This window comes from Onychostoma macrolepis, chromosome 08, assembly GCF_012432095.1.
Source record: "Onychostoma macrolepis isolate SWU-2019 chromosome 08, ASM1243209v1, whole genome shotgun sequence".
Lineage (NCBI taxonomy): Eukaryota > Metazoa > Chordata > Actinopteri > Cypriniformes > Cyprinidae > Onychostoma > Onychostoma macrolepis.
Genome location: NC_081162.1, coordinates 27,483,639 through 27,554,738, shown reverse-complemented (window position 1 = coordinate 27,554,738; position 71,100 = coordinate 27,483,639). Strand labels below are relative to the sequence as shown.

The 71,100-nt window shown below is 39.4% G+C and overlaps 1 protein-coding gene and 2 long non-coding RNA genes across 9 annotated transcripts in view; 1 reads left to right on the top strand and 2 right to left on the bottom strand.

The window, feature by feature from the left end:
• Nucleotides 1-30,491: 30,491 nt before the first annotated feature.
• Nucleotides 30,492-37,864, bottom strand: LOC131546382 (uncharacterized). Of its 6 annotated transcripts, none has more exons than XR_009272673.1 (7): nucleotides 37,820-37,864; nucleotides 36,940-37,036; nucleotides 33,490-36,836; nucleotides 33,041-33,303; nucleotides 32,301-32,384; nucleotides 31,807-32,204; nucleotides 30,492-30,937 (listed from the first exon to the last, which is right to left on the bottom strand). It is a non-coding gene; the product is annotated as an uncharacterized LOC131546382 (long non-coding RNA). The 6 variants fall into 6 exon arrangements; XR_009272672.1 differs by lacking the exon at nucleotides 30,492-30,937 and having other exon boundaries at nucleotides 31,549-32,204; nucleotides 33,490-33,714; nucleotides 33,843-36,836; XR_009272676.1 differs by lacking the exon at nucleotides 30,492-30,937 and having other exon boundaries at nucleotides 31,549-32,204; nucleotides 33,490-33,714; nucleotides 34,040-36,836.
• A 21,243-nt stretch (nucleotides 37,865-59,107) lies between these two features.
• Nucleotides 59,108-60,547, top strand: LOC131545305 (craniofacial development protein 2-like). The gene has a single exon (XM_058783985.1). It carries the CDS (start codon nucleotides 59,108-59,110, stop codon nucleotides 60,545-60,547), a length of 1,440 nt encoding a protein of 479 aa, XP_058639968.1.
• A 5,600-nt stretch (nucleotides 60,548-66,147) lies between these two features.
• The window catches only part of LOC131546372 (uncharacterized), a 12,027-nt gene continuing 7,074 nt past the window's right edge, over nucleotides 66,148-71,100 (bottom strand). Inside the window, exons 3-4 of one of the 2 annotated variants that reach the window (XR_009272668.1) lie at nucleotides 67,285-71,100; nucleotides 66,148-66,657 (exon numbers count right to left, since the gene is read on the bottom strand). The exon at nucleotides 67,285-71,100 is cut by the window's right edge and continues 3,333 nt beyond it. This is a non-coding gene — a long non-coding RNA (uncharacterized LOC131546372). Of the gene's footprint in view, nucleotides 66,658-67,284 lie in introns of those variants that run through there. The other variant, XR_009272669.1, reaches the window with a different exon arrangement.

Genomic DNA, 71,100 nt, shown 5'->3' with positions numbered 1-71,100 from the left:
TTTAAACACTTTTGACCTGATTCAGCATGTGCATGGACCCACACACAATCGTGGACACACTCTAGATTTACTCATCAGTAGAGGTCTAAACATTTCATCCATTGTTAAATAAGGATGTAGCACTATCTGATCACTTCTGTATTTTCTTTGATATATTGATCTCTGTTACCACTTAATCTAGATCTGTCTCTGTCAGAAAGAGATGCATTGATGAGAACACTAGTGCGCTATTTATGAAGGCTATATCTTTAACACCAAGCATTTCTGCAGACTCTGTTGATCTTCTCCTGGATTCATTTAACTCAAAAGTTGAGAATGTTATTGATGATATTGCTCCTGAAAAAGTCATTAAGAAGAATGGCAGACAAAAATCATCATGGAGAAAATCAACAGCAGTGCAGAGTATGAAAAGACAATGCTGAAAAGCTGAGCGGATGTGGCGGAAGACGAAACTTGAAATTCACTATAGCATCTATAAAGACAGCCTTCATGCTTTCAATGTGGAACTAGCCACAGCTAGACAGACCTTCTTCTCAAAACTTATAAACAGTAATGTAAACAACGCTCGCACTCTTTTTGCTACTGTGGAGAGACTGACAAACCCCCCAAGTCAGATTCCTAGTGAAATGCCCTCCGACAGCAAGTGCAATGAGTCTGCTTCCTTCTTTTCTGAGAAGATCAATAATATTAGAAAGGAGACCGGCACATCTTCTAGTTATGCAGAGGTCACACAGATTCGACTGCAATTTAAAAAAAAAAAAGACTATGTCTGTTTTTGAAGCAACTGATAGCAAAATTTTGGAAGAAATAGTACAGCACCTTAAATCGTTAACCTGCTATCTTGACACACTTCCCACATCTTTTTTCAAAAGTGTGCTTAACTGTTTAGAAGCAGATCTCTTAGAAGTGGTGAACGCCTCACTTATTTCTGGGACTATTCCAAACTCCCTGAAAACTGCAGTTGTTAAGCCCCTTCTGAAAAAGCGCAGTCTTGATAACACCATGTTGAGCAACTACAGACCAATATCAAATCTTCCTTTCATAGGTAAGATTATTGAAAAGGTAGTTTTTAATCAGCTGCACAACTACTTAAACTCAAATGGATACCTGGACAATTTTCAATCTGATTTCCGAGCGCATCATAGCACAGAGACCACACTTATTAAGATAATAAATGATATTCGCTTCAATTCTGATTCTGGCAAAATATCAGTGCTGGTACTACTATATCTTAGTGCTGCGTTTGACACTGTTGATCATAACATACTTCTAAAGAGACTGGAAAACGGGGTCGGGCTTTCTGGGATGGTACTCAAATGGTTCAGGTCATACTTAGGAGGGAGATGTTATTGAGTATAGGAGAGCATAAGTCTAAGTGGACGTCCATGACATGCGGAGTCCCACAAGGCTCAATTCTTGCACCCCTCTTGTTTAGCCTGTATATGCTCCCACTAAGTCAAATAATGAGAAAGAACCAAATTGCCTATCACAGCTATGCTGATGATACCCAGATTTACCTAGCCTTATCTCCAAATGACTACAGCCCCATCGACTCCCTCTGCCAATGCATTGATGAAATTAATAGTTGGATGTGCCAGAACTTTCTTCAGTTAAACAAGGAGAAAACTGAAGTCATTGCATTTGGAAACAAAGATGAAGTTCTCAAGGTGAATGCATACCTTGACTCTAGGGGTCAATCAACTAAAAATCAAGTCAAAAAAATTGGGGTGATTCTGGAGACAGCAGAACAAAGCAGTAACTAAATCAGCATACTATCATCTCAAAAACATTGCAAGAATTAGATGTTTTGTTTTGCCTTTATCACCAGCAGGGTGGATTATTGTAATGGTCTCCTCACCGGCCTTCCAAAGAAGACTATTAGACAGCTGCAGCTCATCCAAAACGCTGCTGCCAGGATTCTGACTAGAACCAGAAAATCAGAGCATATCACACCAGTCCTCAGGTCCTTACACTGGCTTCCAGTTACATTTAGGATTGATTTTTTAAAGTACTTTTACTCGTTTATAAATCACTCAATGGCATAGGACCTAAATACATTGCAAATATGCTCACTGAATATAAACCTAACAGACCACTCAGATCATTAGGATCGAGTCAGTTAGAAATACCAAGGGTTCACACAAAACAAGGGGAGTCCGCTTTTAGCTATTATGCAGCCCGCAGTTGGAACCAGCTTCCAGAAGAGATCAGATGTGCTAAAACATTAGCCACATTTAAATCCAGACTCAAAACTCATCTGTTTAGCTGTGCATTTGTTAAATGAACACTGTGCTACGTCCGAACTGATTGCACTATGTATAATCATGTTCTATTCTTAACTGTTATAATTTTTTTTAATTCCATGTTTTTATTGTTGTGATTATTATTATTTTTAATGACTATTTCACGTTCTTTTATGTAAAGCACTTTGAATTACCACTGTGTATGAAATGTGCTATATAAATAAACTTGCCTTGCCTTGCCTTGCCTAAACACAAGCGCTTGAGCCCCGAAGACTGCACTGCAGAATGTGATCTGGCTGTGGAAAAGATCAAAGGGGCATTTACAGACACAGTCACTCTAGCTCATCCCAACTTTGGGAGACCATTCCTCTTGTCCACTGATGCATCTATGGACGGTTTAGGTGCGGTTCTGAGTCAGATATCGGAGGGAGAGAAAAGGCCAAGTCCTGTAACCTTCGCGAGTAAGACCCTGTCAAAGGCTCAGTCTCATTACCCAGCTCATAGATTAGAGTTTTATGCTCTAAAGTGGGCAGTTTGCGATAAGGTCACTCACTGGTTAAAAAGGACTTCATTCACAGTGCTAACGTATGACAACCCGTTGACATATATTATGTCTAAGCGTAAATTAGACGCCTGTGAACAAAGGTGGGTGTCTAAGCTTTCCCTCTTTGACTTTAACTTGAAATGCATACCTGGCACCCAGAACATTCCTGCTGATCTATTAAGTCGACGTCCCTTTGCCAGAGCTTTAGAAGTCTGTGAAACCTTAGAAAGTAAGGCTCAACATGTGACCTCAGAATCAGTACAAGAAGCTTTCCGATTATCAGTGAATGTACTCCGTCAGAACTCTGAGGGTAGTGTTCAGAGTGTCCAAGTTGGGAATTTGTGCCAGATAAGAACTGAGGGCGTGAAAGCTAGTCATGTCTTGATTGGGAATCCAGCAGACCTGTACAAGGTGCTCAGCTGACCCACTGTCCTAACAGTTTGAGAGAGAGGGATAATGAATCTGCCCCAGTACTGAGATTGTTGAAACACTGGGAAAGGTTGGAAATGAAGGACAGTGCTCTGTATCGCAAGTCCAAGGATAGGGTGGGAAAATGCTTGTACTTCCTCATTCTCTGAGAGCCGCTGCCCTAAGAAGGACTCATGATGATGCCGGTCATCAAGGACAAAGTAGAACCCTTTTGGTCTGGAATGGACACGGACGTCAAGAAATATGTCTCTCATTGTAAGCGTTGTGTGGTCGGGAAGACTCAGGAACCTAGGTGTGCCGTTGAAACTTGCATGTATAGATTTCTGGTCTGCAGAAAGGAGACACAGGGAAAATGTTGATGTTCTTGTGATAACGGACCATTTTACGAAGCTTGCTCATGTGTTCCCTTGCCCAAACCAGACAGCTAAAGTTGTGGCCCAGAACCTGTGGAACCAGTTTTTCTGTATATATGGGTTTCCACAGAGGATACACTCAGACAAAGGAGCTAGTTTTGAAAGTAAGCTGATTGCTGAGTTGCTGTTGGTGTCTGGTGTTCGCAAGTCCCATACCACCCAATGGGAAATGGGCAAACAGAAAGATTCAACCACACACTCGGTAATATGATCCATTCCTTGCCTCCCCGATCGAAAGAGAGATGGCCTCAGATGATACAAACACTTACATTTTCCTACAACTGTACCACTCATGAGACAACAGGATTTGCACCGTTCTACTTGATGTTTGGCAGGGTGCCTAGGTTGCCTGTAGATATTATGTTTGGTAGCGCTCTGAGGAATGATGATGTGCAGACTTACGACGAATATGTTAAGACTCATCAGGAGGACATGAGGGAAGTGATAAAGATTGCTCAAGAAAACACCGGGAGCCCAAAGAAGGCAAGTGAGAGAATATACCAAGAAATCCAAGGGTTTTGATTTGGAAGTTGGAGATTGTGTCCTTCTGGTGAATAAGAAAGAAAAGGGAAAGAGGAAGCTAGCAGATGTGTGGGACTCGGTGGTTGATGTAGTGACATGGAAGGACCCAACATTACACATCTACAGAGTTGAAGACCCAACCACCAGGAAAAGTAAGGTAGTTCACCGTAACTTCCTCCTCCCTGTAAACTTTCTCCCCTTGGAGGAGCCAGAAATTGAGTCCACTGTGTTCTCCACAATCTCTGAAGAAGAGTTAACCGAAACAAAAGAGCAAGGAAACAGATCTCTGCTTAGTTCTGAGAGAGGATCAATGAGTGGCAGGATAGCTGCTTGGATCTTACAAGCCCAAGGCTCAAGATCATCTCAGTCTGTGGGAACCTGTACTGTTCAAAATCAGGGCACTGAACAAGTCACTGAGATCGCTGATTCAGCCAAAACAGATCACACAAGAGACCGTGACCCTCCAAACACTAGCAGCGGAAGTAGCCCCAGTGAATTGTCTAGTGACTGTGACACGGATAACATCAGTGTAAATGATGGGAGCAGTGCATCTGAATCAGTTTCAGCTAGAGCAGTCATTGACAATGAGAACGTGTCTAGTAACCCTAACCCTAACCCTAAATGTAATGAAACTGAAATGAGTAAGCATGTATTTACCTTTTGATGATTTTGATGTATATTCAGAGTTTTATGAATGCACATGTTCGTTTCATGTTGCCGCCTGTGCGCCAAAATTGTGCATGGGTTTTTCCGTGTTAATAAGTGTTTTCATCTAATTTTTGGTGGACTGAGTCTGTGGGAATGTCATTGAGTGCAGTGAATGTGGGAAACTTCTTTTAATGTCAGAATGTATGTTTATAGACAAATCTGTGTGTACAAATTGCAGTTGCTGTTAAGGAGGACGGTAATAATGTGTTTTTTGTTTTTTTTTGCATCCTTTAGCTGAATCACAGCGAGTCTGAAGGCATGTGTGTTAATTGTCTATCCTCTTTCAATAAACTGCAGGTATGTGTAACAAAATAAGAAAAGAAACCACTATACGATCTAACAAATGGAGATATATTGGCCATGATATTGAAGTAAATGAATGTACTGTTGATTAAGTTTATTTTATCATTTAATTTGTTTTGTGTGAATGTCAATTTCCATAAGTAAAACACAGAAAGACAATGTTCATTGTGATACAAAACTTTGTGTAGAATAGAAAGCGTGTGTGTTAATTGTCTGTCCTCTTTCAATAAACTGTAGACTCAATTCCCCAATGAGCCTGGTGTCGGTAGGCCATTTGTGGTGCTGAGTGAAATCCGCTACAATTGAACACAATCATTCCTCACTGGTCAAGAAAGTACAGCAGCACCTCTACTTCCATTGTAAACTGAGAAGAGCCAGAACCCTGCCCCTCATCATGTGCACCTTCTACAGAGGCACCATCGAAAGCATTCTGACTAGCTGCATCACTATGTGGTATGGAGCCTGCAACATGTCCTGCCGCAAGAGCCTTCAACGCAAAATGAGAGCACCTGAGAAGATCATTGGTGTCTCTCTCCCCTCCCTCCAGGACATTTACAGCACCTGTCTCATCCGCAAAGCCCTCTGCATTGCGGGTGATTCCACCCACCCGACACACAGCTTCTTTAGTCTGTTGCCATCAGGAGGAGACTGTGAAGTCTCCAGGCCAGGACCAGCAGACTGAAGGACAGCTTCATCCATCAGGCAGTCAGGAAGCTCAACTCTCTCCCGGCTCTGCCCCCTCCCATCTTTTGCCCCTCTGTGCTCTCTGTCACTTTAAACAGATTGATAAGCTCTTTTTGCACTACTCCCATTATATATGCACTGTTTGTTATTTCACTGGTTTGCACTCTATCTGCCATGTGCCTTGTGCTACTTTATCTATCCTTTTTGCATGTCCCTACTTGTATATTTGTATAGTTGTATTTTATATTATATTTTATTATGTATTTATTTGTATTTTTACATTCTACTGTTAGTGTTTAGTGTTATCAGAATTGACAATAAAGCAGACTTTGACTTTGATACAGTATGGCTCCAGATCATCAGCTCTGACCACATAATCACAGGACTGAATGATGTAGGGCCTGAAAATGAAGATTCTGAAAGAAAACTTTATTTAGAACTAGAATCTAAAATCATATTGCGATATCTTTAATACTTTTTAAGTTATAGGCTTGCACGCAAACTTTGGAAAAAGAGTATTTATGGCACTCAGACAGGTATGTTCAATGCAGTTGTTTTGACAGAAGGAAACAAGATACATCTCTAGTTTCACCATTATTTGTTTTTAGACATTCCTCTTTAAAATAAAAGAATTATCATAATTTTGTAAAGTGACAATCATTTGGTTTTTGACCACTGAAGATATGTACATTTTAAATATTTAAATATATCTCTGGAACCGAACTATATAGGGCCTTAAAAATGAAGATGCCAAGAGGAAAGTTTGTTAAGACATCTTTAATACTTCTTAAGATACAGACATGCAAACCTCTGAGAAAAAAAAACTTGAAAAGTGCTTTTTCTCCATTTCTGAATGGTCACTTTTTGCTACATAATGCAACAAAGATTGCTAAAGTCAACAGATTTTACTAACAGACTCTGTGTAAAGATAACACTATGATGCTGCCATTTTTCTGAAGTCATTTTATGCTCTTGTAATTTGGCTCTGAATCAAAAAAATATTAGCAAATCAAAAATTTGAGCTGGGGAAATTTTTTGAAATTTGGTTGATTTGACATGGAATGACCCCTTTCTTAAAATACCCTATAGTATTACAATAATCAAAATAGCCCTGAACTAGATCCAGCTTAAAGCTTTATGAAAACCAAACTATCACTTTAGGGCATTCAATTATTATTATTATGCTGCCTCAGAAGTCTGCCCGAAATATGTTTCAGGAGGTACCTCCATGCACAAAATCTGCCTGCAAAATCATGAATCAAGTGATAAGTGAAGCAGTTATTTTTACATACTAACAAATTAGGAATGTTACAGGATAAGCAAAATCATGTATAAAAAACAAAAAAACAAAACAAATTAAAACTCAAATACTGTACTGGTAATAATATATTTTATAAATTTCAAATTAAATAAAAAATGCAAAGCGTTAGTTGAATAATGAATATATTTTTAATTTATATATTTTTTTATATGTTTTTCTTTTTCTTCAGGCCTCCTCTGTTCTCTTCTGAAAGTGATTTTTTATGCTTTTTTATGCTTCATTGTCAGTAACTGCTGTGGAGTTGTCTGTTAACAAAAGTGTACAATGAGTTAATAGTGTTAGCTTCTGTGTGCTGTTAATCTACTGAAGCTCAAGCCTGATCCAAATCTAATCCTGACCCCAAAATCATCAGTCAGGACACACCAAACCAAACTAAACCAAACCAAGCCTCATCAGATTATCATCACATCAAGGACAGATATTATCAGAATATGTATAAATGCTAGAGTTGTCTTCATTAGCATTGCATGTCAAAATGCATCTCACATTAATAACAAGTGTGAGATTTTTTTGTAGATGCATGCACACACAGAAAACTATATATATATACTGAGCGCCTATAATGTGCCACAACATCAGCAGTAAGATTGAGGAAGAGAAACTATTCATTGACTTTAATCTACAGCTCTGTAAACCAAAGCCTGCATGTTAGTCATTGATCTTCTTGTAAGGCTTTAGAAGCCAGAGTAAAGGATTATTGAGCCAGTAATAAAAATTAAATACTTAAAGCATTTTGAAATGCTCTCAGCATAGTGTGTATGCATTTTCATTAGGATTTTAATTTGACTGTGGTCATCAGGCCTTTCATAATGTTCATTGCTGCTATAAATGAGTGAGTAACTGGTGAAACACACCTTTAGTTTTGCACCTGATGTTGGTCACGATCACTGCTGCAGTCATGATGGAGAGACCAACAGCAATGAAGGAGGAAAAGCATATGTATAATGAAGATGCTCCTTCCTCATGATGATCCGAGACTACAAGGAAATGCGATAACAGTCAAAATATGGTTAGGCTTTTTCGCACTGAAATAGTCTCATACACTGTCAGAAAAAAAAGGTACGGTGAAGGTACAATTTTGTTCCTAGGGACAGACAGTCCAGTGATCAGCTCTATTATTAATGGATATTTTAAATGGCTAATTAAGCATCCTAAACATCAGATGTGAGTGAAAGAGAGATATGGAGAGAGAGAGAGATAAAAATGTTTAAAAATAGGAAAATGCAAACATTTAGCAATATTGTACAATCTAGACAGAGACATAACATCTAAATGTTCTTGCAGAGATGTATTTTTTTACCTGACCCACTGTAATTGTAAATGAATATTACAAATTTCTTCAGCTAAAATAGTACAATATAATACAATAGTGTATCTATGGTGTGTACTGTACAATATAATAGTTTATACTTAGCAATGCCTAATGTGTGTTGGCATTGGATATTTAAATCATGGCTGCTCATGTCTTTATGCATTAATCATGTAATAATAATAATTATTACTATTATTAATAATTATTGAAATAATAATGTACAAAACATACTTTAATAATTAAGTACTGTCAAAAGGGAGCCAGATGATGCAATGTTGTTGTTTTGAGGAAAGTAATTAATTTTGCTTTTAAATTAATAGTGTTTTGGTTCACTAAAAGAGATCAACGAAAATAAAAACAATTATCCAGAATCACTTCAACTTTAACATGAAGGTTGTGAGATTGGGGATATTTTTTATTGTATTTCAAGGGCCTTTAATACAGTTAAACAAAATGTGTTCATACTTTCATAATCTCTATGACGTCTCCATCACCTTGGCTTGGAAAGTCCTGTCAGGCAAAAAATATTTTAAATAAAATGTCAAATTATTTGTTCTATTCTAGAGCTGAGAGAAGACATACATCCACATCCTTATAAAACCAATCGTCTGTGATGTCTGGAAGTATTGTTAAAGGCCAGATTTCAAATTCTTGACATTTCCTTAGAAAAACAGATGACAATAGTTTATTATTAATATATGATTTACTCCCTGTTCACATTGTGTGAAGTAAAACATAAAACATGGGAGAAAATGTTGCACTTGTTTGAAGCTAACATTACAACCAGCAAAAGGACCTTACTAACACTTATTAGTTCTCATTTTTATTTCCTGTGGTTAAGTGTAGTCCTTGTTGTTTGCATAATGAGGCATATCTTAAAACAAAATAAGTAAAGTAAATGAGTGTATGACTTTCTGTGCACACAGAGAATAAGCTGTGAATGACTTAATTCAAACAACCATGAAATAAAGCACAAGTAATGACTATAAACCAGCAAGAGTTCAGAATCAGAAGAGCGACTGCTACAATGGTGTAGCAGACTTGGATGACACATACTTCCTGTTATGCAAACTGACTAAACTAAAATAGAGACAATACTAAGAAATTTCCACTTAATTCCGCTTGTCGATTGACGGCTGTCAGCATTTTAAAGCTGTTTCTTTAGTACCTTAATATGTGTGTTACCTTCCATTTTAATTCACCATGGTGCCCGAGGTGATAATTAATTAGGTGAATTGTATGGGCAGAGTTATGTGCAAGAGAAAAAAAGAAGAAAAAAATGTTTTCATTTTTACTGCAGCTACAGCATTTTTGTCTCTCATATGTATTAGGAATAGTTCACCCAAAAAAATGAAATGAAAATGAAAATTTACTCACCTTCAAGCCTTCCAAGGTGTAGATGAGTTCCATCATCTGAACAGATTTGGAGAAATTTAGGATAACATCAGCTGCTTACCAATGGATGCTCTGCAGTGAATGGGTGCCATCAGAATGAGGGTTCAAACAGCTGATAAAAACATCACAATAATCCACACCACTCCAGTACAACAGTTATATCTTGTGAAGTGAGAAAGCTACTTGTTCATAAGAAACAAAACCTTCAAGATGTTTTGTAACTTCAATCTGTTGCTTCCAGCTAAAATTTGAGTCCATAATCATTTTCTATAGTGAAAAAAAAAAAAATAATAATAATCTCTTCTGAATCAGCAGTGAAATATGCACAGATCAAATTTAATTGAGACTCTCAAATTGAGAGAGTATAACTCTACATTTAGACATGATTAGTTTTTAACTTATGTTTTGCAACCCTGTGCACTCTCAGAAATAAAGGTACAAAGCTGTCACTTGACCTTTTCAAAAGGTACACTTTTGTACCTATTAGGTTAAAATATGACCATTTTAAGTACTAATATGTACCTTTAAGGTACCAAAATGGACCCTTTAGGTACAAACATGTACCTTTTGAAAAGGTACCGCCCCAGTGACAGCTTTTGTACCTTTATTTCTGAGAGTGTGGAATATGTTATCTCATGTTTAAATTCTGAGAGCATTCACATTTAATGTTTTTTTTATTTGTTTTTTTTGTTTTTATCTACAAAAAAAAAAAAAAAAAGAGGCAAATTGATGTGCTCCTTTCACAAAACTCACTTTATTTAGAATTTTCTTATTGCATCATTTCCGGCAGGCTACACTGCAGAACTTTACCTCAGAAAATTATAGCAAATTAGCATTAAAACAAGTTTACATTTAAATATTAACATGGTCATACTGCTTGATTGCCTAAAACGGTTTTAAAATACTAAGTGATAGCCATCTCTGACGGGTGTTGTTTTGTGTGTCAGATTTGAGACGTGATGAATGTGGGTTGTACAGTCAGCAGTTTTGATGTCTGCAAGTACAGCACTGAATGAACGTGTAAAGTCACGTGAATTGCAGCAGTCACCAGCCGATAGTCATCAGCATTAAATTTCAACTCATTTCCATAGTAAACATAAGGCTTCTCTTTCCATGTGTAGTTCTCTCTCGTAATGGTAATGAGCTTGATCATTGATATTTCACCTGATGGTGTCTAATTAAAGCTCAGACACTTGTGCAACAGAAACATCAGGGAAACCCATCACTGGATAGACCTACAGTTAAACATACAGTCAATATTGTACATTTGTGACCCTGGACCTCAAAAACAGTCATAATTTTTTTTCTTCTTCTTTTTTTTAGCTGAATAAATATGCTTTCCAATGATGTATGGTTTGTTAGGATAGGACAATATTCGGCCGAGATACAACTCGTTAGCAATTCTTAGCAATGCATATTACTAAACAAAAATTCAGTTTTGATATATTTATGGTAAGAAATTGACAAAATATCTTAATAATAAGTTTTATTATATAGCGCCTTTCCAGAGCTCAAGGACACTTTACAATAAACATCAGAAATGGGAGGAAAACATCGAACAATAAACAGAAAGAAAACAACATCAGAAATCCAAAGAGTAATATACAACATAAAACAAGTAAACAGAAGTTAACTAAGAAAGATAACATTCTGAAAACAAGTGAGTTTTGAGCAGCGATTTGAATTCAGACAGGCTATTGGCAAGACAGAGTGATCTGGGTAGAGAGTTCCATAATTTAGGGGCAACAGCACTGAACGATCTGCCCCCCATGGAAGAGAGGCGATATCGAGGGATGGTGAGAAGGCGAGAATCAGAGGACCGCAATGAACGTGGTGGAGAATAGGGGTGGAGCAGATTGCAGAGATAGTAAGGGGCCAGACCATTCAAGGCTTTAAAAGTAAGGAGGATAATTTTAAACTTGATGCGATAGGCCACTGGTAGCCAGTGCAGATCAGCTAGAATAGGGGTGATGTGGGCTGAACGCTTGGTGCGAGTGAGAATACGAGCGGCTGAATTTTGAATATACTGTAATCTAGCAATAGTGGTAGCTGGCAAGCCAATGAAGAGGGCATTACAGTAATCGAGACGAGATGAGACAAAAGCGTGAATGAGAGTTTCTGCATTTTTGGTACTTATGAAAGGACGGAGCTGGACAATTCGTCGTAAGTGAAAAAATGCCAATTTAGAGAGAGAGTTAATATGATACTGAAATGAAAGAGATGGGTCAAACATAACACAGAGATTTCTAACGATACTAGATGGAGTGATTAGAGTGCCAGTAATATCACAAGTAAAGTCAGCAGGAACTTTGGTGGTAAGTGCTGGAGTACCAATGATGATGATCTCAGTTTTTTCCATATTTAGTTTCAGAAAATTAGAGTTAAGCCAAGTTTTAATATCCTGCACGCAAACAGAAATTTTGTCGATTTGGGTGGATAGGGAAGGCCTGCATGACGTGTAGATTTGGATGTCATCAGCATAAAAATGATAGCTAAAGCCGTGATGCTGTAGTATCTGACCCAGTGGTAAAATGTAAATAATAAACAGCAAAGGCCCCAGAACGGAACCCTGGGGGACGCCTTGTTTCAGGGGGGCAGTAGGGGATCTGAAATCCCGAGCAGAAATGTAAAAGTGTCTGTCATATAGATATGAAGAGAACCAGGAAAGAGCAGTACCAGATATACCCACAGCCGAAAGTCGAGAGATGAGTAAATCATGAGAGATAGTGTCAAAGGCAGAACTGAGGTCTAGTAACAGAAGTAACGATAGAGAGCCGGTATCGCAAGAGAGTAATAAATCATTAACTACCTTTACAAGGGCAGTTTCTGTACTATGTTTTGGACGGAAGCCTGACTGAAATGGATCAAAGAAATTATTTGCCACTAGGAAGGACCGAAGCTGGGCTGCTACAGTACTTTCCAGTAATTTAGCAACAAATGGCAAGTTTGAAATGGGACGATAATTGGATAAAACTGAAGGATCGAGATTGGGTTTTTGAGAACCGGGTAACTGCAGCGATTTTAAGTGACTGAGGAAAAGTAGTAGTGACAAGCGATGCATTTATGAAATGAGAGATAGGTGCAGAAATTACCGAATGACACTGTTTTAAGAGAGAAGTAGGAGCTGGGTCTAGTCGACAGGTAGAGGAGTTGGATTTAGAAATAAGCTCAGAGACAGAGGAAGGATTAGTAAGAGAGAAGTAGGATAGGGAATGACCAGAGGGATTAGGCTCAAAGTTAAAATTGATAGTGCTGTTCGAAAAGCCCTGGTGGACGGCAGCCGTCTTGTTTAGAAGATGATTTAGAAAGGAGTAGCAGAATTCAGCTGAACCTGCAGTATCATTAGTTGGGGGTTTGGTAAGTTTATTTACTGTGTCGAATAGTGCTTTTGGCCTGTTACTAGCTTTATTAATCATGGCAGAAACAAAACTAGAGCGTGCTAAGTGTAAGGCAGATTTGTAATTTTTGAGATGTTCAAGAAAGGCTTGGTGATGAACAGTGAGGCCAGTTTTCCTATAGAGACGTTCAAGCCGTCGACCGGAGCTCTTGAGGATGTGAAGGTCGGGGGTAAACCAGGGAGAAGTATGAGTAGAAGGAACAGTTCTAGTCTTAACAGGAGCATGTTCAGACAAAATATCAGATAATATGGAGTTAAAATTTGAAAGAATCAGTGAAGGAGAAGATAAATCAAAAACATCAGAAAGATTAGAGGAAACAATGGAGGAACAAAATGATGTGACATCAACATTATTACAATTACGGTAGGATATAAGAGTCTTTGCAGATTTATCATGTATAGGCAAACTAAAGTGAAAGTCTATGAGTTTATGATCAGAGATACCAGTATCAGAGGAAGAGATGGAACAAATACCAACACCTGAGGTACAGATCAAATCAAGGATATGACCATGAGAATGAGTAGGAAAATTAACATGCTGAGACAAATTAAAGCATTCAAAAACAGACAGTAGTTGAGTGGTGTTAGAGCAAACAACATCAACATGTATATTAAAGTCACCAAGCAGGAGAACAGGAGAAGACATGGAGCAGGCAAGGGTTAACAGTTCACTAAGTTGGGAAAAAAGTTTGAAAATGCTTTGGGAGGACGATAGAGTAGAATGATAGTAAGAGAGTCAGCCTTCAGAACCATATATTCAAATGTATCGGTGTCGTGGAAGTCGAGTTGTGTGATACGAAGATTATCACGGTAGATGATCTTCATGGAACATGATCTTTACTTAATATCCTAATGATTTTTGGCATAAAAGAAAAATTGATCATTTTGACCCATATGTATTGTTGGCTATTGCTACACATATATCCGTGCTACTTGTGACTGCTTTTGTGCTCCAGGGTCACATTTATAATCTTATTACTCTTTCTAACTGTCTGCTCTCATCTGTTCCTACCATAATTTGCACGTCTTTGAAGAGCTCCTTTCCTGAAACCTTCCCCAGCTTTTCTGGTCTCAGTCCACTTGAATTTTGCGCTACATAATCATCCTTCTCAGTGCTCCTGAAATGGCCCATAAAGTATCTTTTCAGAATGAGACAGTTCATTTTGACAGAGTGTTCAGGGTTAGGATATGATCATAGCGATGATGATACCATTTAGCTTTGAGGCTGATGAAGACGAGCAGCTGTCACTTTCCATCACAGCTGTCACACTTGTGAAAGCCACTGCATGAACTACATCTGAAAGTTGCCAGACAAAGGCTGGTGTGAAAGAAATATCAAACAGCTGCCCTCTACTGGATGCATTTACAACTGTTTAAAGACTGCAAAAGTAAAATATTGGTGAAAGACACCACGGCAGTTGTGAGCTTAGAATCTGAATCAAATGTGATGAGAGAAAAAGTCAAATACATAGACAACACTTCTTTCTATTGTGAAGTCTTTGCTGGTTGCACACACAACAGCCAATGTAGTCGTGAATAATCAAAGATTCATAAGAATCCAAAGAACTCATTCGCAAAGGATTCTCTTGTGAGTATATTTTATTCTTATGAATCAGGCACAAAAAGTTTGTGACTTTGCGAATGCTGATGAGTGAAAAAAATATTTTAAATATAATTTAAAATATTGACAGGGTATTTGTTACGATCGCCAGCCCTCCATTCCTTACTATTACTGCTCACCCTGGACTCTCTGCCTAGGAAAGATCACCCGTTTCATACCAGGTGGACTATAAAGGTTGCACACTCACACTGACACATCACTCCCTGCATCGCAATGTGCATATTATCCACCCTATCTGCCCTAAACAGTATTGAAAATTACTAATATCACATGGAATTTAGGATGGATAGTATGCACATTGGGACGCAGGCACTGAGTTAGCCTGTAACGTCTTTGTGTTTTCCGTGTTTTTTGCCTTGCCTTGCCTTAGTGATGGGAGGAAATAACCTTTTCGAAGCTTAGAATTTTGAAGCGTTTGAAACACCACAAGCTGGTGACGCCTGCAGGTCAAAACTGTGTAAATGCAACAAACATTAATGCCAAATCATGCAAAAAGGAAAAAAAAAAAAAAAGCTTTTACAAACCCAATGCAAATGCTTTCTTGAAAATATAATATATTAAATGCAATCAAAATAATAAAATACCATGAAATATGATATGAATATAAAATATGAATATGCCATCACTACCTTGCCTTGCCTTCACGTATTTGATCTTGGACTGTTTATCTGGTTTATGATCATTTACTGCCTGCCCTGACCTTCGCCTGTTTTAGGATTACCTTGTTTGATGGAACTGAACCCTGCCTGTCTGACTGTTTATTAAAGCCTGCATTTGGATCCACACCTCCGTTCATTGTCACGTCCCCTCATTACATTCATATTTGAAGGTTTTTAAAAATCAAAAAATATAAATGGATGTGTTCCTTTCTCAAAATGTAGTTCAGTGGTTCCCAACCTTTTTTTCGTGTGTTTAAATGCAGTAACTTCATCCAGCCACAAGAGGTCGCCATATCACTACTAGTACTAAAAACACATGGAATGGTTTCAATTCAAGAACAAAATATAAGCTTTTTACATAAAAATAACTCAAGTGGCCATGAAATTAAATCTGTGAGTGTTATGCTGATGTGGCTGGGATGACTGGAAATATTTAACAGGAAGATTAAAACTACTAACCAGAGAACAGGAGAGTGAAAATGACAAGACATTAGTCAGGTTAGCACCATATATTTAATTTCTGACAGAGATCAAAACGAGGGACTGAAATACAGTGCGCTCAATGGATTGTACTGTTGTTTAATAGTGCATCGATTGTTCAGCTGCTGAAACGTTCCAAAAACTCTCAGTAGACAAAGCTTGTGGGTAACACCAGAATACTGTTCCATCATTAATGAATAACTACACAAGAACACATGCGTAATGCAATATTAGCACTCTAGTAACTACTAATAACTAACAAGAAACTCTGATTAATGAATTAGTAAGTAATAGTGCTTAGTCAAATGTGGTAGTTCACTATTAGTTAATCAGTAACTATTATTTTTTCATACCTCCCCAAGAACTACTAAGAACTACTGTATACAGGTTGATAATTAATATGAATAATACATAAGGCATAATTAATTCTAAAGTAAAGGTCATGGTAACCCACCAGTAATGACTCAAGTATTACCAAATTCTTCAGAAGGAATTACTAATTATTTGGATCAGTATTCTAAAGTGAAGATCGTGATAACTCTCTAGTAATTACTGAAGTCATTGTAAACCTTTGAGGTTTTTGTAAGGTCCTGGTTAGTAATTCATTTAGCTAGATTTGGTAACACTTAAATCATTACTAGAGGGTTACCGTGATCTTACCGTGAAGGATGTAGTAACACTTGAGTCATTACTATCCAAAACCTTACATATATCTCAAAAGCTCACAATGACGTCAGTCAATATTAGGAAGTTATGATGATTTTCACTTCAGAATACTGATCCAAGTAATTAGTAGTTCATTTAGAAGGATTTGGTAATACTTGAGTCATTACTAGGGGGTTACCATGATCTTCATTTTAGAATTAATTATTCATTATGCATAATTCACATTAATTATGAACCTGTATAAAGTAGTTCTTAGGAGTTCTCAGGATATATGAAAAAATAGTAGTTATTGGTTAGCTAATAGTGAACTACCAGTTTCAACTGAGCGCTATTAATTAATAAATCATTAATCAGAGTTTCTTGTTAGTTAATAGTAGTTACTACAATGTTAATAGTGCATTAGTCATTTTTTCCTGTGTAGTTATTCATTAACGACGGAACAGTATTCTAAAGTGTTACCAGCTTGTGATCTTGGATATTTATATAATGAATGTTATTGTAAAGCTCCTTCACAGACTCGTTTTCATTTGCATAAAATTCAATACAGCGTCTACCCCTGATTTTGGATCAGTGGTGCTGTCAATGATGGCAGGATTGGAGGAGGTAAATGAATGAAAAGAAGAGGTCGTGGGTCTGACTAAGGAAAACAGAATGTGTTTATACATTTCTTGATTTGTTTTAATGTAGTGCTTGTGTTTAAGCAGACAGGGAGAGTGTGTTTAAATTTATTGTATTTTGCACAATACAATAAAGTATTTATGTTCTTCATTTTTACTTGCATCAAACTTGTGTCTTTTCACCTTCTAATTTGAATGTTTAATACGCAAATAAATTAGGCCTACATCATTTTTCATTGCACCATTTTTGTGTCTTCCTTACAAAAGAACACAAACATGCACAAATATAAATACAATTATTGCATTTAATATGTTTTGCAACAATATATTTTTCTCGCCAGTGTGAGCTGTTGACAACCGAGGACGGCGTTTACAAGCAGCAAAAATGTTTGTGGTTGAGGAAGGACTTTTATCCTTTTTGGGAACAGTGGTTGAGCCCGCAAGGTGTTTTAATTTTCATTCAGTCAACAGACATTCACATGTCATTGCTTTTAATAGTAGTACTATAATTAACAATGACACACCACATAAAAACTCTACATATGTATAGGCATGCTGACTGATAAAACTATAGCATTGCGAAATGGATTGTGGGTATGGGACAGCACAATCGACACGCTTTGTATTTGAGCCTAGCGTGACGTGTCAGTGAGGTGACGAAGCTTGGTTTTCACAGGTCGAGTGATAGCCTCATTTCAAGCAATGCTCCGGAACACTGTTTCGAAGCACTAGTGTGTCAAAAACTCGAAACACTAGGTGTCGATCTACCCATCCCTAGTGTTTACTGATGGATCAAACTGGAATGGGGGTTGTACTGGGATCTTAAGGAAATTCATAAACAGAGCTCTAGAACAGGTTTATCAGTGGGACACACCTGTACTGAATGAGTCATGAGGCATAGTGTGCTTGTAAATACTGACATGCTTTTTAAAAAATGGAGGAGTACATTGGTAATGTCAGATTTTGTAGGATAATGGTTTGAATGTTACTGAGGACATGGAAATAGAGGAGAAATATGGGTCTGAAAAGGATGATGGATACATGAGCGTTTGAGCTGCTTTGTGCACTGATTTCACTGGATTTCAGTGATTCTAGTATGCCAGGAGGAAAAAAAAAAGTGCACTTCCATAATGCACTTAAAAAGTGCTCTATTTTCACACACTAATTTTGTACTTAATATAAATATTATTCTTTAGTATTTCTCAAGATAAACTTAAGATCATCTGTCTAAAAAATCTTTGTACCCCTTACAAAGGTTAAACAATGCTCCTGGATGTATTCCAGTCTTAAGAGACTACAGATAAGTTTACATCCATTTAACAAGAGGCTTCATAATGAGGATAGTTTCTGTGTTCATCCCCATGAATGTAATGTTTTATTGGTTTGTTTTATTTGATTTTTGAATATGTGTCATTTAGCTGAACGCGGACTAGTCTAGATGTTGCAATGACACTTCATTATGAATATATAACTGATCAAATCGAATGCCTTGTTGCTTGATTTTAGTGTTCTGTTTTTGTTGTTTTTTGTGATCGCCTTGTACTTTAAAAAATTTCCTTAAAATAAACAAGAATTTTTAATAAAACATAATGTGAGCTTAATGGGAACAGGGGAAGGGTATAAAATGTACACATTAAGCACAGCAGGACTTTTTGAGTTTAAAGATGTATATCTTAATTGAAATGCTTTTGTCATTTAAAATAAAATTAAATATTTTGTGTGAGAGATTAATATTTTATTTTAACATAACTTTTTGTACTGAAACCAATACCTTGTGCACTAAAAATGTCACAATGTCTCAATGTAGATTTTGGTGAGCTTAATAGGTACGTTTACACCATATTATACACTCTCAGAAATAAAGGTACAAAAGCTGGGGCGGTAACTTTTCAAAAGGTTCACTTTTGTACCTATTAGGTTCAAATATGTACACTTTAAGTACTATGTACCTTTAAGGTACCAAAATGGACCCTTTAGGTACAAACATGTACCTTTTGAAAAGGTACCGCCCCAGTGACAGCTTTTGTACCTTTATTTCTGAGAGTGTATAATATGGTCTAAAACCTGACTGGAAATCCTCACATATAGCATTTTTCTCTAAGAAGGAACATAGTTGTGATGATACTACCTTTTCTAATATCTTTGACAGAAAAGGGAGATTCGAGATCGGTCTGTAATTAAATAATTCTTTGGGGTCAGGTAGTGTTTTTTTTTTTTTTTAATGAGAGGCTTAATAACAGCCAGTTTGAAGGTTTTTGGGACATATCCTAATGACATATCCTAATGACAATGGGGATCTATTACTTCTGGAAGCAGCTCTTTTAGGAGCTTAGATGGAACAGGGTCTAACATACAGGTTGTTGATTTAGATGATTTAACAAGTTCATACAATTCTTCATTTCCAATAGAAGAGAATGAGTGGAATTGTTCCTCAGGGGATCTATAGCGTACTATCTGATGCGATACTGTGGCTGACAGCTGCATGGTTACAGCAGTAAATCATTTTTCCATGGAATGTTTGCAAAGTATTAAGCTCAAGCATTTTGCAAGATTAAACCTGAGTTTTTTGTGGAGTGCTTGTGTTCAAACAGGCAGGTGTGTGTTTACTCATGGATCAAATCCATAATGTGACTGGGCTGGAATGAGGGGGGGGGGTTGTACTGGGATCTTAAACAGACTTGTTGAACAGGTTTATTATAATAGGACATGAGTCATTACTGTGCTTGCAGGTACTGAATTGTTTTGAAACACTCTTTGCTGGAGGATTGTATACAGATTGTGTCAGATTTTGTTGGAACATGGTTTGAATCTTACTGCAGACAGTAAAAAAGGAGAGTTAATTGGGGATGAAAAGGATGATGGGATACATGATGGTCTGAGCTGCTTTTTGCACTGATTTCACTGGATTTCAGTGTTTCTAGTACTTTATAATGCCCTAGATACTGGTGAGTAAAACTTGTGCTGTTAGAAATCTTCATCACAGAGGCTTCTGCAGATTTCCAGTGTGCCTACATCACTGAAGCACAAACAAGACACACATTTCAGTCAAACATGCTGAGAAACAGACCATGTGCCAAGTATTTAAATCAAATAAATACTGTTGAAGAAATCAAACAGTGTTACTTCCCTGTGATAACGAGGCAGATCTCGGTTTGGTCTGTACTTTGTTCCGTCCCATCAGGAGCAGAAACCACCAGGACAGTAAGTCATCCATCTTTACAAACCTGTTGGAAGGTAATAGAAAACAAGAGCATTTGGGGATTCAAGGCATTATAACAGGGATAAAGGTCTTGGCATCTGCCCACAAGGAATTAATTTGATCATAACAAAAATTTAAATTCTGTCATCATTTACTCACCCTCGTGTCATTCCAAATCCCTAAATTTTCTGTGCACAATAAAAGAAGTTCTAGAAGTCCTATAGATGAATGACAGTCACCATTCACCTTCATTGTGTGGAAACTGGTACAAAGAATGTGAATGGTGACTTTTAAATAAAATAAATGAGATTGGAATGAAGTCGTTCCAATGTTTCCAGAGTTAGGATTAAGGTTGGAATTAGGGTAACATAGGAAAATACTGTAGATTTAACCCTGGCAACATACACTACTGTTTGGAACAGCATGAGGGTGAGTAAATGATGATATAATTTATAAATTGGGTAAAAAAATCCCTTTACCCACACGTCTGGGATTGCCCTTGTAATACTTACTTTGACTAAAAGCATTTTACCTTCTTCATATGTTTTTCAATAACCTACCTGAACAAATGCTTCAATGACCTGGTGTCAAACTTGCAGGTGTACGGACCAATGATATTGTGTCAAACCTGCAGGTATATGCTCCGAAGACCTCATGTCAAACCTGCAACCTCGTCAAACATGCAGGTGTATGTTCTGATGCCATTGTGTCAAAACACAGATGACTCGAATCAGCGCACGCGCCAGGATTTCGATGATGCCATCGGACGAGCCACCGATGCGAGTCAGCACACACACCAGGATTTCGATAATGTTGTCGTCCCTCACCGGAGCATGCACCAGGGTTTCGAAGATGTCACCATCCATTATTTGAGTATGCATCTCGAATGATGTATATTCTGATGCCATTGTGTCAAAACACAGATGTCTCCTTGTCAACTGGACTGCACCAGAGAAGTGTTACTTCTAACATATTTGAGTAAATAAAACACACTATATATATATATATATATATATATATATATATATATATATATATATTTATATATATATATATATTCACATATATTTTAAATTAATTTATTTAGTCATGTCATAGGATTTCACTGAACACGGGCCACCTTGAGTGTCAGCCCATGCCAGGATGACGAGGGTGTTGTCGGTCCGAAAACCAGCACGAGCCAGAAGACACACCAGGATGACGAGGGTGTCATCGGTTGAACAACCGGCTCGAGGCAGAAGACGCACCAGGATGACGAGGGTGTCATCGGTTGAACAACCGCTCGAGGCAGAAGACGCACCAGGATGACGAGGGTGTCATCGGTTGAACAACCGCTCGAGGCAGAAGACGCACCAGGATGACGAGGGTGTCATCGGTTGAACAACCTGCTCGAGCCAGAAGACGCACCAGGATGACGAGGGTGTCATCGGTTGAACAACCGGCTCGAGGCAGAAGACGCGCCAGGATGTCGAGGGTGTCGTCGGTCCAACAACCGGCGCGAGTCAGAAGACGCGCCAGGATGTCGAGGGTGTAAATAAAAACACACTACATATATATATATATTCACATATATTTTAAATTAATTTATTTAGTCATGTCATAGGATTTCACTGAACACGGGGCCGCCTTGAGTGTCAGCCCATGCCAGGATGTCGAGGGTGTCGTCGGTCGAACAACCTGCTCGAGACAGAAGATGCGCCAGGATGTCGAGGGTGTCGTCGGTCAAACAACCTGCTCGAGACAGAAGATGCGCCAGGATGTCGAGGGTGTCGTCGGTCGAACAACCTGCTCGAGACAGAAGATGCGCCAGGATGTCGAGGGTGTCGCCGGTCAAACAACCTGCTCGAGACAGAAGATGCGCCAGGATGTCGAGGGTGTCGTCGGTCCAACAACCTGCTCGAGGCAGAAGACACGCCAGGATGACGAGGGTGTCGTCGGTCCAGCAACCGGCTCGAGACAGAAGACGCGCCAGGATGTCGAGGGTGTCGTCGGTCCAACAACCGGCGCGAGTCAGAAGACGCGCCAGTATGTCGAGGGTGTAAATAAAAACACACTACATATATATATATTCACATATATTTTAAATTCATTTATTTAGTCATGTCATAGGATTTCACTGAACACGGGGCCGCCATGAGTGTCAGCCCATGCCAGGATGTCGAGGGTGTCGTCGGTCGAACAACCTGCTCGAGCCAGAAGATGCGCCAGGATGTCGAGGGTGTCGTCGGTTGAACAACCGGCTCGAGGCAGAAGACGCGCCAGGATGACAAGGGTGTCGTCGGTAGAACAACCGGCTCGAGGCAGAAGACGCGCCAGGATGTCGAGGGTGTCGTCGTTCGAACAACCTGCTCGAGCCAGAAGACGCACCAGGATGACGAGGGTGTCATCGGTTGAACAACCGGCTCGAGGCAGAAGACGCGCCAGTATGACGAGGGTGTCTTCGGCCCAACAACCTGCTCGAGCCAGAAGATGCGCCAGGATGTCGAGGGTGTCTTCGGTCGAACAACCTGCTCGAGCCAGAAGATGCGCCAGGATGTCGAGGGTGTCGTCGGTCGAACAACCTGCTCGAGCCAGAAGATGCGCCAGGATGTCGAGGATGTCGAGGGTGTCTTCGGTCGAACAACCTGCTCGAGCCAGAAGATGCGCCAGGATGTCGAGGGTGTCGTCGGTCGAACAACCTGCTCGAGCCAGAAGATGCGCCAGGATGTCGAGGGTGTCGCCGGTCGAACAACCGCTCGAGGCAGAAGACGCGCCAGGATGTCGAGGGTGTCGCCGGTCGAACAACCTGCTCGAGCCAGAAGACGCGCCAGGATGACGAGGGTGTCATCGGTTGAACAACCGGCTCGAGGCAGAAGACGCGCCAGGATGACGAGGGTGTCTTCGGTTGAACAACCGGCTCGAGGCAGAAGACGCGCCAGGATGACGAGGGTGTCTTCGGTTGAACAACCTGCTCGAGCCAGAAGACGCGCCAGGATGACGAGGGTGTCGTCGTTCGAACAACCTGCTCGAGCCAGAAGACACACTAGGATGTCGAGGGTGTTGTCGGTCGAACAACCGGCTCGAGGCAGAAGACGCGCCAGGATGACGAGGGTGTCATCGGTCGAACAACCGGCTCGAGCCAGAAGACACACCAGGATGTCGAGGGTGTCATCGGTTGAACAACCGGCTCGAGCCAGAAGACACACCAGGATGTTGAGGGTGTCGTCGGTTGAACAACTGGCTCGAGGCAGAAGACGCACCAGGATGACGAGGGTGTCATCGGTTGAACAACCTGCTCGAGCCAGAAGACGCACCAGGATGTCGAGGGTGTCGCCGGTTGAACAACCTGCTCGAGCCAGAAGACGCACCAGGATGTCGAGGGTGTCGCCGGTTGAACAACCGGCTCGAGGCAGAAGACGCGCCAGGATGACGAGGGTGTCATCGGTCGAACAACCGCTCGAGGCAGAAGACGCGCCAGGATGTCGAGGGTGTCGTCGGTTGAACAACCGGCTCGAGGCAGAAGACGCGCCAGGATGTCGAGGGTGTCGTCGGTTGAACAACCGGCTCGAGGCAGAAGACACGCTAGGATGTCGAGGTGTCATCGGTCGAACAACCGCTCGAGGCAGAAGACGTGCCAGGATGTCGAGGGTGTCTTCGGTCGAACAACCGGCTCGAGGCAGAAGACGTGCCAGGATGTCGAGGGTGTCATCGGTCGAACAACCGGCTCGAGGCAGAAGACGTGCCAGGATGTCGAGGGTGTCTTCGGTCGAACAACCTGCTCGAGGCAGAAGACGCGCCAGGATGATGAAGGTGTCGTCGGTCGAACAACCGGCTCGAGGCACAAGACGTGTGTGGATTTCGATGATGTTGTCTTCCCTCACCGGAGCACGCACCAGGGTTTCGAAGATGTAACCGTCCATCATTTGAGCATGCATCTCGAATGAGAGAGAGAGCAGACCCTCTTATACTGTAAGGTTCGGCTAAACATCAGATCTTATTGGCCAGAAGAAAAAAAATCATGAAAATTCATCCAATGAAAAGACAACAATCTCAGGTGATCTGACGTCAGAAGACGGAACAATTCCATATAGGGCAACTCCAGTCCAACACTAAAATACTTTCATTTTCTTTGAACAGAGAACATTTACAGGAAACATGTTTCACTCTATTCTTTACTTTTTATTTTTAAAGGTGCAGAATGTGCTTTTCCTTTACCGAACGGTCAATGTTTTTTTCTGAAACAACATACTTAAGCACTTTTACCGAGATCAATATACAAAACTTTTCCTGAAATTTTTTTAATGAAAAGGACTTATCGCTGCCTGCGCTCAAGCAAGCAAGCTACAAATACAGTAACTTGAAAAAAGACTTCAAAACTAATAATATACAGGTTTAATATACTGCCTTCTATACATTATTCATTTTAATCTTTTATCTTAAAAACACAAGATTTTTCATGTAAAAAATAATACAAAAGCAAACAAAAACAAAAAACAGAGACAAGTTTTACTATTTTCTGTATGAGTACCATTACACTAGGATTGTTAACTATTGACTTTAACCGGAAAAGCTACGTGTCTCGTGTGCATTGATCTCATGACATGCTCTCGCTTATAAATTTACATTTAGATTATTGTACAATGAAACCCTAAAATAAAACTTCCCATTAATGCATTCAATAATATTACTAATTAGCAATATGTTACAGTATTTTTAAAAATCTTTGTTAATGTTATTTAATAAAAATACAACTATAGTTCATAGTAGCTCAGTTCCATTCAATAATATTAACAGAAATTAGTAAATGTTAAAATTACCTAAGATGCATTAGAAGTATATGCCATTGTTAGTTTGTTAACTAATGTTAATATTAACAATTGCAATGTTATTGTAACATGTTACCAATACTTCATCTTTTCCTGAGGAAATTGCATGATGTTGACCATTTGTCTTTTTATCGGCTGATTGACTTGTATGATAGAAATGTGGTTTAACAAAAGAATAAGGTAAAAAAAACAAACAAAAAAACAGGGTGTAGGCATAGATCTTACTGACACGTTTCTATTCAAATCATTTGAAAACATAGATCAGATGGTTAATGAGTCACTACAGTATTTTTCCATGACACAGAGAGCAAATGATCTGACTTCTTGCTTCTTTTGTGATGTCCGTCCAAAAAATGGGAGCAGATAATTCGACTTGCTTGATTCTCTTTCTTGATGTTCATCCAAAATGAAAGAAAAATTTAAATCCAGGTTATTAATAGCCAGAAAAAAAAAGCCTAATGAAAAGATGCCGTCTATTCAAATCCTATATTCAAATCACATGAAAACATGCACCTGCATGACTCATTTTTCTGAGGAATGTTTGTGAAGCCTTAGGCATAAGCACACTAGGCAAGAGTAAACAAAACTTATTTTTATTTTCTTTGAAAAGAGAATATTTACAGGAAACATGTTTCACTATGTTCCTTGTTCTTATTATTAAAGATGCAGATTAATGTAGAAAACTGGCAAATGGTTTAAAGGAAAGAAGTCATCGCTGCCTGAGTTCAAATACACAAAAATAAAAACAAACAAGCATTTACTAATGCATTATTAAAATCACAAGTTATGTTTGTTAACATTAATTAATGCACTGTGAACTAACATGAATAAACAATGAACAACTGTATTTTCATTAACTAACGTTAACAAAGATGAATAAATAGTGTAATAAATGCATTGTTCATTGTTTGTTCATGTTAGTTAATACATTAACTAATGTTAACAAATGACACCTTATTGTAAAGTGTTACCAAGTGAATAAATAAATCCTAAAGGATGTCTAATAGATTTTATATATAACAGGGCCTGTATTGAGTCATGAGTCATATTCAGTGTTGGGCAGTAACTAGTTACAGTAATAATATTACTTTTAGTGTAACTAATTACTAATAAGATTTCAGTAATATTACAGTTACTATCCATAAAACAGCTTGTTATGTTTGATGCCTCAACCCCCACCGATTTGAAGATCATCACTGCCTGAGGTCTAACAAGCTGCAAATACAGTAACTTGTGCTTGCAAACCTAACAAAAGTAAAATGCTTCCAGTTTGTTTAATATAGTACCTTCTATTCATAATTCATTTTAACTTATATATATATATATATATATATATATATATATATATATATATATATATATAAAAGTTTAAAACAAAAATGTAAAAGTAAACAAAATAAGAAGGCAATCAAAAACAAGAAACAGAGACAAGTATTGCTATTTTCTGTATGTGTATCATTGTTGTTAATAAACACTGGATTATTAACTATTGAGTTTAGTTGGAAAAGCCAGCATGTTGTGTGCACTGATCTCATGACATGCTCTCGCTTATAAAGTTAGGTTTCGATTATTGTACAAGGACACACTAAAAGAAAAAAAACAACAATACAGTAACACTTTACAGTAAGTTTCCATTAATGCATTAAATAATATTAATAATGAGCAGTGCTGTTGTTAAAGTATTTATTAATCCTTGTTCTTATGTTATGTTAATAAAAATGCATCTGTTCATTGTTAGCTCATAGTAGCTCAGTTCCATTAAATAATATTAACAAAACTATTTTTGATTTTAATAATGTATTAGTAAATGTTACAATTAACTAAGATTAATAAATGTTTTAGAAGTATTTATCATTGTTAGTTCATGTTACCTTTTCTTTTTTTTTTTTTTTTACTAATGTTAACAATTGCAATGTAATTGTAACGTGTTAACAAAACAATTTTGTCCTTTCCTGAGGAAATACATGATGCTGTCTGTTTGTCTTTGTTATTGACTGTTTGTCAAAGTTTATATGATATAAACAGGGTTTAACAAAAGAACAGGGTAGCTAAGATACAGGGCGTTAACACAGACCTATTCAAATTATATGAAAATGTACAGCTGCTTCGTATTTGTTTTTTTCCATTTCAACTGCAATCTTTGTTTCATTTTTCATTTTTCACCCACATCTCCAAACGACCAGGTACTCTGTCTCTCCCCAGCCGATGTAAGGAAGACCCTATCCAGGATTAACCCACGAAAGGCTGCGGGCCCTGACAACATACCTGGACGTGTACTGAGAGACTGTGCTGCACAGCTGACGAATGTCTTAACAGACATCTTCAACATCTCGCTGAGCCAGGCAGTCGTCCCCACGTGTCTCAAATCCACCTCCATAATCCCAGTACCAAAGAAGTCACATGTGTCCTGTCTGAATGATTATCGTCCCATAGCACTGACCCCAATCATGATGAAGTGCTTTGAGAGGTTAGTCATGCATCACATCAAGTCCAGTCTCCCAAGCACGCTGGACCCATTCCAGTTTGCATATCGTTCAAACCGTTCCACGGACGATGCAATATCCACCACTCTCCACCTAGCTCTTACTCACCTGGAACAGAAAGACTCCTATGTAAGAATGCTGTTCATCAACTTCAGCTCAGCATTCCAATACAATAATCCCACAACAGCTCATCCACAAACTAAACCTGCTGGGCATTAACACCTCCCTCTGTAATTGGATCCTGGACTTTTTAACTGCAAGACCTCAGTCAGTCCGTATCGGCCGCAACACCTCGAGCACTACCACACTGAGCACAGGGGCCCCACAAGGCTGTGTGCTCAGCCCGCTGCTCTTCACGCTGCTGACCCACGACTGCACTGCCAAGTCCAGCTCCAACCACATCATCAAGTTTGCTGATGACACAACTGTGGTAGGCCTCATCAGCAACAACGATGAAACGCACTACAGAGAGGAAGTGGCACAGCTGACTGAATGGTGTGGTGCTAACAACCTGTCCCTCAATGTGGGTAAGACAAAAGAGGTTGTGATGGACTTCAGGAGAAACTCTGTTGACCACCCCCCACTGACCATCGACGGCTCAACCGTGGAGAGAGTCGGTAGCACTAAATTCCTGGGGTGCACATCACAAAGGATCTCACCTGGACCACCAACGTCACGTCACTCAACAAGAAGGGACAACAGCGCCTCTACTTTCTCCGTCGGCTGAAAAGGGCAAGTCTCCCTCCACCCATCCTCACCACCTTTTACAGGGGCACCATTGAGAGTGTGCTGACCAGCTGCATCACTGCAAGACCCTACAACGGACAGTGAACACTGCCGCAAAGATCATCGGTGCCCCTCTTCCCTCCATCCTGGACATTTTCCTTGCACGTTGCTCCAGCAAGGCCTCCAGCATCGTGAAGGACCCCACCCACCCCTCCCACAACCTCTTCCAGCTCCTGCCATCAGGAAAAAGGTACCGGAGTATTAAAGCTCGTTCTGTCAGATTGCTCAACAGCTTCTTTCCCCAGGCTGTGAGAGCTCTTAACTCCAATCTCCCTGTCCCCGCTCTGAAACCATGAACACCTCAGCCCCCCAACTATAAATAACTATTGACAAATTTCTCCTAAGTGCAATTCTGGGTGTGCTACACACAGGTGAGTGGGCTATACAAACCACCTGTAGTAACGCACTCGTCCCACTATATGCACACTAGACACTTTCTATAAACACTCCCTGCAACAAAGACTCAATAAGATAATATATGTTTACTTCAATATTGCACTACAAAATAATGTTTACTGGAGCATTGCACTACTAACTCTTTTGCACTATGCGCTGCTTCCCACAAAATCTCTCTTCTGAACAATTTAATGTAAAAAATATATATTTCCTGCACAATTTCATGTACAAATATCTCTTTAGCACTATTTCATGTACAGTATTTATGTAAAGTTCTTGTACAGTCTCAGTTTGTGTACGTGTAGTCAACTAGGTATAGTAGTTATAGTATTTATAGTATATGTATAGTCAGATGGTTAAACTGTTGTATAGCCCTATTGTGTTTTTTGTTTTTTAGGTTTTTCCTATATTTGCATTGCTGTATGTGTATCTCATGTCTAACTAGTATGTAGCACCGTGGTCCTGCGAGACACGACATTTCGTTCCACTATATGTCCACACATGTAGCAGAATGACAATAAAGCTCAACTTGAACTTGATTAGATTTGACGTCATTCTTTTCTATGCTTGTTTGTTCAATACACTGCCTTATATTCATTTGAGTTATTTAAAATAAAAAAGATGAATGTTAACCTCAGTAAAACAAAACAAAAAAAAATGCAAACAGAAACATTAAAAAACAGAAATTGCTTTTAATGTTTTCTGTGTGTTTATCTTTCAAAAGGAATTATTAGCTTATCGAGTAAACTGGAAAAAGTTTAACTGCCAATTATTCAGCTGCTGAAATGTTCCTAACACTCTCAGTAGACAAAACTTGCATAAAACATTTTGAAAGCTGAAAGTGATATCATCTAGGATATTTATATGATGGATGATATTGTAAAGACTGTAAATCGATTCCCTCACAGACTCATTTTCAATTGCATAAAATTCAATACAGCATCTACCCCTGATGTAGGTCTCTGGTGCTTTCAATGATGGTAGAATTGGAGGAAGTAAATGAATAAAAAGAAGAGGTTGATGGTATAACTAAAGAAAACAGAATGTGCTCATACATATCTTGAGTTTTGTATGGAGTGTGTGTTTACTGAAGGACTAAACACAGGTTAGCGTGACTAGGCTGTAATGGTGATGTGTTTGTACTGGGATCTTAGGGGAATTCAGAAACAAGACCTGTAGAACAGGTTTATCAGCGGGACACACCTGTACTGAATGAGTCATAGTGTACTTGTAACCAAGTACTGAAGTGCTTTGTAACAATCTTTCTTGAAAGATTATATTGTTTTTTAAGATTATATTTGTTACCAGCAGATTTTGTTTTTGGGCACAAACACAATACCATAATTTTTAAAAACTTCCTAAACAATGGAAGACAACACAAAGGACAACAGAACTAGACAATGTAAAGAACACACACATCAACATATATTAATTTATCTTATGCATGTAATTGTCACGGCACGGTAGGGATGTGCAACGAAGGAACAAGGTCTGGGTCCAGATGCAGGGAAAAAACACTTTAATAAACAACGAAAAAGCCAACAGGGCAAAAACAAAACAGGTAAAGGAGTGGGATACATGAAACGGCAACACAGTGCATGTATCCCCAGAGTCAGAACAGCAACTACACAAACAACGAACAATTATTATTCTACCAGACAGAGTAGCGGGAGTGTGGCGTATAAATAGACCATGGTGATGGAGAACAGCTGGGAGTGTGATCAGTGGCAGGTGTGTGTGGTAATGGCAATTGAGTCCGGGAAGACGGGAGGTGGCGACCTCTGGTGGTGAGGGGGAGCATCGTGGACCCGGTCTCATGACAGTAATGACTGTCGACATATGACAAATGTATAGTAGTCAACTGCTTTTGTCCTGCTTAATGCCCTTCAGAGCTGTCTGTGTCGTTTCCGGTCGTTGGCTTCTAGAAAGTTCCAGTCAATAATGCGCCACGTTACTAAAGCAGAAATAAGACAAACTCACCTCATTTACACATGCTGAGAAACACATTATGTGCCAAATTTTCATTAAAATTAATGAAATACTGTTGTTAAAATTAGATACGGTTACTTCCCCGTGATAAGGAGAGGTGAATCTGAATTTGGTGAATGGTTAAATGGAAGAAAGTTGCTAACTGCTTTGGATAAAAAATCTTATCTTAATCTACTTACCTTTATATGATTTGTTCTCCAAATACCTACCTGAATTTATTCCTTTTACAAGGCTTTCCATAAATATTAAAACTTAACACTGGATTAATCACAAAAGGAATGTAGACATAAAAATATTGATAAGAAGGTAACGTCTCAATACGCAATGAGAAAAAAGCTATCATGAAAGCCATTGCAATGGAATGAAAGTATTTGCAGTAAAATGCAATGTTTGGAAGTGGGGTAATAGTTTGACATAGTTTGTAATATTACGAAGCTACGAGAATACTTATTGTGCAAAGAAAACTAAAATAACTTTATTCAAGAATTCTTCTCGTAGCTTTGTAAAATGATGGCTGAACCCTCATAGATTACCCCTTTGTAATCTATGGTTGAATAAGCATTACAAAGGTGTACGTACAGGCAACTACATTTATTAAATATCACACACAGAATAAATAATAGAATAGAATATAAAGAGGGGCCGAAAATTTATGCTTACAAATGAGCGAATAAAGATGTCACACTGTACAATCAGTTGATCAATAAACAGCAGTGAAAAATTAACACATATTCAGAGCTGTAAACCAAACACCAATACCAAACACTTTTCAAACATTTCTCCTCCATTACATCATAATAAACAATCAAATATTTTAATGTGTAAATTCGTCACCTCTGAAATATGACATCTGTCTGCAGTTCAGGCCGTTCATGTTCATAAACACGTCTGCTGTAGTTTACAAACTACATGATTTATCTGGAAATTATTTAAGACTGACAATAAAATCACATCAAATACAAATCAAAATGGCACAAAAGTGATTTTGTAATGTTTACCCATCATGCAGCAGACAGTGTGACGTGTCCAGAAAATGTCTCATAAGTGCTGATATCAGTGCGTAGAAATCCATGCAAACATTTCAGGTGTATAAAGTGCACAAACACACCAGACCGAGACAGCAGTGCAATTTAGCATTAAGAGAGTAAGAGAAACACACACACTCAGGTTTCTCTGGCCTTCAGTAGGGGATCTGGTTCTGATAGTACTGGATCATGTCATACGTTTTGCTCCTGGAACAAATGAAGAACATTTCATATTATAAGCACAGTGCTTTACATTAAAACAAGTCAGGAAACGACATGCATTAATGTGTAAGAGACACTGACCTGCTGCTCAGGAAGCAGTTCTGAATGACTTTGATGATAAAAGCTGCTGCTTCCTTCTCACTCACTCCAGGGTTAAAACGCTGCCTACAACACATGATTCACTTCATATTAACAAGCTATTAATTAATCTATTCTTTAAATTAATTTTGTTTATCAATCTTTATTCATCTTTCTATCCACATGCTTGTACTATACTAAACAATGTTTTTAATTTGTATATACAGTATTTACCTCTGTATGATTAATTGTTTGTTGTATTCTTCATTTGTATATATTTGTAAATATTTTCCTAGGATAAACTTTAAAAAAATGTCCATTAATATAATTCCTGTTAGAAAAGCATTGCCTGATATCAATTTAAGCAGGACATTCCAATAAAATATGCTTTACAGTCAAGAAAAACTTATAAAATCCCATAAGTCACATTCTTACCCTTTCAATATACAAAACGCTCAATATACAATATACCCTTTAAACATACATGGCTAAGTCTAATTCTCATTTATGTGTGTGTTTCTGGAGATTTTCTTGCCATATATTATGATGCTTTCTTAAAAATTCTGTACCGTAATTTAACTTTATAACTCATAACTCATTCTCCATGTTCATAAAAACAAAATATATGTTCATGTATATTGATTCATGTTTATTATTTAATGACTTGACAAGCCTGGATGAGAAGCTGTGTTGCATGTTCTGTTACGAAGGGTCTGATCTTCCTGATGTTGTGTAGTGCTAACCTGCAAGATCATGCTGTTTTAGCAATATGATCTTTAAAGATCAGCTGATCATCAAGGATCACCCCAATCTTCCTGGTCGAACTCAATGGGGTTATCGTTGATGAGCCCAGTTGGATGGTAAACTGGTGCTGTACTGATAGGGTGGCTGAGAAGATGAGAAGCTCAGTCTTTGCCAGGTTCAGCTGCAGGTGATGCTCTTTCATTCATGCCAAGATGTCCGTCAGGCAGCCTGAGATCCCAGCAGGTACCGTTGGATCATCTGGCTGAAATGAGAGGTAGAGCTGAGTGTCAGAAGCATAGCAATATTAGGAAAAACCATGTGACTATGTGATGGGTTCCAGTTATGCCATGTATATGGAGAAGTGGAGGGGTCCGAGAACTGATCCCTGAGGAACCCCAGTGACCAACTGATGAAATTTGTATACCTGAAGCAACCTTGAAGGACCTACCTGTAAGGTGAGACTCAGAAAAGTGAATTGCAGTTCTGGACTGGTGACGCACAGTGATGAGAGGATGGACAGAAGGATTTGATGAGCAGATAAATCTAGCAGAATGAGAACTGATGATTTGGACTCAGCTCTTGCACTCTGTAACGATCCAGTGACTCACAGCAAGGTGGTTTCAGTTGAATGGCCACTTTTAAATCCTGACTGGTTCTTCCCCAACTGGTTGTTCTGTGAGAGGAAGGAAGACACTTGGGTGAAAGCAATGTGTTCAAGTGATTTTGCTATGAAAGAGAGACGAGCCTCTAGCTCTCAACAAGTGAGGTGTCTATTATAAGTTTTATGAGCAGTGGGGTTACCCAAGCTGCCTGCTTGAATGCCTGCGAGAAGAGATGTTGATGATGTGTGAGTGAAGGCAGAAGTGCAGGAGATCTGAGGGGATTGAATCTGGAGGACAGATGGTAGGGTGGCTGGAGAGGATAGGTTTAGAGACTTCATCTTCTGTAAGTGAAGAGGAGGTGGTGAGAAGATGGTCAGCTGTAGCTGTGACTGATACCTATTTAGATCAGCTCAGTCTTTTTGATTTGTGCCATTTTCTCTTTGCTGCCCTGACTGAGGTTAGTCTGGTGCTCACGGAAGACTTGGGGTGAGTAGCACATGCTGGAGAAAAGAGGACAGATAGTGTCTAGGCAGGTAGTTATGGTAGAAAACAACATATTCATGGCACAGTTCACATCTAATGATAATAAATGTGTGGGGGTGGGAAGAGAGGACGATGCACAGTGCAAAGTCGAGAAGAATAAGAGACCTTAAGTATTGTCTAAATGAAACTGGCAGAGGGGTTGGTGGTGTGAAGGTAGATGTAGATTAAAAGTGATAATGAAATGATCTGAGATGTGTTTGTTGACCACAAAAAAAAAAAAAAAAAAGCCAAATATACTTTGCTAAGATAGCTCCTTGTCACAAAGAATTAATAACAGTCACAGCAACAATGAGAAAGTCATTAAATTTGGTGTCACACTCCCCAAGCTGGCAGCACTGCACATTTGTCTTCTTTTCCTTTTAATGGTGGTTGGTAAACCCACTTAAAAGGTCCACACCGCCATCTACTGCACGACACCGGCATGACATCTGACATAAAATAATGATCAGGCTTAGAAGAGCTGATACCGATCAGTTAAAGAAATGCTCAATTGGCCCTGATCCTGATCCTTGAGATCTACTTGAGACATCTCTAATGAAGACCAGACTGGCAGGTTTGCAGGGATGGTTGATTCAGATGTAGTAAGAAGCAAGGATATTATAGTTTTGAATTTTTAAATTAGTTTTTATTTAATATCGTTTTCAAATTTCCTATAATTTCAGTTGAGTTAAAGTTAGTTTCATTAATGGTTTTGTTAGTTTTAGTTTAGTTTTTATTTTGTGAACACAGTTTTTATATATTTTAGTTATTATATTTTAACAGAGTTAATGTAGACCAAACCAAGACATTTAATTTTAGCAAAGTTGAATGTTTGCAGTTTACAGTTAACTCTTGTGCAAACCTCTTAATAATGACAATAAAATAATTATTTGCAATTCAACAAAAACCAAAAATATGCAGCTTATATGGATACAATTTATTAATTCACATTCATGTTCATATTCATTCATATTAAAGATGTAATCTTGTTTAATATGCCAATAGTTTACAAACAACAAGCTAATCAAGGTTTTCAGAGTTACTAGACAGCATCAGACAGTTGAGTTTGTATCAGGGCTGGAGCTAAATTCTGCAGATCAATGGCCCTCCAGTGCTGGATTTGAGGAAAGATGCCCTGCGTCCCAATGTGCATACTATCCACCCTATCTGCCCTAAATAGTATTAAAAATTACTTAAATCACATAGATTTTAGCATGGACAGTGTAAACATTGGGACGCAGGCTTGTTGTTTGCAATCGTCACTGAAACTCTGTAAACTTTATTTTTGTTCATCTGTGTTTTCAATGCATTAATTTGCTGGATTTTTTGCACATACGAGCCACCGGTGCACACTGTATGTCCCGTCTCCCTCTATGAACGTACACAATAAGAATAAACAATCTAAAATGCTTTGAAACCTCATACTACTCAAAAATAAATGCGATGGTGATTTAAATGATGTTTGCACCGCTCCAGCGCGCACGCGCTTCAGATGAGCAACGCAATCAATCCCAGTTCTACAGCCCCTTTTACACAACACGGCCAGCGGTGAAAACACAGCGCGGCTATCACTTTCTCTCATTTCGGATGCGTTTTATAAAGTCAAGGCGGTGCTCGTGTCATGGATTCGAGACGGACCTTACCATAGTAAATCGCAAAGCGTGACAAAATGACTATTCACTAAAGTCAGCTCATCCAAAACTTTTAATTCTGTGTCTAACTCACTCTCATGTTGTTCTCGCACGTCAAGCAAGCTTTTAAACGTTCGTGCGCTGTAAAGTGTGCATTATTATTATTTCCCATTTCATAGCCCACCTCTTGTTTTTTAAATGCAAAAACGCATTCTCTGTGAATAGCCGCTTAGGACGCAGCTCACGTGCATGAAGCACCATCTATTTCCCTGAACAACCACAGGTCCGATTTTCTGGCACAGAATGACAGCTTATTAAAATCACGAACACGATTATTTATTTTTGCTAATTATTATTTTATTTTCGTTAGTTTTTCAGTTACTGTTGTTAGTTTCGTTTAGTTTTAGTTTTTCATTTATTTAGAAATTTTTATTTTATTTCAGTTTACGAAAATGTTTTTGACCAATAGTTTTAGTCTTAGTTTCAGTTTTCGTTTACGAAAGTAACCTTGGTAAGAAGAGGTGGCAAAAGAAAAGTTAACATCCATTGAAAAGTCATCAATGTTGTCAGGTGATCTGACATCAGAAGTTGAAAAAAACAAATCCAATAGGAGAGTTCTGGTCCAACAGAAAAATTATTTTAATTTTACTTGAAGAGAGAACATTTTACTCTATTCGTTATGTTCTTTTGAGGTTCTTCATCAAATGTTTTTTGGAAACAATCACACTTTATATTATATTAAACAGATTAATATGCAAGACATTTCTCTTAAAGGACTCATCTCTACCTAAAGTCAATTAGTAGTATTGTTAATAAATTTAAAAAAAAGTACTTGTGTACTTAATGGAATTTAATGCTTTTAAGTTGGTTTTAAGTCTCCTCTATTGAAATAGAAATGGCTAGATGTCACATGAAATAGGGTCCTGAAACTTCAGCCTTCGGTTGTGCAGGAACATATATTGTGGAATACACACTGATCAATATTAGATGATTCAGGGGTTGGATGAGGCTCCTCTCAACATCAGACAGCTGGATATTGTCTGTAGGGCACAGACAGTAAAACTATAACTGTTTCATGAGATGATTTTAGGATGACAATAATTCAATATCATATAAATGAAGAAAAACAAAACAAAAACTTACATCTACATGAAGTAAGAAGTGGGACATCAGCAACTGGACAACAGGGGGAGCCACCTCAGCATCTTTACTCTGAGAGACAACAGTCTGGACATCTTTGCTGGTCATTCAAGGATTAGATTTAACTTGTCTTAATAAAGTTATCCTGATATATCAGAATATAGAGTGTTGAAGGGATAATGTCAAAACCCAAAAGACTAATATATATATATATAATCTTATCATTATGGCAGCGGGACAACATCAACTGCCTTTAGGAGGAGATTTTCAATCTGAAATGGATTCAGTCATCCATAAGGGTCAGTCACATGTTTCAGTGACCGGTATGTTTAGGCAGAGGTTTCAGTGACCGGTAGGTTTCAGTGGCTTTCAGCGGCAGAAAACAGCCTAACAGCTGTGTAGTTGCTGTTCATGTCACCTTTTTCAGTGACTTCTGCCCACACATGACAGCCAACAGCTCTGTAGCTGCTGCGCGTTTTGCCTTTTGCCATTTAGTTCATATCATCGGTCATATCATTCCAGCATTGTTCTACACTGTAATTATATCGTTTGCCTCCTGTGTTATTGAGTAATTGTACAGGCGCAATCGACATCTTCCAATTTCCTGAATCAAGGTGCTTACACCCGAATGAATTCGGCTCACAGCCGAGTCCAACTGCAGCCAGCTGAACCCAGCTGAGAAAATCTGAGCCAAATTGTATAGACCTGAAACAATTTGGCACACCGCTACACACACGAGTAAACCATTGCTGGATTCTTGAAAAAGACAAAGCTGGCAAGTTAACTGTGGTGGCTGATTCAGGTCTGTTTAGTAAAGGCATATCTTTTTCCTCGGTGGATTTAAGGTTTCCAGAAAATTCTACAAGAGGAGCTAATCACTCACCAGGCTGCTTTCTCCCTGCAGATGTACGTCCAAAATGAGCAACGCACCAAAGTGGTTACAATATATAGGCTTCGTCTCCGCCCACTTCCGCGCTCTTGTCTCTGCCCACAACAAGCCAAACGTTTGCTAACACTACCTTTTTTTTTTTGGTGAAAATGTGAAAAACATACACTAAGGAAAAGAGCCAGGGGTTCAAGGTTGGGCAAATAATACACAGCTATTAAAATTCAAAAGAGAAAGAGAGAAAAAAACATTAAAAATAAATAACAGTAAGAACAATAAACAATCTTTCCTACAAAACATTAATTAATTATTAAATAAAAATTATACAAAAACACCAAAAAGTTTTAGTTGCCTTTTTGATACAGGAGGTAGATAAAGATTTAATATAGATTTTAATATCTTCTTGAAAGTAAGAAAAGTGGGGGTAACTTTCATAATCTTGCATTTGTGGATAAAATATTTCGCAAGCAAAATAATTAAGTTGCATAGAAAGTAAACATTTCCATATTGCTTCTCAAAAGTGAAAATTTCATATTGTGTATAAAGTTTACAATGAACTAGCAATCGTCTTGCCAAAGTTTTCTTGTATGAACACAATGCAAAAAAAGATGCAAGACAGTTTCTGGTTTTGAGTCACGGAAAGTATTTTGCAAACACTTCCATTGCAATCCGCTTGTTAAGTGGTGACGTAAGAAACGCTGTTTTTCTGGGTCCAAACCGCAACTCGCTTCACTTGAGAATATTAGAACAACAGCCGTTTATGAGCACTGTTTATACATATTACACATTTAACCTAAACATGTATCCATGCTCACAACGTTCCAAACACAAATCATTTTTATATTTATTGATATTTATATTTTCATTGTCTGCTATCTGGGATTTCAGTATAGGATTATAATTGTTTTGCTAGTATTATAATCACATTCTGAGTGTATATTAGCACCGTTTTTTGTTTTCTCATGAAGGAAAATTCCGTGATGTGCTCACAGAAGGCATCAGCCGTGGTCCATGCACGGATTCACTGGTTCAACACCAGCGCTGCATCGGACCACGTAAAAAGAGTGACTCCGATGCAGTTCTACTTTCACTGGAGTACCTGACCCACCCCTACCCTAAACCTACCCAGTTCTGAACAATAATGATGACGAGAAATGTTCCAGTATCTCGTCGGCATATTGATGCTAAGGGTTTCCGTGCGTGGAGCACGGCTGATGCCTGTCACTGACTTACATTGGTATCACTTCTGTGAGCCCATCACGGAATTTTCGGCGATTCCGTGATGCCACCACAGATTCGGAGGTTAATTAATTCCGTTAACATTACACGGAATTCTGTGAGATCAGATTTTCCTTCACTGAACTGTTGGTATATTTACCTCAGTGGATTCAAGTGAAGCACAAGACATACTGAAGAAAAGATAAACTAACTCCTAGCTTCTTTCTCTATCTACACAAAATGAGAAAGAGAAGGAAATTTTTCCAAATTATTTACATTTTCATCATTTTCAAGAACATTTACAGGAAACATGTAATCTTGCTGTAAGTAAAAAATAATCTAAGACACTACATATTTTCCCCACATTGATTTTATTTTTTCAAATTGTGGTTCAGACCTTCCGTAGTATATAAACCAACACCTAAAGCAATAAACCTCTGAAGAAAGTTTCATCACAGCACTGTGTCCGTGTTCATTTCTACCCAGTCATGCATTCTTTGGTGAGAGAAACAGGCCACTTAGTGATCTGTCATTCAGAAAGTTAAAACAAAACAACAAAACATGTTCTTGTGAAACTTAAACAACAAGAACGAGATCAAATAAACCCTAAAGATGTCCTATATTATATTATATATATATATATATATATATATATATATATATATATATATATATAAATAACATTAAAATAAATAAAAGAATATACATGTATAATTCTGTGTCAATTAACAATATAAATAATTTCATAAGGAAATATTTATATACACTTGAGTAAATAGAAACTCACAAAAAGTATTTCACCATTTAAGTTTTATTTAAACTTAATCATTTAAAAATCAATATTGTTTCATTTTAATATAAATATAGGCCTGTAAGGCCACCTTTTCAGGGTCTCAAAGGGCATTTTTCCCAAGGACTGTAAGGGTTCTTGTCAGAGACAATTGTGTGGGTGCGATCAATATCTTCCAAATTCCTGAATCAAGCTGCTCACACCCAAAACAATTCTCCACACAGCCGCACCCAACTTCCACCAGCTGAAAATCTGAGCCAAATCGGACAGACCAGAACAAATCTGGCACACAGGCTCAATGATCTGGTTCACAGGCTCAATGATCTGGTTCGATCTGGTTCACAGGCTCAATGATCTGGTTCACAGGCTCAATGATCTGGTTCACAGGCTCAATGATCTGGTACACAGGCTCAATGATCTGGTTCACAGGCTCAATGATCTGGTTCACAGGCTCAATGATCTGGTTCGATCTGGTATACAGGCTCAATGATCTGGTTCGATCTGGTTCACAGGCTCAATGATCTGGTTCGATCTGGTACACAGGCTCAATGATCTGGTTCACATGCTCAATGATCTGGTTCACAGGCTCAATGATCTGGTTCGATCTGGTTCACAGGCTCAATGATCTGGTTCACAGGCTCAATGATCCGGTTCACAGGCTCAATGATCCGGTTCACAGGCTCAATGATCTGGTACACAGGCTCAATGATCTGGTTCGAACTGGTACACAGGCTCAATGATCTGGTTCGATCTGGTACACAGGCTCAATGATCTGGTACACAGGCTCAATGATCTGGTTCACAGGCTCAATGATCTGGTTCGATCTGGTACACAGGCTCAATGATCTGGTTCACAGGCTCAATGATCTGTAGGCTCAATGATCTGGTTCACAGGCTCAATGATCTGGTTCGATCTGGTTCACAGGCTCAATGATCTGGTTCGATCTGGTTCACAGGCTCAATGATCTGGTTCGATCTGGTACACAGGCTCAATGATCTGGTTCACATGCTCAATGATCTGGTTCACAGGCTCAATGATCTGGTTCGATCTGGTTCACAGGCTCAATGATCCGGTTCACAGGCTCAATGATCTGGTACACAGGCTCAATGATCTGGTTCACAGGCTCAATGATCTGGTTCACAGTCTCAATGATCTGGTTCGATCTGGTACACAGGCTCAATGATCTGGTTCACAGGCTCAATGATCTGGTTCACAGGCTCAATGATCTGGTTCGATCTGGTACAGGCTCAATGATCTGGTTCGATCTGGTTCACAGGCTCAATGATCTGGTTCGTTCTGGTACACAGGCTCAATGATCTGGTTCACATGCTCAATGATCTGGTTCACAGGCTCAATGATCTGGTTCGATCTGGTACACAGGCTCAATGATCTGGTTCACAGGCTCAATGATCTGGTTCGATCTGGTACACAGGCTCAATGATCTGGTTCGATCTGGTACACAGGCTCAATGATCTGGTTCGATCTGGTACACAGGCTCAAATGATCTGGTACACAGGCTCAATGATCTGGTACACAGGCTCAATGATCTGGTTCACAGGCTCAATGATCTGGTTCGATCTGGTACACAGGCTCAATGATCTGGTTCACAGGCTCAATGATCCGGTTCACAGGCTCAATGATCCGGTTCACAGGCTCAATGATCCGGTTCACAGGCTCAATGATCTGGTTCACAGGCTCAATGATCCGGTTCACAGGCTCAATGATCTGGTTCGATCTGGTACACAGGCTCAATGATCTGGTTCACAGGCTCAATGATCTGGTTCACAGGCTCAATGATCTGGTTCGATCTGGTACACAGGCTCAATGATCTGGTTCACAGGCTCAATGATCTGGTTCACAGGCTCAATGATCTGGTTCACAGGCTCAATGATCTGGTTCACAGGCTCAATGATCTGGTTCACAGGCTCAATGATCCGGTTCACAGGCTCAATGTTCGGTTCACAGGCTCAATGATCCGGTTCACAGGCTCAATGATCCGGTTCACAGGCTCAATGATCTGGTTCGATCTGGTACACAGGCTCAATGATCTGGTTCACAGGCTCAATGATCTGGTTCACAGGCTCAATGATCTGGTTCGATCTGGTACACAGGCTCAAATGATCTGGTTCACAGGCTCAATGATCTGGTTCACAGGCTCAATGATCTGGTTCACAGGCTCAATGATCTGGTTCACAGGCTCAATGATCTGGTTCACAGGCTCAATGATCCGGTTCACAGGCTCAATGTTCGGTTCACAGGCTCAATGATCCGGTTCACAGGCTCAATGATCCGGTTCACAGGCTCAATGATCTGGTTCGATCTGGTACACAGGCTCAATGATCTGGTTCACAGGCTCAATGATCTGGTTCGATCTGGTACACAGGCTCAATGATCTGGTTCGATCTGGTACACAGGCTCAAATGATCTGGTTCACAGGCTCAATGATCTGGTTCACAGGCTCAATGATCTGGTTCACAGGCTCAATGATCTGGTTCGATCTGGTACACAGGCTCAAATGATCTGGTTCACAGGCTCAATGATCTGGCTCACAGGCTCAATGATCTGGCACACAGGCTCAATGATCTGGGTCACAGGCTCAATGATCTGGGTCACAGGTTCAATGATCTGGTTCACAGGCTCAATGGTCTGGGTTCACAGGCTCAATGGTCTGGGTCACAAGCTCAATGGTCTGGGTCACAGGCTCAATGATCTGGTTCGATCTGGTACACAGGCTCAATGATCTGGTTCAATCTGGTACACAGGCTCAAATGATCTGGTTCACAGGCTCAATGATCTGGTACACAGGCTCAATGATCTGGCACACAGGCTCAATGATCTGGCACACAGGCTCAATGATCTGGCACACAGGCTCAATGATCTGGCTCACAGGCTCAATGATCTGGCTCACAGGCTCAATGATCTGGTTCACAGGCTCAATGGTCTGGGTTCACAGGCTCAATGGTCTGGGTCACAAGCTCAATGGTCTGGGTCACAGGCTCAATGGTCTGGGTCACAGGCTCAGTAATGCATTTTTACTTCCCTTCTACATTCATCTGAATCCGTATATGCAGCTGAACGGAAGCACAGTCATTCGTGACCGCACGCCATCTGAGAATGTGCGAGAAAGTTAAACAACAACCAATGAAGTCATAGATCTGATGTCAGTGATTTGATGTCAGCAGAAAGAAAACCATATAATTGTTTCCATCTTCTTTGAAGGAAAGGTCGTGACTTGTGGCCAACTAACAACAGTATTTCCATGGAGAAATATGAGATATTGCTCCTTTTTTCGTTTGTTATCATCTATTTGACAAAAATGATATAATCAATGGGGGTGTAAGGTCCACACACTTGGCTCAACAAAGGTATCCAATGGTGGCAGCTTTGGGTCGGTCATGCCATGGTTTTCCATGCCCACTTAGCTAGAGTAATATTACAATAAACATAGGTTAGGCTCACCCTATTTAGGTTGGTCGAACAACATCCAGCTGACCTAAATGGAAATTCACTATAAGCCCTTACAGTCTAAGTACACTTGAACTAATACCAAGTGTTAGCTGGATCTCTAAAGATACAGCTGGTGTGCTCTATGCTCCATCTCAACTGAATTTGAGTCCGTTACTAACCTGACAAAGAAAATGCGGTAACAAGGATACAACGTAATCTACTAGAGTCGATAATTACAGAATAAAATCAAATGTATGAATTTATTATCAGTCAGGTAAATATGTATTATGCCAATTATATAGTCAATTCAAAGATATCAAATCAAATCAATATAAAACATCAAACTCTCAAAGATAAATCTAAGAGTAAATAATGCACACCTGACTTTAGAAAAATACATAGTATGGAGTGTATGGACACGTTCCACACTACGGGCTCCTGACAACAGAATCGCCCTGATCTTCTTGCAGCTTTCACTTAAAGGGATAGTTCACCCAAAATGAAAATTCTGTCATTAATTACTTACTCATGTCGTTCCAAACCCGTAAGACCTTTGTTCATCTTCGGAACATAAATTAAGATATTTTTGATGAAATCCGAGAGCTCTCTGACCCTCCATAGACAGCAATGCAACTGAAACGTTCCCAGACCCAGAAACATATAGGACATCAGTAAAATAGTCCATGTAACATCGGGGGTTCAACCGTAATTTTACGAAGCTACGAGAATATTTTTTGTGCGCAAAGAAAACAAAAATAACGACTTTATTCAACAATTCTTCTCGTAGCGTTGTAAAATTACGGTTGAACCCCTGATGATTAATGACAGAATTTAATTTTTTTGGTGAACTATCTCTTTAAGTACCTCAGACCAAGACACCAATAATTAGACAGATGGTAATTTGCTGGGAAATGGCACACACTCTACAGTGAGTAAAATACAGTGGTGTGAAAAAGTGTTGGCCCCCTTCCTGATTTTTTATTTTTTTGCATGTTTTTCACACTTTAATGTTTCAGATCATCAAACTAATTTAAATATTAAATCAAAGATAACACAAGTAAACACAACATGCAGTTTTTAAATTAAGTTTTTTATTATGAAGGGAAAACAAAATCCAAACCCACAAGACCCTGTGTGAAAAAATGCTTGCCCCCTAAACCTAATAACTGGCCCACCATGTTTGACTGTTGGTATGATGTTCTTTTTATGAAATGCTGTGTTGGTTTTACGTCAGATGTAACGGGACACACACCTTCCAAAAAGTTCAACTTTTGTCGCATCACTCCACAGAATATTTTTCCAAAAGTCTTGGGGATAAGCAAGATATTTTTTGGCAAATGTGAGACGAGCCTTTGTGTTCTTTTCGGTCAGCAATGGCTTTTGCCTTGGAACTCTCCCATGGATGCTGTTTTTGCCCAGTCTCTTTCTTATTGTTGAATCATGAACACTGACCTTAATTGAGGCAAGTGAGGCCTGCAGTTCTTTAGATGTTGTTCTGGGTACTTATGACCTCCTAGATGAGTCGTCTTTGTGCTCTTGGAGTAATTTTGGTAGGCCGGACACTCCTGGGAAGGTGCACCACTGTTCCAAGTTTTCTTCATTTGTGGATAATGGCTCTGACCATGGTTTGCTGGAGTCCCAAAGCCTTAGAAATGGTTTTATAACCCTTTCCAGACTGATACATGTAAACTATGTTGTTTCTCATCTGTTTATGAATTTCTTAAGATCACGGAATGATGTGTTGCTCTTTAAGCATGCTTCACTTTGTCAGACAGGTTCTATTTCAGTGATTTCTTGATTCAACAGGTCTGGCAGTAATCAGGCCTGGGTTTGGCTAGTGAAATTTAACTTGGCTTTCTAAAATAATGTGGTTAATCACAGTTCTTTCATGATTTAATAGGAGGGGGCAAGCACTTTTTCACACAGGTCCATATGGGTTTGGATTTTGTTTTTGCTTCAAAATAAAAAACTTCATTTAAAAACTGCATGTTGTGTTTACTTGTGTTATCTTTGATTAATATTTAAATTTGTTTGATGATCTGAAACATTAAAGTGTGACAAACATGCAAAAAATTTCAAAATCAGGAAGGAGGCCAACACTTTTTCACACCACTGTATCTCTAAACTCTTAGAATCTCTAATAACTTTTAGTCTACTTGTAAAATTGAGACCATTGAACCAGACACCCTGAGACTATTCAAATGATACCAAACATAACTGTAAATATCACTTGAATTCATGTAGAACATTATATTATGCTATTGACCATTCTGAGTGAGCTGAGTGAAGGGAGATGGTAACAGGAAGTGGATGGAGGGGGATCTTTTATATTTTTTAGTATATTTTCCAGTAAACAGTGTTGAACATCACATAGCATTAGGAAATTGCTTACTTTAAACACTGACTGCTGTTCAAACATGTTATGAGCTGAGGCACAGAAGTTATCTATCTAGAAGTTTCAGTCAGTCACAGCCATATACAACCGCAGTAACGCAGTAGTATGAGTGCGTGCATATACAACAGCAAGATCTGCAGCTGAACAGAAGCACAGTCATTCGTGACCGCACGCCATCTGAGAATGTGCGAGAAAGTTAAACAACATCCAGTCCGACAATAAAATTGTTTCCATTTCCTTTGAAGCAAAAGGATGTGACGTTCTCCAAACATTGAAATAAATAAATAAATGCACATTTATTATTTTTGGTCAACTAACAACAGTACTTTCATGGAGAAATATGAGATATTGCTCTTTTTTTCCCCCTTTGTTATCTTCTATTTGATAAAAATGAAATAAACGGGGGTGTAAAAAAAAGGAACAGAGAAGGTAAAATATGCGGCATTAACAGATCCTGTCAATTGAAATCATATGAAAACATGCAGTTGATTCAAACAAGCTACAAATACAGTAACTTAAGTAAAAAGTTGGGCTTCCAAACTTAATATAAAAAAGTCAGAGTAAAAAAAAAAAAATGCAAAGGCAAACAAAAGCAAGAAACAGAGAAAAGCATTACTGTTTTTGGTAAGTATATCATTACACTGGATTATTAACTAATGAGTTTACCTGGAAAAGACTTAAGTGTTGTGCGCATGACATGCTCTCGCTTGTACATTTAGATTTAGATTATTGTACAAGGAAACACTGAAAGAAAGAAAAAACACAGTAACACTTCACTGTAAGTTCCCATTCATGCATTAAAAATATTAATAATGAGCAATACATTTATGGTGGTATTTATTAATCTTTGTTCATGTTAGTTAATAAAATACATCTGTTCATTGTTAATTCATGGTAGCTCACCTTTCATTTGATAATATTAACAGAAACTATTTTTGATTTTAATCATGTATTAGTAAATGTTAAAATTAACTAAGTTTAGTAAATTTTTTAGAAGTATTTATCATTGTTAGTTTATATTAAAAACGAATGTTAACAAATGCAATGTTATTGTAACGTGTTAAAACCAATTCATCCTTTCCTCAGGAAATATGTGATGTTGCCAGATTGTTTCTTTATCATCAACTGTTTGACAAAGTTTATATGATATAAACAGGGTTTAACAAAAGAACAGTGAACCGAAGATAACAGACAAATTATATAAAAACATGCAGCTGGTGCAAGTCTCGTAGTATTTTTCCATTTCATCCGGAATCTTCACTTCATTATTTCAGATGAAGCTCTTTGAGCAACAGCTGAAAACAATAATTCAACTAAACAATTTAATGACCACCTGGATAAATGAGAAAATTCAGACAATAAGAATAAATTCCAGTGAATAAAACAACAGATAAACTGCTGACACCGAATGCACTGAACTCTCAACTTTAAGGAGTCTCACATTCTAAGATCTGTTCACATCGACTGATTAAAAGAAGTGATTGTGGAACTCAAACGAGTTTGACACTGAATGCATTGAAATTATAGACTCACTCATTTTTACATTAAATGTAATATTATCACATGTCAGTAAATAAGCATTACAGAGATGTACAGGCAACTACTGTGGGCATTTATTAAATATCACACACAGAATAAATAATAGAATAGAATAGAAAGAGGGCCATAAAATTGATGCTAACAAATGAGCAAACAAAGATTAGTCTCACTGTACAAGCAATTGATCAATAAACAGTCATATACTGCAAAACAAGCAGTGATTCAGAAATATGAAAACATATTCAGAGCTGTGAACACTGCCGAGAAATACCAAACACTTTTCAAACATCTGTCCTCCATTACATCATAATAAATATAATCAAATGCTGAGTTTTGTTAGTTTGTGCGTTAATGTGTAAATTCGTCACCTCTGAAATATGACATTTGTCCGCAGTCCAGGCCGTTCATGTCCATAAACACATCTGCTGTAGTTTACAGACTACATGATTTATCTGGAAATTATTTAAGACTGACAATAAAATCACATCAAATACAAATCAAAATGGCACAAAAGTGATTTTGTAATGTTTACAGTTGAACCCATCATGCAGCAGACAGTGTGACGTGTGCAGAAAACGTCTCATAAGTGCTGATATCAGTGCGTAGAAATCCATGCAAACATTTCAGGTGTATAAAGTGCACAAACACACCAGACCGAGACAGCAGTGCAATTTAGCATTAAGAGAGTAAGAGAAACACACACACTCAGGTTTCTCTGGCCTTCAGTAGGGGATCTGGTTCTGATAGTACTGGATCATGTCATACGTTTTGCTCCTGGAACAAATGAACATTTCATGTAATTTTATTTATAAGCACAGTTTTTCATTGTGTATTTTCTACTGAAACATGCCGGGGAAACGACATGCATTAATGTGTGAAAAACACTGACCTGCTGCTTCCTTCTCACTCACTCCAGGGTTAAAACGCTGCCTACAACACATGATTCACTTCAAATCAACAAACAACAAGCTATTAATTAATCTATTATTTAAATTAATTTTGTTTATCAATCTTTATTTATCTTTCTATCCACATGCTTGTACTATTCTAAACAATGTTTTTCATTTGTATATACAGTATTTGCCTCTTTATGATTAATTGTTTGTTGTATTCTTCATTTGTAAGTCACATTAGATAAACACGTCTGCTAAATGAATAAATGTACACTTAAATGTATCTATTATTTAATGCCATATCAGGCTAAATTCATGATAAATGAGTAAAAACTTAAAATAATCATAATATTTCAATGAATTGCACACGATAATTTAACAATATTATCTCTACAAACAAATGAAAATAAATATATAAAATAATAACAGTTAAATAATATCTCTCAGTTTAATATTCTAATATTTTCCTAGGATAAACTTAAAAAAATCCATTAATATAATTCCTGTTAGAAAAGCATTGCCTGATATCAATTTAAGCAGGACATTCCAATAAAATATGCTTTACGGTCAAGAAAAACTTATAAAATCACATAAATCACATTCTTACCCTTTCAATATACAAAACACTCAATATGCAATATAGATTTTCTTGCCATATATTATGATTCTTTGTTAAAAATTCTGTACTGTAATACTGTAACTTTATAACTCCTTAATTCTCCATGTTCATAAAAACTAAATATATGTTCATTTATATTGATTCATGTTTATTACTTAATGACTTGACAAGCCTGTATGAGAAGCTGTGTTGCATGTTCTTTTAGGAAGGGTCTGATCTTCCTGATGTTGTGTAGTGCAAACCTGCAAGAGAAACCTCTTTAAAGATCAGCTGATCATCAAGGATCACACCAAGGTTCCTGGCCGAACTCGATGGGGTTATCGTTGATGAGCCCAGTTGGATGGTAAACTGGTGCTGTACTGATAGGGTGGCTGAGAAGATGAGAAGCTCAGTCTTTGACAGGTTCAGCTGCAGGTGATGCTCTTTCATTCATGCCAAGATTTCCGTCAGGCAGCCTGAGATCCAAACAGGTACCGTTGGATCATCTGGCTGAAATGAGAGGTAGAGCTGAGTGTCAGCAGCATAGCAATAGTAGGAAAAACCATGTGACCATGTGATGTGTTCCAATTAGGCAGTGTATATGGAGAAGTGGAGGGGTCCGAGAACTGATCCCTGAGGAACCCCATTGAGTTCGGCCAGGAATCTAACTGATGTAATTTGTATACCTGAAGCAACCTTGAAGGACCTACCTGTAAGGTAAGACTCAAACCAGTGAAGTGCAGTTCTGGACTGGTGACGCACAGTGATGAGAGGATGGACAGAAGGATTTGATGATTAACAGTGTCAAATCCAGCAGATAAATCTAGCAGAATGAGAACTGATGATTTGGACTCAGCTCTTGCACTCTGTAACGATCCAGTGACTCACAGCAAGGTGGTTTCAGTTGAATGGCCACTTTTAAATCCTGACTGGTTCTTCCCCAACTGGTTGTTCTGTGAGAGGAAGGAAGACACTTGGGTGAAAGCAATGTGTTCAAGTGATTTTGCTATGAAAGAGAGGAGAGAGACGGGCCTGTAGCTCTCAACAAGTGAGGTGTCTATTATAAGTTTTATGAGCAGGGGGGTTACCCAAACTGCCTGCTTGAATGCCTGCGAGAAGAGATGTGTTGATGATGTGTGAGTGAAGCCAGAAGTGCAGGAGATCTGAGGGGATTGAATCTGGAGGACAGATGGTAGGGTGGCTGGAGAGGATAGGTTTAGAGACTTCATCTTCTGTAAGCGGAGAGAAGGAGGTGAGAAGATGGTCAGCTGTAGCTGTGACTGATACCTACTGAGATCAGCTCAGTCTTTTTGATTTGTGCCATTTTCTCTTTGCTGCCCTGACTGAGGTTAGTCTGGTGCTCACGGAAGACTTGGGGTGAGTAGCACATGCTGGAGAAAAGAGGACAGATAGTGTCTAGGCAGGTAGTCATGGTAGAAAACAACATATTCATGGCACAGTTCACATCTAATGATAAGAAATGTGTGGGGGTGGGAAGATGCACAGTGCAAAGTCGAGAAGAATAAGAGACCTTAAGTATTGTCTAAATGAAACTGGCAGAGGTGTGAAGGTAGATGTAGATTAAAAGTGATAATGAAATGATCTGAGATGTGTTTGTTGACCACAAAAATAAATAAATAAAAATAAATCGCCAAATATACTTAAATGTCGCTAAGATAGCTCCTTGTCACAAATAATTCATAATAGTCACAGCAACAATGAGAAAGTCATTAAATTTGGTGTCAAACTCCCCAAGCTGGCAGCACTGCACATTTGTCTTCTTTTCCTTTTAATGGTGGTTGGCAAACCCACTTAAAAGGTCCACACCACCATCTACTGCACGACACCGGCATGACATCTGACATAAAATAATGATCGGTTAAAGAAATGCTCAGACCAAACTGGCAGGTTTGCAGGGATGGTTGATTCAGGTGTAGTAAGAAGAGGTGGCAGAAGAAAAGTTAACACATCCATTGAAAAGTCATCAATGTTGTCAGGTGATCTGAAAAAATAAAAAATAAACACTTCTACTTGTGAACTTAATGGAATGAAATGCTTTTAAGTTGGTTTAAACAAACAAAAATGTAAATATAAACATTAGTGTAAACAAAATACAAAAGTAAATATAAACATGAAAAACAGATATATGTATTGCTATTTATTTTATATGTATCCTTACACTGGAATTATTAACTCTTGAGTTTAACTGGAAAAGCCCGTGTGTCACATGATTTTATGAACCCTGTAGTGATCAAGACATGCTCTCTCTTATCAGTTTAGATCACTGTTTAAGAAACCCTTAAAATACATTCTTCCATTCTTCCATTCTCTTTTCCTTGGCATGATGTTGTCCATCTGCCTTTGTGACAGGGTTTTATTCCCTGTGAATGAATGATAAAATATGCATGTATACAATTGTCTGTCAGCTTTGATGTAAAATGTAAATATTTAACCTAATTTATTTAAATATATTATGGTTTTAAATTCAGTTTTAAATTCCGACAAAAGCCAACCACCTCCTCCAAGTGGCGTCGGCTGGAAACGAGTGTAACCCCTCTTGATTCGTGTGTTCTTTTATTTCAATAATGACCACGCAAAAGCAGTTTTGCTGAGCACATTCACTTTAGTGTTTACTGCAACTGAGGAAATCTGGAAAAGACACGAAGAGCACCAAACAGACAATAAATACTGCTGGTCGGGTCATAAAACATCCTTCTCAACAGCTCACATGAACTGAATACTTAAACACTTTTTGTTACATACGAATATGACTCAGTCTCTTCTCTTTCTTTCATGAATATAGAACAAAACTTGCACAGAAGAAAAGTAATACATCGTACCTGGAAAAGACACGAAGAGCACCAAACAGACAATAAATACTGCTGGTCCGGTCATAAAACTGTCAGAAAATAATAAAATAATCAAACAAATATACCAAATGAGATAAAAAGCAGACGCCATTAGCACGTGGCGTGCACAACCACCTGTAAGGCACGTAAGACCCTGCTACACACTGATTTACTATTCTAAACAGGAAATACGGAATAAAGTTCTCTCAAATACATTTCTAGACAAATGCAATTGACTTTATTTTTGTCTAAAACAATATCTTCCAATATTTTCTTGACCGATCGACCAGAGACTTTCTTTTACCTACCATCCTTACCAATGTTTCAAACTAAGAACTGAAATAAACCATTTTCCAAGAGTTTGCTTACTTGAATGAAACAAAGTCTGTTGATTCATGGAAGAAATAAGACGATTTACTGGTTTCAGTAATCTGCCAAACCTTGATCTACGGCCCGGTAACTCTGTACCATTCGCAACACCATAAACAGCGAGATCAGGGTTAGAAACATTAGTCATTTCAGGACTTTCCTGAAGGACCAAAGGGTCCAAAAGAGCATCTTCAGAAACCACACTTCGTGGTGGTACACCAACAACCTCGACTGAATCATGAGCCTCACATAACTCGTCCATTCGTAGACTATTGTCAGCCACATGGTCAGCTATGTCAGGACGTTCACCATTAGTTGTTGATTCATCAGAAGTTACAGAACATTCATCAGAAACACCATCATCTACCAAAAACACACTCTCATCATCGTTAGTCCCTACAATGTCACACAAAGGGAGGAAATTGACACACAGAAGTAGATTCCTGTGTACCACTTTGAGTTGACCAGAAACGGGGTGTTTAATCTTGTAAATGTGGGTCTCAGGATCACGATCAACCACAGTATACACCACACTTTCCCACTTGTCTGAAAGTTTGCGTTTGCAGCGCTCACTTTTGTTAGCTAAAAGAACTCGATCACCAACTTCAATATTCACACCCTTATTTCTACGATCGTACATGCGGGCTTGATGAGACTGTTCTTTAGAAGCATTAGCCTTCGCAACAGCGAGAGCATCCTTCAAATCCCTGTTCAGAGACTCTACATACTTGGGGAGAGAGACATTCAGATCATCCTTCAGCACGCTCTGAAAAATGACATCAATTGGTAATCTTGGGGTACGACCAAACATTAGATAGAAGGAGGAAACCCCGTAGTTTCGTGCGCAGTACAATTGTACAAAAACGTCAACGTATGAAGCATCTGAGGCCAGTCATGCTTTGGTCGTGGCTCAAGGGCTCTGATCATATTTCCCAGTGTCCGATTAAATCTCTCAACGGCACCATTCCCCATGGGATGATATGGGGTTGTTTGCGACTTCTTAATCCCAGAGAACTCGAGCAAGTGTCTGATCAGCTCGCTACAGAAATTGGCACCTTGATCAGAATGAATGCGCTCTGGGAAACCATAGTAACAGAAATAGTTATCCCAGAGCTTCTTTGCCACTGACCTAGCAGTCTGGTCTGGACAACGGAAAGCATGGGCAAGCTTGGTAAAATGGTCAGTGACCACTAACACATCAACTGACTTATTCTGTGAATCCTCAGCTGTCCAGAAATCAACGCAGACTAACTCAAGTGGAGCAGAAGTTTTAACACTCTCCAATAGAGCTCGTCCCTCCGGCTCTGGCGTCTTCGCAAGCACACAACGACCACATATTGTCACATACTCGCGAACATCTTGTTCGAGGCCTGTCCAGTAGAAACACTGGCGAGAAAGGTGGAGAGTACGATACTGGCCTTGGTGTCCAGCCTCATCATGACATCCTCTCAATACTTCAGTTTTGAGAGATGAAGGCACTACATATTGGAACCGCTTGTGACGTGTCAGAGGATCTTTTGAAATATGATACAGGACACCATCAACCAAAGATAGCTTGTCCCACTGCTTTAAAAACTTCCGTACAGCACTGGGCTCCCCCAGACGCTCACGTCTCGAGGGCCTGCGTTTACGGTCAACGTAGAACATCACCCTCTGCAAGTGTTCATCCTGAAGTTGTCTGTCTCTCAGGTCTTGGCGAGAATATGAAGGAAGAGCCTCAAATCCAGCATCTGTTACCTGCTGGACAAATCCAGCCAGAGGAATAGTCCGCACTCTCATTCCTTCTTCCCAAGAAAGGTGATTAGAAAAAACAGCAGCCACTCCATCACTTGAAAAACTTCCTGGCTCATCTGCATCGAAGTTGACCCCCATCCGATCACAAGCACCCGCCTCCGCTCTGCCGACCACTTGCTGACTGGCGTTGGACAATCTGAAAACATCCTGGACAGCTGCACAGGTATGGTCCCTTGACTCCGCTATCAGCTTTTCATAGGGCTCCCTGACTATGCGATGACTAACTCGACTGTCAACAAAAGGTTGCCTGCTCAAAGCATCAGCTATAGTATTCTTCGACCCAGGAACATATTTGATGTCGAACTCAAAAGCAGCCAGTTTAGCCACCCACCTTTGTTCACAGGCATCGAGCCTAGGTTTAGTCAAAATGTGCGTCAAGGGATTATTATCCGTCCAAGCCGTGAACCGATGTCCTTTTAGCCAGTGGCTAAATTTATCACATACTGCCCACTTAAGCGCAAGGAATTCAAGACGATGTGCTGGATATCTGGCTTGTGCTCTGGACAGTGACTTACTCATGACGCAATGGGTCGAGCCCTGTTTTCACCAGGACTCAGTTGCGAAGCACAGCACCCAACCCTTCGGATGAAGCATCGGTGGCAAGAATAAAGGGTCTGGAAAAATCAGGGTGTGCAAGGACTACATTAGAGAGAAGGGCTTCTTTCAGTGCAGACAAAGCCGCCTCGCAAGCTGGAGACCAATCATCAGAAGTTAGCTTTCTGGACGTAGGAGCCCCTCTGCGCCCACACCTCTGGCGCCCTTAACTCCACTAGTCAAAGCAAAAGTGGTCGTGCAAGGGACGAACAATTCTCAATGAACCGTTGGTACCACATAATGAGACCGAGAAAGGATTGGATTTTCTTAACAGACGGGGTGACACCATCAGGGCACATCAAATCTGCAGAAGTGATTTTAGCAATTGCTTCGACTTTTCCGGGTCTGTAGACACGCCTTCCTCCGAGATCAAATGACCAAGAAATTTTACAGAACGTCTTAAAAGTGACATTTTTTCGGTGACAATTTCAAATTGTGCTTTTTCAACATTCCAAAAACCATTACAAGCCTTTGCAGTGCAACTTCTTCATTAGGTGCGAAGACCATTAAATCATCCAGGTAGCACAACAGCGACAAGAAGTTTTGGTCACCAAAGATCCTAGTCATCATCCTCATGAAACTTGCAGGCGAGTTACAAAGGCCTTGAGGTAGCCTGTTATATTCGTGCAACCCTACCGCGTAGTAAATGCTGTGTACTTTTGTCATCTTCATGCAGTGGGATATTATAAAAACCGGAAGTCAAATCCATAGTACTGAACAATGAATTGCCACCGAGCGCCGCAAGACAATCCTCTTGATGAGGCAAAGGGTGCGCATCTTTCACGGTACGCGCGTTAAGCCAACGGAAGTCCGTGCAAATCCGCAATTCGCCATTCTTTTTCCAGCACAAAACCAAAGGCGATGCAAATTAAGCTAACGGACTTCGTATTATACCCCTCTCTTCCATTTCATTCAGAGCGACACGCAACTTCTGGTACTGCGATGGGGGAACTCGCCTAAAAGGTAAGCGAAACGGTCTCTCATCAAACAGACGAATTCTGTGTACAAAGTCCTTGATTTCGCCACAGTCAAGAGAATGTCTGGAAAAAATTGACTCATATTCAAGCACTAAATCACACAGCTTTGCCTTCCAAAAATCTGAAACTTCACACGTTTTTAAGTCAACGGTCTCCAAACCACATTTCTGAAGTCTGTTGCTTAGAGTATCAGATATATCTGGTTCAGTTGCTGACTGCTGAACGCTTGACTGTAGTGTAGACTCAGGTCCTGTTTCGCACACATCCTCTAACGCAATACAAGGGTAAACGTCGGCTACTTTCGTGTTTCGCCTCAGAGTTACCGGCTTGTCGCTAGGATTGATCAACTTTAGTGGTATCCAACCATCGCCCCAAAGAGGAGAAACAACACGACCCACTAAAACTTTTCTAGAGGCAGAACGGAGTCTAGACGGTTCCACCATAACAGTACTGCCCGGTTGACCACATGACTTAGCGGGTAGTTTGCCCCAAACAAGATGTTCTTGGCCAGGCGAAAGTGTGACTGCATGGTTGAGTTTCACTGTACCGACAACATCCGGAACTGTTTCACCCCTCCATCGATGTACACCAGACAGCATCGACAAAACTCATCACCCTCCAAATTGGGTCCACTGGGCGAGATCAGTTCCCAATATCTGTCGGAATCCTTCAGTCTGTGGACAAGATGCTTAATGACGTTTGTCCCTAAAATGAGGTCATCAATTTGTCCTGGAACAACAAGGCATGGGACAATAACATCACAGCCATAAACAACCAGTTTCAGTTCAAACATACCCTTAGGAAACACTCGTTTGCCACCGCATCCTATTATGATGACATCAGTTTTTTCCTCCCTGACAGTATCCAAGACACCATTTTCCCTCAGCTTAATGACTACTGAATCACTCAGGGTACAGGCCATAGAGCCGGTGTCTAACATGGCATTAACAGTGAGTGAGTCATTAATAAGTACAGGTGTGTAGAAAAGTGTATCTGAGCAAGCGATGCGTTGTGTATTCTGAAAGATGACTTTCTGAGAGTCAGGAAAAGTATTCTTAAAGGAGAGAAACAAAGCTTCAAAATCAGTATCCACCTCGAGGGAATTTTCAGAAACACCCACACTCCCCCTCTCCGAGTGCAGGCGACTCAGTTTCCCTGACCGCCAGATGAATCTGAAGCAGAACGTGAATTAGGGAATGTCTTTGTACAGTCACGCTTGGAGTGGCCAGCGACATGACATCTGAAGCACAAGTGATCATTTCTGCAATGGTCAATTGTAGTGTGAGATGTATCACCACAAATCTTACAGCCCCTCTGTCCAACTGTAGTCTTTCCTCGTGTTCTCCTGCAGACACACAATCAGAATTACTCTCCTCCTCTTCTTCAAAACGTCGATCAGTTGAGCCAGCATATCAGCCATCCGATTCAAACTAGACTCGTCTTTTGCATCTGGTTTCGATTCGTGAGATCCGCTGGTTCCCTGCTTAAAACACGTTAGCAAAGACTCAGGACCAACATTAACGCGTTCACAACTGTGCATTGCAATCTGTGCTTTTGACCGATCGTATTCATTTGTACTTGCTCTCAATTTACTGTCACGTTGGAAACTGTCTAAGAGCTCCTGAACGTCCTTTGCAGTCCAATTTTCTAACGGTCGCACTTTAAATGTACGCGCCAAATCAGTGTCTGGACAATTGCGTACAAACATCATTGCAACTTCAGAATTCAAATTGTCCATACACCTACCCTGAGCTTTGAGACACTCGTCAGCAATGTCTGCTGCCTTATTTAGACGTAGCCAGTAGTCAACAGGGTTCTCACCCTGTCTAGGTAATGTGCTGTAAAAATCAGCAAGTGGCATACTGGAATAGGACACATTACTGAAATGTTGTTTAAGTATGCTGTATATTAACTCAGGGTGTGCTTTGCAGTCTAGCGTAGGGTTACTGCGCAGAGTTACTTTTACAACATCTCTTGCCCTACCCATAAGGTGACCGATTATTTCATCTGCTTGATCGGGGATATTGACATTTCTCTTTTGTAGGTAGAGCTGCATCATGTCAACCCATTCTTGAACATCACATCTACCCAGATTGTCTCCCCTAAACACAGGAGGTTCTTTTTCATCTGACTTCAAGATGACATTCAACTGAGATAAATCGAGATTAGCACATTGAGAACTCGTGGTGCTGGTTTTATTGCTAGTCCCAGCGAATCCACCCTCTGACAAAAGTCTAGCAGTAACTGATTCGCCGATTTTTCGACCCAATTCTTCAACTAAGACGCCAAGATCACTGACGTCACGATCGCTAGACATCCCTATTTTATCTGGTCTGGGAGTAGACGTGACAGGGAAAGTTTGGTTGACATCATGAATCATGTAATTCTCCTTTGCTTTATGGTCACTGGTCCTTGAATTTTCTTCACCCTGTCCTAATTTTGTACTAGAAAACTGCATCAAGTATTTTCCCCGTCCAACCCCAAACAACAAGCTATCTGCACCACCCTCAGCCATTTTCAGGATACCCCTAACACTTAAATAAGGCACTAAAAGTAAATCAGAAAAAACTCTGTCGATAACAGTCACTTAGCTGCTGTCCATCGATTTTCCCGTTGCTCGAAAGTTCATTGAAAAAAGAAAGTTTTCAAATCGGTGACAACAGGCAAATTGTCCATCCGAATCCCACGACGTTTCTGCTGCACTCCTCCCTCGTCAGTCCCTCGATGATCTGCTTCACGTGAACCCGAAAATCATGACGACTCCGTCTGCTCCGGTCTCGTTGGTCCCTCGACAATCTGCGTTGTGTTGATCATAAACGGCCTCTCAGCACTCTTCTAACCCGTGCCTCACTCCGATGTAGTCACACCCTCAGCGTCGCGTCGATCATGAACGGATTCACGGCACCATTGTAACCCCTCTTGATTCGTGTGTTCTTTTATTTCAATAATGACCACGCGAAAGCAGTTTTGCTGAGCACATTCACTTTAGTGTTTACTGCAACTGAGGAAATCTGGAAAAGACACGAAGAGCACCAAACAGACAATAAATACTGCTGGTCCGGTCATAAAACATCCTTCTCAACAGCTCACATGAACTGAATACTTAAACACTTTTTGTTACATACGAATATGACTCAGTCTCTTCTCTTTCTTTCATGAATATAGAACAAAACTTGCACAGAAGAAAAGTAATACATCGTACCTGGAAAAGACACGAAGAGCACCAAACAGACAATAAATACTGCTGGTCCGGTCATAAAACTGTCAGAAAATAATAAAATAATCAAACAAATATACCAAATGAGATAAAAAGCAGGCGCCATTAGCACGTGGCGTGCACAACCACCTGTAAGGCACGTAAGACCCTGCTACACACTGATTTACTATTCTAAACAGGAAATACGGAATAAAGTTCTCTCAAATACATTTCTAGACAAATGCAATTGACTTTATTTTTTCTAAAACAATATCTTCCAATATTTTCTTGACCGATCGACCAGAGACTTTCTTTTACCTACCATCCTTCTCAACAGCTCACATGAACTGAGAAGGTGGCTGATTCAACCCTTAGTACACCCTTCTTGCCTGTAGGTGTCTCCCTTTTTCCAAGATGCATTATTTAAATAACCTATGAACAAAGTTAATTTAACAAGAACAAATATTTTATAACTAAAACAAGCATTTTGACACACTTCACATTTAGTTTCTGTTTTTCCTTTCTTTACTCTGTTACACGAGGACCCTTGGGTACTCGGCTAACGGTGGCTCTGGTCCCAGCGACAGGTGATGCGACACATCGGCTGGGTATCCTTGGTCGCATCAATGGCAGCAGCAAACCAATTACTACCCGATCAAGCTGGGCGTCCCCTAGGAGACGCGCGTCATCTTCGCCCGGATGGCGTGGGAAATGGATTAGGGCTACCTGTTCAAGGACGGGACAGGCCAAAGAAGATAGTCCACCGAATCCGACTAGCCACACTTAACATCGGCACCCTCACCGGCCGTAGCCGTGAACTGGCTGACACTCTCAAGACCAGACGTATCGACATCGCGTGTATCCAGGAGACCAAATGGAAAGGGAGTAAAGCAAGAGATATTGGAGAAGGGTACAAGCTCATCTATCATGGTGTCAAGTCGAGTCAAAATGGAGTTGCCGTGGCCATCTGTCAGCAACTACGAGACAGCGTTTCTGAAGTCGACAACATCTCTGATCGCCTAATCTCAATCAAGATTATTTCTGGCCCAACCATCCTCAGAGTCGTCTCATGCTACGCCCCTCAAGTAGGCTGCACTGACCAGGAGAAGGACGAGTTCTGGGAGAGCCTTGGCACGCACCTCCAGATGGTCGCCCCAGACGAGCACGTCCTGGTCGGAGGAGACCTTAATGGCCACGTTGGTATAGAGCGCAAAGGATACGAACAAGTTCATGGAGGCCAGGGACTAGGCATACGTAACGACGAGGGAAGCCGCATCCTGGATTGCGCTGAAGCCCATGATCTCGTCGTCGTCAACACCTTCTTCAGAAAGAGACCGAGCCACCTGGCCACCTACATTAGTGGCGGCCACACAACCCAGATCGACTACTGGATGATTCGACGGTGTGACCTGAAGCTGGCACTCGATGCCAAGGTGATTCCATCAGATACCATCGGCCCCCAACATCGCCCACTCGTCCTCGACCTCCAACTCAACCTCCATCGGCAAACCCGAATGAGAGTGACCGGCCCTGAGCACTTCAAGTGGTGGAGGCTACCCGAACACAAGCAACAACTTAAAGTGGCCCTTCAATCACTTAACATCAACCTCGACCAACCAGTCGACAGGCTCTGGAATGATATCACCTGCCACATACAGGCCGCTGCCTCTGATATTCTCGGCTCAACGAAGCCAGGGCGACAATACATGGATAAGCAAGTCTGGTGGTGGGGTGAGGAGGTCCAGATTGCAATCAAGGCCAAGAAGCAGGCGTACAAGCTATGGCATCGCACACGCCTGGATGCCCACCGCCAAAACTATCGGACGCACAAGTCGGCTGCGAAACGGGTAGTGGCCAAGGCGAAAGCTGAGTACTACCATGACTTGTATGAGCAATTAGGCACACCTGAAGGGGAGAAAATGATCTACCGCATCGCAAATTCGAGGCACAAATCGACCCAAGCCATTGGTCAAGTGAAACACATCAAGAGTGCTGAGGGGCTAGTATTGCGCGACCCTCCGCCATACTTGCTCGTTGGAGCAGTATTTTACCATCATCTCAAATGAGGAATCCCCACATCCACCGATTCATAGCCCCGACCCCATCCACGGACCCGTACCTCCAGTCACCACCGCCGAAGTCACAAAGGCTGTGAAGAGAATGAAGAATAGCAAAGCTACTGGGCCAGATGACATCCCAGTCGATGTCTGGAAGTTGATGGGGCATCGCGGAGCAGTGATCCTTGCTGCCCTGTTCAATAAGACCATCGCAGAGATCAGGGCACCGCAGGCCTGGACGACCAGCATCACGGTACCGATTTGGAAAGGCAAGGGAGACGTCTCTGAATGTAAAAACTATCGCCCAATCCGACTCCTGAGTCACACCATGAAGATCTTTGAACGCGTCCTGGACAGCCGCTTACGTGGCATTATCAACATCAGCCCCAATCAGTGCGGCTTTGTCAAGGGACACGGAACCACGGACGCTATCCACGCTGCTCGCCTGTTGATGGAAAAGCACCGGGAAAAGAATAAGTCCATCCACTTGGTCTTCCTGGACTTAGAGAAGGCCTTCGATCGTGTACCCCACAAACTCATCTGGGCCTCCCTCCGATTCCACTCTGTCCCCGAGGCCTATATTAACTGGGTCCAAATACTCTATCAAAACGTTACGAGTGTTGTCCGTTGCCCTATTGGGATATCACCACCGTTCACCATCAGTGTCGGAGTACACCAAGGATCGGCCCTTTCACCATTGCTCTTCATCACCTGCATGGATGCGGTGACTGCAGATCTGCAGGCACCACATCCCTGGACACTACTTTATGCGGACGATATACTCCTTGCTGACAGTGAGCGGCAAAACCTCCAAGACCACACACAACGGTGGAAAGACCGCCTGGACCAGAATGGCCTACGGCTTAACATCGGCAAGACGGAGTACATGGAAAGTGCCCCCAGACCAGTGATACCATCAGTATCGACGGTATAGATCTGAAGAAGGTCACCCAATTCAGATACCTCGGCTCCACCCTTTCGGCTGATGGCGACAGCCTCCCAGATGTCAGGTCGCGAGTCAACGCTGCCTGGTTGAAATGGCGCCAAGTCACCGGCGTCCTCTGCGATAAAAGCATGCACAAACATCTTAAGGCAAAGATTTATAAGACAGTCGTCCGTCCAGTCGCCCTATATGGAGCAGAGTGTTGGCCTGCGACCAACAGGCATGAACAGGCCCTCCATGTAATGGAGATGCGGATGCTTAGGTGGACGTTAGGGCTGACCAGATGGGACCGAGTAATGAATGAAGACGTCAGAAACACCATGAGAGTAGCACCGATTATGGAGAAGATGAGGGAAGCGCGACTTCGATGGTATGGCCACGTAGTCAGGAGTGAGGAAGAGTCTATAGCGAAGAGGGCCCTGTGTCTCAACATGGAAGGAAAGCGACCCCGAGGAAGACCAAAGAAGCGATGGATGGATCGGATAAAGGAAGACATGAAACATGACAATGTCGCCCCCAAGGATGCCCTCGATCGGAAGAAATGGAGAGCAACCTGCCGAAAACCGGACCCCGCATTATGAAGGGAGAAACGCTAGGAGAGAGAGAGAAATTCAGTTTTCTTAGAAAGAATTGTGTTTTAAGTGCATTAGTCACAGCGCAGCGCTTCAGGTCTGATGTGTGACACACATAAAGTGCGGCAAACAGTAAAACAATTGTGCTACAATTTAGTATTTATATATTTTACGTTAATAAATGTAAAATAATTTGAATACAAATAGGTCTACCAGTTTACAACATCCAGCATCACAATAAACTTGAACAGCTAAATAGGCTAAATGGAAATCACTGACACCACCTCGAACACTCAAGTTCACGCCAACTCTTACATTAAAAATAAGACTGGAAAGATAAAAATGAATAGATTCCATGGATATAGTCTTTGCATCTGTTTGTTTGATGTTTGAATCAGGTCTCCTCTATTGGAATAGAAATGGCTAGATGTCACAAGAAATAGGGTCCTGAAACTGCAGCCTCTGGTTGTGCAGGAACATATATTGTGGAATACACACTGATCAATATTAGATGATTCAGGGGTTGGATGAGGCTCCTCTCAACATCAGACAGCTGGATATTGTCTGTAGGTCACAGACAATAAAACTATAACTGTTTCATGAGATGATTTTAGGATGACAATAATTCAATGTCATATAAATGAAAAAAAAAAAACTTACATCTACATTAAGTATGAAGTGGGACATCAGCAACTGGACAACAGGGGGAGCCACCTCAGCATCTTTACTCTGAGAGACAACAGTCTGGACATCTTTGCTGGTCACTCAAGGATTAGATTTAACTTGTCCTACTAATTACATATAAATAAACATAACCGCTTCAAAATTTGCAACAAAATTATGTATGTTTGTAGTAAGTAACTACATTTGGATGTGTGCAGTTTATGTTAAAGAACAAAACATTCACAAGTATCGTCACGTTATGTTTATTATAAAAACCCACAAAAAAAATCTAGAGGAAACCAGCAGCGAATTAGTCTTCCGGTTCTGACTTCATACCTGCACCATGCTGTTGTTGAGAAAGTAACACAACTGTACACAACAAGAAAAAAAGACATTGTTATACAAAAACAAAGACCAATGAAATGGAGAACACAGAGAGTCAGGCAAACCATATTGAACTTTGACTGATCTTATCATTATGGCAGCAGGACAACATCAACTGTGATTAGGAGGAGATTTTCAATCTGAAATGGATTCAGTGGTTCAATTTCAGTGGCCTAAAAACATTCAGGCAATGGCACTTTCTAGAATTCAACATGGCTATCACATTCCTTATAATTACGTCTTCAACTTGATAAATGAATTTGCATGTTCTCAAAATAAATAATCTGAAGGATCTTCTCTCTTCTGTTTTATTGTTATTTCAGTCACATTTAAGTTTGTTCAAATAGCTGTAGTTTCTGATGCCATGAGTCCCTTCAAACTCGAAATACATAAAACCAGTGTCAACTGGACTGCACTAGAGAAGTGTCGCACAAAATTATGAACAACATAATGCACACTACAAAGAATGTTACCATTTTTATTTTTATTTGATAATGCAATAAAATTTACAATAAAAGATGTGTATCAGACATTGATGGATCAGATGTGTGTCCTTGGATGTTTGATACAATTCTTCCTCGACGAAATGCGGTCATTTCTGTCGCTTTACATTATGTTTATTCTTTTCCACATTGTTCTTGCATCATGCTATATTGTTCTCAACTGGTTGTCGTCTGAATAGTTGAGAATAACATCTCCTGAAAATCTGAATCAAGCTACACACAGATAAAACTATTTCAAACACAGCTGAACCCAGTTCTCTCAAGTCCAATATCCTGAAGATAGATAAAATGAGCATTCATGCTGTTTTCAAGTTGTCTTCTTGTGTTACTGAGTTATTATATGTGACCCTGTCTTTGAAATCCAGGCTAAAGTCTCAAAATCTAATTTTGAGATAAGCTTCAAAAGTTGATTTCAACCATTAATTTCACTATAATTTCAATCTTTGAAATGGCCGTACTCAGTCAATATTAAAGATATCAAGGTTACATTTTCACAGAATGTTCTTTACCTTACGGCGGATGATTTTATGTAGAAAACAGTAAATGACAAAAAAATGACTTTAGCTGGGTTTTCACAGACAGGGTCATATATTATGGAAGCCCGAGAAAAAATATAATTCTGTAAGTCATAATAATGAGATACTTTCTCATAATTATGACTTATTTTCTCGTAATAATGACTTACTCCACGCATGCGCAATGCATGAGTGACATCTGCTGGTCAAAGCCATGCAGGAACACTGCAAACATTGCTTGTTCTGTAATCTAAAGTGTATAATACTGTATATCATTAAATAACGATTTCAGATAAATTATCTGCATGTAGTTTTGTTAATTTGTAGCACTTGCCAAGTTACTCTGCCAGATAGTTATGGCTTCAAACATTCCAGACTAATATTTCAGTTAAGAAATACAGGCATTTTATGAAGAAATGAAAGCCATTACGCATATCAACTTTATTTCGAAATGTTTATTTCAATGATTTATTAGTTTTATTAGCTGACCCTTTCATGCATCACATGCTTCATACAGTAAGCCATCTCATTCCAAAAGCACAAATCATCGTTGTTCGTTACCATGGCAACCGCTTGGTCTTCAGCGTCCCACACCGCTTCTTGCAGGACAAACGCTTAACGTGAAAAATGCTTAATGTAGCTTTAAGTACAAAGACAGATTGAACCAAATTCAGTACACAACTTAATGACATGCATACTGTATATACAGGCATTCAGGTGGACCCAAAATATGAATGCAACGCAACGCTTATGCAGCATTTTCTATAACGGTTTTCTAAAGGAAAACGCTTAACATGCAACTTTGGGTGTTGTGTTCAAATTCTGGGTTCTTATGCTTGCCTGTATGCATGATCAATAATACTGTATCCTGAATTAGTCATTGTACTTTAAGCCACATTAAGCATTTTTCACGTTCGCATGTCCTGCAAGAAGACCAAGCGGTTGCCGTGGTAACGAACAACTAAGCTTTTACTAGCGAGATGAGATGAGATTGGGCTACTAATGTTGGTCTAACATTGTGGGTTTATGCATGTGATGCATGAAAGTGACAGCTAATAAAACTAACAAATCATAGAAATGAACATCTATTCATTAAGTTTATATGTGTAATGGCTTTCATTTCTTCATCAAATGCGTGTGATTTTTGTTGGAATATATTCCTCTATATCTGTTTCTGCTGGTAAGTGCTACAAATTAACAAGACTACATGCAGATAATTTATCTGAAATCGTTATTTAATGATATACAGTATTATACACTTTAGATTACAGAACAAGCAATGTTTGCAGTGTTCCTGCATGGCTTTGACCAGCAGATGTCACTAGCGTGCCGTCACTCATGCATTGCGCATGCGTGGAGTAAGTCATTATTACGAGAAAGTTTCTCATTATTACGAGAAAATAAGTCATTATTATGAGAAAATAACTCATTATTAACAGAAAGTTTCTCATTATTACGAGATGTTAAGTCATTATTACGAGAAAATAAGTCATTATTACGAGAAAATAAGTCATAATTGTGAGAAAGTATCTCATTATTATGACTTACAGAATTATATTTTTCTCAAGGTGACGGGAACGGGCTTCCATAATATATAGTTGAGAATGATAGGCTATATTTTGAATATCTTTACCATGCTTTTTACATTTGAAACTATTTTAACCCAGCTGTATCCAGTCAAAAACAAGAGAACATGAGAATATCTGAACCAATGTTGTATAGGCCTATATAAAAAATGACCATCCATGTTGTCTGCATGTTGTTGTCTTCTTGTGTTACTGAGCCATTGTATAGTCAAGAACAATATCTTTTATAAATCTGAATCAAGCTATTGACAGCTGAAACTATAATTTTTTAAATGAACCCAGCTGTATCCAGCTAAAAACAGGATCCAAGTTAGCTGCACCAATGTAAATATATATATAATGACTATAAAGACATTGAAAAACACTGGATTCTTGATTCTATCGCTGCACAAAATGAGAAAGAGAAGGAAATCTAGGTCAGTATTACCTATATGAAAGGGTCATGTTAGATTTTCATTGCCCAGAAAAAAATGATCCAATAAAAGTCAGTGATCTCAGGAGTTCAAATTCACGGATCAAATTTGGCAAATTCCAGTAGACAAACTCAAGTCACTCAAACTTAATTGTCATCAAAGAAAGAACATTTACAGGAAATATGTCTCATCTTTCTGCAAGTAAACAAAAGCAAGATGTAAACAAAAGTTTGATCACAGCACTTCCTGTGTCTGTCATTCTTTGGTAAGAGAATCTTAGTGATCTGTCATTCAGAAAGTTGACAACAAAACATGTTCTTGTGAAACTTAAACAAGAAAGATGCCCAATATATATAAATAGATCAATATATATGTACCCTCCAAACAGTAAAATAAATAATCAAAACAATACATATTTATAATTTCTTGTCAACTAACAATATAAATCATTTCATAAGGAAATATTTACCTTTATTATCACCTATCTTATTATGACTTCGATATTTGTGATGTTAAAGTCCAATTTATGCTGGTGGAAATCTTTAGCAGAAAAAACACACACACACACAACCAAATCACACTGATTGGATTTAGACATGATATTCGGTATGTGCCCCCCCAAACAAAGTGTTCACAACTTTGTGTGATACACTTGTCTATGTCTACTGTCATTGGCTTTGTTGTATTTGTCATACGTCCTGTCTTTTATTCAGCTCAGTTTATGTTTTATAAATTACTGCTCTCAGTGGACGTTCTTCTACGCATTGTACAGGTATCCAGGTACACAAAATGACGTTGAGAAAAAAACACATTACTGAAAAATCTAAACATTTAATTTGTTTACCTGGATATCTGTAAAATACACTTGAGAGCGTTCACTGAGAGCAGTAACTTAAAGCATAAAACAGAGCTCAATGCATAACAGGGATGATGATACAAATTAAACAACAGCAATAACAGCAGATTTAGATGACTGTACAAAGCAGCAGTTTTTTATTGGGCACAAATGTAATGCCATAATTTTTACAAACAGCTTTCCATAAGCAAAGAACATACACATCAACATTTAAACAAGACAAACTCACATCACACACACGCTGAGATACACAGTTTGTGCCAAAATATTCATTAAATTTATTGAAATACCGTTGAAGAAATCAAAGTTACCTGATAATGTAATAATGAGGCAGGCCTGGCTTTGGTTTATCTTAGTCTTCCTTATATCTTCACAAACCCGTAGGAACGTATGAGAAAACATGAGTGAGTTTTATTTAGCTGTTGAACACCAAAGATGACATTTTGATCAGTTTTAGTAATCAAACTGTTAACAGTAGACATTGACTACCATAGTACTTTCTCATACATACAGTTACATGTAGTTCAATGCAGCTGAACAAAAGCACAGCCGTTCGTGATCGCCTGCCATCTGAGCATGTGCAAGAAAGTTAAACAACATCCAATGAGAAGTCAAAGATCTCAGGTGGTTTGACGTCACAAAATGGGGAAGAAAAAAAACAGAAGTGGAATTCCAGTCCAACACTAAAATTGTTTTCATCTTCTTTGAAGGAAAGGGAAGGAAAGGACGTGACGTGTGGCCAGTTGCTCAAGGGTCCAACCTCAGTTTCACATCATTAGGAGATGAAGAAGGGAGAATATTTACAGGAAACATGCTTAACTATTATTTATGCTCTTTTTATCAAATATTCAGAATATGCTTTTCCTTCACTGAACTGTTGGCATATTTACCTCAGTGGATTCAAGTGAAGCACAAGACATAGATAAGAAAGCAGATGAACTAACTCCTAGCTTCTCTCTCTGTATCGCAGCACTAACACAAAATGAGAAAGAGAAGGAAATTTTTCCAAATTATTTACATATTCATCAAAGAAAGAACATTAACAGGAAATATGTAATCTTGCTGTAAGTAAAAAAATAATCTAAAACACTACATATTTTTCCCCCACATTGATTTTATTTTTTCAAGTTGTGGTTCAGGCCTTCCGTAGTATATAAACCAACGCCTAAAGCAATAAACCTCTGAAGAAAGTTTCATCACAGCACTGTGTCTGTGTTCATTTCTACCCACAGTCATGCATTCTTTGGTGAGAGAAACAGGCCACTTAGTGATCTGTCATTCAGTAAGTTAAAAACAAAACAACAAAACATGTTCTTGTGAAACTTAAACAACAAGAAAGAGATCAAATAAACCCTAAAGATGTCCTATATATATATAATATATATCAATATACAGTCGTGGTCAGAATTATTGGCACCCTTGGTAAATATGATCAAAGAAGGCTCTGAAAATAAACCTGCATTAATAATCCTTTTGATCTTTTATTTTTATTAAAAAATCACAAAAATCTAACCTTTCATTGAACTAAAACAATTGAAAATGGGGGGAAATCTCATTATGAAATTAATGTTTTCCTCAAATACACGTTGGACATTATTGGCACCCCTAGAAATTATTATGAGTAAAATATCTCTGAAGTATATTCCCATTCATATTCACAATTTTGAGCACTCCAGGGTGATTATGAACATGAAATTATCCAGCCATGGCTTCCTGTTTAACAGAAATATAAATAATAGGGAAAATAAAGCCCAAATTCCCTTAATCATCCATCACAATGAGAAAAAACAAAGAATACAGGTGCATCTCAATAAATTATAATGTTGTGAAAAAGTTCATTTTTTCTTGTAAATTATTTCAAAAAGTGAAAGTTTCATATATTTTAGATTCATTGCATGTAAAGTAAAACAGTAGCCTGCAGGTAAATGTACATTGGCCAATCACAGAACACAGTATGTGAATTCTGTTAACATCGAAATACAGTAATCATCATTAACTAAGCATTAACTTCTCATGACTTCATCATGTGTGTGGCCCCTCAACTAAAGTGATATGAACATACTTGATAACTCATATCATATTTAATGAAAAACATTAGTTCTCACATTAATTGATATACTGTTCTAGCCTGTATGCATGCATGAGGTAATGTGGATTTTTGTATATTCCTTTAATAATTCAAGTAGTCTTACATGCACAAAATAATGCTTTTTTGAATCATGTACCATAAGCATAGCTTTATCCACAATAGATAGTAAAGACCTTGTTTTTTTGTGAACAAAGAAAACATCATGATTATGCGTAATAAATCATAAATCATGATAATGTACTCGCCTTAGTTAATGTATTAATTAAGGTGTTGTTCATCCATGAAGTCATGAATGAAAGACTTTGAATTCATGTTAGTTCCTGATAATTCATGAGATATTAATACATGAAATAATGCATGATTCACATATTAATTTATGCATGAATTCATAGTAATTCATGTACCCTTACCGTAAAGTGTTACCGTTTTTTGTTTTAATTCTGATGATTAGAGCTTACAGCTCATGAAAGTCAAAAATCAGTATCTCAAAATATTAGAATATTTACATTTGAGTTTCAATTAATGACCATCCCTACAGTATAAATTCCGGGTATCTCTTGTTCTTTGAAACCACAATAATGGGGAAGACTGCTGACTTGGCAATGATCCAGAAGACGAACATTGACGCCCTCCACAAAGAGGGTAAGTCACAGAGGGTCATTACTGAAAATTGTGGCTGTTTACAGAGTGCTGTATCAAAGCATATTAAATGCAAAGTTGACTGGAAGGAAGAATTTGGGTAGGAAAAGGTGCACAAGCAACAGGGATGACCGCAAGCTTGAGAATACAGTCAAGCAAAGCCGATTCAAACACTTGGGAGAGCTTCACAAGGAGAGAACTGAAGCTGGAGTCAGTGCATCAAGAGTCACCACGCTCAGACGTCTTCAGGGAAAGGGCTACCAAGCCACTTCTGAACCAGAGACAATGTCAGAAGCATCTTAACTGGGCTGTGGAGAAAAAGAACTGGACTGTTGCTCAGTGGTCCAAAGTCCTCTTTTCAGATGAAAGTAAATTTTGCATTTCATTTGGAAGTCAAGGTCCCAGAGTCTGAAGGAAGAGTGGAGAGGCACAGAATCCATGTTGCTTGAAGTCCAGTGTGAAGTTTCCACAGTCTGTGATTTGGGCTGCCATGTCATCTGCTGGTGTTGGTCCACTGTGTTTTCTGAAGTCCACAGTCAACGCAGCCATCTACCAGGAAATTTTAGAGCACTTCATACTTCCTTCTGCTGACAAGCTTTATGGAGATGCTGATTTCATTTTCCAGCAGGACTTGGCACCTGCCCACACTGCCAAAGAAACCAAAAGCTGGTTCAATGACAATGGTGTTACTGTGGTTGATTGGCCAGCAAACTCGCCTGACCTGATCCCCATAGAGAATCTATGGGGTATTGTCAAGAGGAAGATGAGACACCAGACCCAGCATTGCAGATGAGCTGAAGGCCACTATCAGAGCAACCTGGGCTTCCATACCACCTCAGCAGTGCCACAAACTGATCACCTCCATGCCACGCCGAATTGAAGCAGTAATTACCCAGACAGCAAGCATTGTCGGCCCAGATCCGGCCCACATCTGGCCCGCATGGATTTTACACGGGACAGATGTGGGCTGGATCTGGGCCAAAACTATGTTGCTGTCTGGGTAAAGCAAAAGGAGCCCCTACCAAGTATTGAGTACATATACAGTAAATGAACATACTTTCCAGAAGGCCAACAATTCACTAAAAATGTTTTTTTTATTGGTCTTATGAAGTATTCTAATTTGTTGAGAGTGAATTGGTGGGTTTTTGTTAAATGTGAGCCAAAATCATCACAATTAAAAGAACCAAAGACTTAAACTACTTCAGCCTGTGTGCATTGAATTTATTTAATACACAAGTTTCACAATTTGAGTTGAATTACTGAAATAAATGAACTTTTCCACGACATTCTAATTTATTGAGATGCACCTATATATGTGACCCTGGACCACAAAACCAGTCTTAAGTGTCAATTTTTCAAAATTGAGATTCATACATCATCTGAAGGTAATCTGAAAGTA

What these genes read in the sequence shown, in the direction of transcription:
- LOC131545305 (XM_058783985.1), top strand. Translation starts at nt 59,108, where the DNA reads ATGGCAGCAGCAAACCAATTACTACCCGATCAAGCTGGGCGTCCCCTA.